Source organism: Ceratotherium simum, chromosome 3 (assembly GCF_057802395.1).
Source record: "Ceratotherium simum simum isolate JZ-2026a chromosome 3, ASM5780239v1, whole genome shotgun sequence".
Taxonomy (NCBI): domain Eukaryota; kingdom Metazoa; phylum Chordata; class Mammalia; order Perissodactyla; family Rhinocerotidae; genus Ceratotherium; species Ceratotherium simum.
Window position 1 is genome coordinate 77,830,049 of NC_141902.1, and position 72,089 is coordinate 77,902,137.

A 72,089-nucleotide genomic window follows, 5' to 3' on the forward strand; every position below is an offset into this window, starting at 1 on the left:
CCTCGGTCTCCAGGCCGTAGGGAGCGGGCAGGCCGTGGTGATGGGAAAACACACATTGCTTGGGGGCGTTGCGGATACAGTACAGACTATTTTTAGCAAATTGTTCTGACTTAGTGAAAAACCTGAAAGATAGTGTTGATAATCATCCTTATTTTAGTGCCACAGATGGCACTGCTATAATTAGACATTGTTTCTGGGTGATTCTGCTGTTCCTATAAGAGGACACCTTGCTTACTTCAGAAAGACATCACTGAAGGTTGTCTTTTTTTTTTACTTTGGGGCTCAATCTTTTACTCTTTACCCTTAAGTACTAACAACATTTGTGAGAAAAAGTAAATTATTCACATGTCCCTCAAGCTAATATTACCCTGAACATAAATGAGAGGTTTGAGCCCTCTTTTGTTCTCTGAGCCTAGTGACAACCAGGAATTATCCCCTGCGGCCTGCCTGCCTCCTCAGAGGTACTTCCCGGGCATCCAGCCGAGCCAGGCTCCCCATTATCTCGTCTCACCCTGTGCTTTCTTTCATATCAGTGGTTTTCATTTGTAATTGCGTATTTATCTGTGAGACACTTGGCCGAACACCTGTCCCCTCTCCTGGACCATCAGTTCCACAGGGAAGGGACTGGAGTCCTTCTGTTCACCGCCCTGTCCCCAGTGCCTAGGATGGGGACATCAATGAAACACAAGGGTGAGTGGGAAAGCCACAGCCAGAGATGGGCGTCTAGAGAGCCCACAACCTCCAGCTTTCTGGGCCGCTCACCCACCCGTGGGCTCACTGCACAGGCCGAGCCTCTGGCCAGGATTGGGCCTATCTCTTTGCACTTCAGTTTTCTGATCTGACAAACAATTAGGAAAACATGCCCTACTTAGGCAAAGGGGTATCATAAGCCTTTAGTGAGGAATGTGAACGAGATCAGAAGACTGAAAACAGAGGAGCAGATGTGAACCATGATTCTACTATTAAAACTAGGTTTGGGGCAGAATTCCAGAAAGAGCTTATGTTCCTTGGGAGCAGGTGTCTCATTAGGATCTTGTCACAGCCACAGCCCAATCAGTGCATCTCCCGTACCACCTGTAGACGCGGTCTCCAAGACGGCCCCCAGTGATCCCACCTCCTGGTGTTCACACCCCTTGTAGAATCCTTCCACACTGTCCCAGGCACCAAGAGAACACGACAGAGTGATAGTGTGACACTTCCGAGATTAGGTCATAAACGGCACTGCGACTTCCTTCTTGGTTGAGCTCTCTGCCTGTCTCTGTCTGTCTCTCTCTCTGATCTCTTGCTCTGGGAGAAGCCAAGTAATGAACCGCCATTTGGAGATGCCTGTGTGGCGAGTACCTGAAGCCTCCTGCCTACAGCCATGTGAGCGAGCTGGAAAGCAGATCCTCCTGCCTGTCAAGCCTCCAGAGGCCGCTGCCCCGGGCTATACTTCATTGCAGCCTCATGAGAGTCTTGAACTGCAAGAGCCAGCTAAGCTGCTCCCAGATTCCAGACCCTCAGACACATGTTTGTTGTTTTACACTGTGCGTTTTTGTGGTCATTTGTTATACAGCATAGATAACTCGTGCACCAGCCAGCTGCATCTCTGCCCCCTGGCTCTGTTGAGTCAAGGTTGGGAGCTCAGCCTCCCTCACAGCTGCTGCCAGTGGTCTACCCTCCTCTCTTCTTCCCACCTCTCTGGTCCTCATCAGCCCCCTTCTCCCCTTGACGACCAACTCTCTGGTCCTGGCTCAGCAAGAGTCACCAGCATAGACCACAACAGAGGAACAGGCAAGGCCGCAGGGACCAGGGTGCCGGCTAACCTGAGAAGCCAGGGAACCTCATAGTTCCGACCCCTGGCCTAGGAAGGAAACTCGAGCTTGCTTGCCCCTCTCCTACATTGGCTGAGCCTCATTTCCTAAGAAGGAGAATGTGCTCACCCAAACTCTTCTCCCCCCATCCTTCCAATCCCACCGCAAGGGAGCCGTGCCGAAACTTACCTTCTCCAAACTGCCTGAGGACCATCCCTCTTGGTCCAGTCATGACCCCTTCCCTCTATCCCAGTTCTGTGGCTGGTATTCTTTTGAAGGCCATATTCCACCAACAAATCCAACTGTCGTAATTTGATGAGAGTTCCTGCAGAAAAGAGAAGGGCTCCCGCTGGCTTCTCAGACCCAGGATTTCTGCCTCCAGGGCACCAGCCATACAGGGACTTCTTCCATTTGTTAAATACCCAAATTCCCCAGAGTCTCCTGAGTGTTCCCGGTGCTGATCATTCCCCACCCCCATTCCGCACCACGCTAGCTACAACAGCAGGCCAGAGGTGGGAGCTTCCTCTTCCTTTTCCAATCAAGTTTTTATTTTTGGAAAAGTGATCCCTGCGTGAAGTGTACATTCCAAGTAGTTGAAGTTCACAGTGAAGGGCAGCCGTCCTCTGCCTGTATCTCATCACGTGGTCCCACTCCCCAGGGACCACTGCTTTCCTTTTTTTTTTTTTTTTTCATTTGTTTCTGAAAAAATAAGGATATATGACTTTTCTATTTATTATATTTTGACATTATTTGTTGACTTTCTATTACAATTGTGGAGGATTTGACACTCCTAGTCCACTGTGCTCCCACCTTCCTTCCTCATCCATCATCCTAATGTATCTTTAGATTGTAGTTTTTGGTTAAATTAATAGACGGCATTTATATTACCAGGACCATTGCTCATTGCAGAGCCAAACAGTGTATGCTGAATATATACCGTTCTCATAATCCTCTCCTCCACATCAGAGGTAAATCCCCCCTTTTATCATTTTCAACGTCCTTATGGCTGACTTTTCCCCAAATGCTTCCATATTTCTGTCAAGCACCTATAAACAGATATTTCAAGTGCCCTAAGACATCTGATAATCTAGCAGTTCCTCCTTCCCTGGAGGCCTCCCTCCCAGGTCCTCTGACTTCCTGCTCAGATCTGACCAGTTGTTCTCTTGGTCTGTGGTACAAACTGTTACCTTGGAGCTTCTCTTGGACTCTCTGTAGGGCTAGTCCCCTGTTTCCTGCACCCCTGCTCCTCCTCTTTCTTGGTTTACATGTTTGTTTTGATGGAGCACATCCTCCAGCATCTTTCTAAGAAAGGATATACAGAAGGTAAAAATTTTTTAAATGTTGCATGCCTAGCAATTCTTTTATACCACTTCATACTTGAAAGATAATGTGGCGTGATGTAGAAATATAGGTTGAAAAAACTTTTTCATCAAAATTTCAAAGGCATCATTCTATTGTCCTCTATCTTCTAGTCCTGCTGTTGTGAAGCCTAATGTCATTCTAATCCTTAAACCTTTGTGTGTGTTGTACCACCTCCCACAATCCACCAGTTTGTGGGATTTTCTCTTTATCCCTGATGCGTTCAGATTTCATGAGGATATGTGTTGACGTGGAATTTTAAAAGCTCATCGTGCTTTTTCTTGATGAGCTCTCTCCATTTGAAGGCTCCCTCCCTTCAGCTGGCAATTTTCTTGTATTATTTCTTTGAAAAGGTCCTCTCTGTTCTCTCCTTTTGTAATGCCAATTAGTAGGACAATGAATCCTCTGGACCAAATTTCTAGTTGTCTTTTCTCTCTTACTGTCAATCTCTTTGTCTTTTTTCTAGACATTTCCTCGACTCTGCCTTCTTGTGCTTTGATGACCCCCTCCTTAGAGAACGCTGCCCTTGTTTCTTGGATGCAACATCCCCTCACATCTCCCTGAGAATATTAATGACAGGAGTTTCATTTTGAACTTTTCTCCTGCTCCCTTCCCTCTGATTCCTCTGAGTGCTTTTTTTCTGTTTATTTGTTGGGGTCCATGCTGGCAGCTTTGCTCCCACGTTTGGGGATCCTTGGCAATCTGTTTATTGTCCAGCGTGCAGCACTAAAGAGCTCTTTGAAGATTTGTTGGGTGAAGGGAGCTTTAGACCAGTGGGTGAAGCAGATTGCTTTGTCGGGGGTGACCCTCACACGGAAGCATTTTTAGGTCTCTCTAGGGACATGTGCCTGCCTGGGGCACGTGGGTCATGCTGCCAACTTCCTGGGAGGAGAGCGGGAGAGGGGGCTCTTGCAGGTTCTCTAAGTTAGTGTGAAGTCTTCTTTTTATACCCCAGCCCCTTTCCAGTCCAGACCCCACCACTGCCTTCTGCTGTCTCTGGGTCCCTGAGCCTAGAGCCACTCCTCTCCAATTCCTCCAAAGAACAAACCTCCAGGCTTGTCTGGGGATTTCAGTGGAGGGAACCTGGGTCATCCTGGCTTTCTAGACAGAGTTTGGATCAACCTCTCTGTTTCTGCCTCCCCACCCCTGCCTCATCCCACCTCCTGTAGTGCCAGCTGCCTCCCATTGCCTGGCTTCTGGGTTCCACCAAGTGAAAGGGCCTGGTTCTTGGCAGCATACCCCTCACCCACCCCACAGGTCCTCAGGTCCCGGCCCCCCTTCTCTGCCTCACCATGCTCATGTCTCAATCTACTCATCAGGAAAATGGGGACAGCTGTGGTTCCCACTCCCCAGCGGTGCTGCATGGAAGAAATGAGCTCCCAGTGGTGCCACCGCTACTGTGATGGGAATTGTGCGGGCAGCCCTCGGGCAAGCTCTGTCCCCCAGCCCATGTTCTGTTTTTCCCACCCAGGCCCAGGAAGAGGAGCCAGGCCCAAGGGTGGTGTGAAGCACTCGTGCTGAGTGCACAGAGCCAGGGAAAGCTGTTCCCCTCCATGTGCTCCCAGAGCCTGCCCATCCACATAGGACCAGTCACCAGCAGAGCATGTCACCGAGGGTCATATGCACTTGGCTGTTTCACAGCCCCCCGCAGCTTCTCTCAGCCTCTCTTTCCACATCCGTGGACAGAAATGTGCACAAATGTAAAATAACAACGATAATCATATGAGATGGCAGCTGAGACCTGTACAGCTAATGACAGTGTGAAAGAAGGATGAGCAGGCTCTGTGCCATCTCCCCACCTACTATTCAAATTACTTTACTCACCTTTAAAATAATGTCTGACTTCAGTAGGAACAATTACCAGAGTGGTAAAGGTGTGAGTGCTCTCCATGCAAGGGAAGGGGAGCCTCGAAGAGCAGCCCCTGCTCTGTGCTGGTGGGGGTTTAACCCTTGAAAGGAGACGGGCTCCTTTCTGCTGCAGGGGCTCCCGGCAGGGTGTGGGTGCAGGTGACTGAGACAGGAAAGCCAAGGGGGCCCGGCCTGCTGCTATGGTCCAGGTTGGCCCACCTCCTGCCCCTGGCCAGGGCTGTCGGGGCATGAAGACTTGCCTGGAGCCTCAAATGCCCAGAGGCCTGGCAGGACCACAGACTGCACGGCTGGACACATGGACAGGGCCTGTTTCCTTCCCATGGCCGTGCCCTCTGTAGATTACGCAGTCACAGTGGGCACTCGTATTTCATCTGTGTTTCAGGGAAGCCATTAAGCTTTGGGGGATTTTGTTTGATGACCTGGGCGTTGCCAGATGTTTACGAACTTAATGTACATCATGAAGTAGAAGAAAAGCATTTGTTACATCCCCTCCCTCTCCTAAGAGTGGAGTATGGGGGAACTGCAGGACCCTTTGCTTCCCAGTCAGGGGAATGGGTGGGGAAGGCAGGAGAGAGGAGGGTGGGGATAAGGAGGGTGGAAATCTAAGGGAGGGAGGGTCGGAGGCCATTGAGACTCTGCCAGGAGTGAGGAACACACAGAGGGCTGGTGACAAGAAAGCTGCAGGGAGAGGCACCACACCCTGGGGACACAGAACCCTCCTGGGCACCCTTGTGAACTCCTGGAGGGGCAGGAAGTAAAGAAAGGCCGAGTCCTGTTCAGAGTTGGCCCACACACAGAGGGTGGAGCCTCCACCTCCATGTTCCACCTGTACAGTGGGTGGCACCCATCCTGGGACAGAGTCACTATAACCCACTCAAGTGGACCTCAGCTCCAGCCATTGGATTTGGGGACCATCTGAGGGCATCAGCGATGCTCTAGATGAGTGCTGTGGTTAGGGATGGTAAGAAAAGTCAATTGCAAAAGTGTCTGCAAGTCTGGCAGGCCCTGCCTCGGCTGTCCCTTCCTGGTGGGCCAGTAGCTGTGTATGTGTTGCCTTTCTGGTGGGAGGTGGGGGGGGTGTGATGTAGACCCTCCCAGGGATCAGCAGGGTGGACCCCACTTCCAGACAGCAGCAGGCAAAAGTGGAGCTGGGAGTGGTCTGCAGCCTCCAAAGGCATGGCTTGGACAAGCCATGATGGAGGCTGGACTTGGACTTGGAGGCTGGAAGTCCAAGATCAGAGTGCCAGCATGGCAAGGTTCTGGTGAAAACCCTCTCCAGTTGCAGACAGCCGACCGACTTCTCGTCGTGTCCTCACGTGACGGAAAGAGAATCAGAGAGCTCTCTGGGGTCCCTTTTATAAGGGCACTAATCCCATCCCTGAGGGTTCCACCCTTATGACCTAATCACCTCCCAAAGGCCCCATTCCAATACCATGACATTAGGATGTCAACATGTGAATTTGGGGGGGACACAAACACTCAGTCTATAACACCAGAGGAGACTCACGGTGCCACGTTCCATGTTTCATGTATCCTTCCAGGAATTAATTTCTATGCTTCTACACAGACACTCACACAAGTGAGATGATTCTATACACATACTCTCCAGCTTCCTCTTTTTCATGAAACAATACACTTTGAAGATCACTTCATATCATAGACCTAAATATATCTTTTTTAAAAAAATGACTGAATGGTAATTCCATACTAGGGATGTCCTGTAATTTATTTAATTAATACTACTATTGATAATATTTAAGTTGTATCCATCCTTTTACAATCACAAACAATGCTTCCATGAGCTTCAGTGATAAATGGCCTCACACACGTGTGTGAGAACCCCTACAAGACAAAGTCCTGAAGTGGGATTGCTGGCCGGAGCACACGAGTGTGTAATTCTGCCCGATGTGCCCAAATTCCCCCTCCTCCCACCCTGAGCTTGTGCCCCCTCACACAGTGATCATCAAAGGCTGGACTTCTGCCGATCTGTTGGTGTGAACTAGGGTTTCACTGATGTTTCAGTTGCATTTCTCTTCTTGTGAGATTAAGTATATTTTCAGATGTTTAGAAGCATTTTCATTTCCTGTGAAGGATTTCTATCCATTGCCCATTTTCCGGTTCTGTTGTTGGATTTTTTTCTTATTGATTTATAGCAGCCCTCTGCCTGTGACATAAGCTGCATATATTATTATGCATATGATACTATTCTCAAATCATAGACATAAATATACCTTGTTCTTTTTAATGACTGCATGATATTTCCTTCTTAGGGATGTGCCATAATTTTATTCTCAGTTTATCATTTGCCTTTTTACTTTAATCAGGATGTTTTCTGCCATGCAGAAATATTTGGCTTTTATCTGGTAGAATAAATCAGTTATTTTATCTATGGTCTCAGGATTTTGTAACATAATCAAAAAGTTCACCCCCTCCAAGATTACAAATTATTTTTCTCATCTTCTTCTGGTATTTTTATGGTTTGCATCTTTTTACATTTAAATCTTTGATCCACCTGGATCCCTCTGGGATTTATTTTGGTGAAGATATGACCTGGGCATTCAATTTTATTTTTTCCAGATGGCTGGCCCATTGTCCCAGCACATGTATTGAATAACCCACCTTTTCCCTACAAGTTGAGATGTCACCTTCACTACCTTTAGATTCCCACCTGTATCTGGTGGCCCTGCACTGTGAATGTCCTCCCGACCACCTTCCGCCTGAGGACATGCTAGGCAGATGGCCAGAAGCTGCCCCTGCTCCTAGCCCTGCAGCCCACCCTACCCCCATTTGCAAGGTCGGCCTCCAATTCCAGAGATCCCAGTTTAAGGCACCATGGTGGGCCAACAGGTCTCCATAAAGCAGTGTCCCCAAGATAGGAAAGTCATCACCTAGCAGCATATGTGCCCCACAGTTCTGCACCCCATGCAGGCTGCTGTGCCCTGCACTGTCCCCTAAACACAGCCCCACCCCCTCCCATTACAAGCGTGACAGTCCCAGAGCAGGAGTCCAGGGTCCAGTTCGGCTTCAAGCTGCCCATGCAGGCCAAGGAAAGGCTCAAGGCACAGTGCTAAGTGGAAGGCCAGGCAGGTGGGTCACCCACACTCCCTCCTGGCAGGCTGGAAGGCTGATACCAGAGGCGGCCCCAGCCTCCTGCCTCCTGGCGGTTCCCACTCAGCTTTCTCCATCCTTCCCCACTGGACACCACCATTCACATTGAGAGGCTGCTTTGTGCCAGGACCTGCTGTGGGGGCTGGGACGATGTTGATGAGAAAACAGACACCCTGTGCGAGCCTGTGGAAGTCGGTGTCCCAGGAGGGCGCACATCATGCCACCCTGCAGGGGCCTGGCTTAGTCAGGCGAAGCAGTGCTTGCACTGAGCATTCACCAGGAGTGGAGCTGCCACAACCCAGGCGGGGAAGGCCGACCACTAGAGAGAACAGTACGTGCCAGGGGCTCGAGGCAGGAGGCAGCAGGTGATGCAGGAACCAAGGACAAAAGTCCAGGCTGCTCCCCAGCTCAGATGCACTGCGGAGACCCTGCAGGGCAGACAGCCCCACACAAAGACGAGTGGAGGAGACGCCCCCGGCACACTCGGGCGGAGGCCTGCAGGGGGCGCACCACCACAGCGCGGGGGCAAGAACGGAATCGCCGCACAGCTGAAGGGGCATCGCCGGCGGAGGATGTGAGACAAGGGCGCGCTCTCCGGACCTGGCCAGGCTCTGCCAGCTGTTAGGCTTGGGCTCCGATTCTGACTTAACAACACTGATGCTCAGTTTTCTCATCTATAAAATGGAGGTAACGCTACAGCAGCCCCTGACATTGGTGAGGAGTGTCCCCCTAGACCCACTGAATGCTTAGATCAGCCAGCACTACTCAGTGATTGCAGACAGAGGGTGGTGAGCAGGACCCACCCACCGGTCAAGTCATGGCGCACACACCCATTCATCAAGAGTCGCATTTTCCAGGCATCTTACCAGTTTAATCCTCAAAGCAACAGGTTTGCAAAAGGTGCTATCATCACAGATTTCAGCAAACCTGTACCTCTAGGATTTGGAGGTAGAAAGTCATATTGCACCTGTCAACCCCAAAAGGTGAGTCCCGCACCCCTCTCCCAGAGGTAGTGACCTACGTATATCAGGTCCTTGACAAATGCTGGCTCCCTTACAACTGTCTCTGCTTTCCCTGCAGAAGCACCCACCTGCCCGCGGCACTGGGGTCCTGGTGCAGAGTGAACGGTTTGTTGAAGGGCCAAGACGGCCTGGTCAAGGAGGGCCGGGTGCTGCCCCTCAGGGGTCCTGCCAATCCTTCTGTGGTCCCAGCAAAGGGTTCGCGCTTGGAAGGTCAGGAAGTGGCCACTTCTTACAAGGCTGCCTTAAATTATTTCAGCTGCACTGAGGTATTTCGAAGTCAGACCAAATAAACATTTGCATCTAAAAAAGGCAAAACAGGCTCATTTGAAATAGAGAAGAAAGCCTTTCCCTTTCCGGAGGGCATGGCCCGACTGTCCAGTGAGGCTCTGCAGGGTTCGCCCTGGTCCTGTGTGTTTGCCAAGGCACATAGCTCAGCTTCTGTTTCAGGAGGGAAGGATTTTCTTTGAAAACAAAATGTGAGCCCACCTAAGTTTCCTTCCCCGATCTGCTCCTTGGTCACCCCGACCCCCTGCAGCTGTCGGTACCGCATCTGGAAAGGGTTCGCTTTTCACGAGAAGGTGACTGTGACCCACTCCATGTCATCCACCAGTCAGGCCCCAGGCAGAGAGGAAGGGCGGTGCTCCCCGAGCTCCCCAGGCAGCCCACAGTGACCTCCACACACAGTCCGATGTGCGCCCCCTTCTCGGGACACTTCCTGGCTCCCACCCTCTTCACTTTGGACCCAGTGCCCAGGAGACGACAAGAGCCCCGCTCTTCCTGAAGAATCTGGACCGGAACACAGCGTGGGCATCACCTTCTTTTCTTCTAGCAATTATGCCCCTGTGGATTATATCTCATCACCTAAATTAAGCCCGAAGGAAGGGGCATCTGCTACGACATTCTGTATATTTTCCCCCAGGCCCTGTTGTAGCATTTCCACCAATTACAACAGGAACGGTCCACACGCTGGTTTCACCTGAGGTACGCCTAAGCAGTCTAAGGCAGTCCACCATCTGACCCTCACAGCAACCCTGTCTGGGAGGAGGATCCACACAAACACTGGCCCCTCCTCACCCTTCTGCTCTGGCACCAGAGCCCTTGCTCATTCATTCATTCATTCATTCAACCCTTGTTGACACTGGGTTCAAGATGGCTCATTAAACACATCCAGGTACTTCTCCTCCCTCCTCAGGTCTCTGGAATACCAGAATAAATACAAAAACAAATACTTAGAAGCCCTGGAAAACTAGGAAAAGTGCCAGCAGCAGACCAGAACATTGAGGAATTTCTGGAGATAGAACAGATGAGGTCAGATTAGTGGTGAAACCCATCAGAGCTGAGGAGCCCACACTGCCATGCAGGTGGGAGACCATCCTAAAAACCCCTAGTCTAGAAGTGAGGGGTGGGTGGCAGTGGAGAAAGAATGGGTCTCGGGACGTTGATGGGGAGAATTACTTGAAGGGCTACCCAAGCAGCTGAGACAGTGCCCTGTTTGTTCCAAGGATGAAGTCAGAGTGTAGCTCTAAAACAAGGCAGCCTCAAGGGGCCCCCCCCAGAGAGAAGCAGGGCCCTGCCCAGGTAACTGCAACCGAAATGAGAGACAGAGTGCCTGAGACCAGAGGCCGGTGAAGGTGCTCTGCCCTTGCACATCCTGCCTGTCTCCATGACCCCAAGTGCCCAGGGGCGCCAGGGTTGCAGTGACTAGAGTGGACAATCCTTACAGAAGAGAGGTTTACTGTGTTCAGGAAATAGTCCACACAGCAAGAGTGATCAAGACCAGCGGTTCCCAAACATGCTTCGCTCAGGACCCCTTTACCCTCTTAAAAACGCTTGGGGCCCCAGAGAGCTTTCATTTATATAGGGTAAACCAATCTATCAATATTTACTGTAACAGAAGTTAAAATGGAGAAAAAAATGTAATACAAATAACATAACACTTACGAAAATAGCTGTATTTTTCTAAAAATAGTTATTTAGTAAGAAGAATGACATTGTTTTATATATATATTTTTTTTTATAATTTTATTTATTTTTCCCCCAAAGCCCCAGTAGTTAGTTGTATGTCATAGCTGCACATCCTTCCAGTTGCTGTACGTGGGGTGCAGCCTCAGCGTGGCCGGAGAAGCGGTGCGTCGCTGCGCACCCGATCCGAACCCCAGCCGCTAGCAGCGGAGTGCGCGCACTTAACCACTAAGCCATGGGGCTGGCCTTTTTTTTTTTTTTTTTTTTATAATTTTATTTATTTATATTTTTTAAAATCTCACCTATGTCTCGCTTAATAGCTGCATTTTCATATCTGCTTCTCATTTCAATCTGTTATGATATCACCCATCATGTAGACTCTGGAAAACTCTGATGAACACTCATGAGAGAAAAATGTCTTTGTATTCCTATTAAATAGTTTTACCTTTGTGGACTCCCTGAAAGAGATTCAGGAGCCCCCAGGGTCCAGAGACCAGACTTTGAGAACCACCGTACTGACACTCATGTACTAACGGGATCCGACAACCAAGAATCCCCAAACATTTGAAGAAAACCAACCACTTGTGGAGGAAGAACTAGACAGAACTCTGGAGAAAACAGAGAAACACAGGAATCAGAAGAGGACATTAAAATAAGAATGATTAATATCCTCTGAGAGGCTCAGTGGGCTATAAGAACTGGTCAGATGGCAAATGGACACAGAGAAAACACACAAAAATCAATACTTTTCCCATATACCATTAATAACCAGGTAGGAGATGGCATTGCAACGGCAACAAAAATCATAAATAACCTAGGCATAGACCTAACCAAAATTTGGATGACCTACATGTAGAAAAATTTATATTGGATTAAAGGGCATAAATTGAGAGATGTATTATTTCCTGTGGGAAGTCTCAGTATTATAAAGAGGGCAGTTACATGAGTTGCTCAGTAAACACCCCTCTGCATTATACTGGGTTGAGCTGGATTTCTGTCACAAGCATCAGGAGCTGTGACTAATATATTTCTCCACGATGAAAGCTGCCCCAAACAAAATGAAGAGATAAGTGATTGACAACAAGAAAATATTTGCAACACAAATAAGTCTAAGGGCTAATGTACTTAATAGACAAAACTCCTAGAGATTCATATGAAGAAAACAAAGAACCTTAAGGGACAGGTATGTGTGTGTACGTACATGTGTGTAGAGAGAGAGAGATTTTAAGAAATGTGATTGTGGAAGCTGGCAAGTCCAAAATCTTCAGGGTAGGCCAGTAGGCTGGAGATCCCAGGGAAGAGTTGATGTTGCAGCCGAGTCTGAAGGCACTCCACTGCAGAATTCCTTCTTGCTCAGATGTCTGTCTTTTTTCTCTTAAGGCCTTCAACTGATTGGGTGAGCCCACCCACATTATGGTGGGTAACCTGCTTTACTCTAAGTCTACTAACTAAAATATTAATCTCATCTCAAAATTAACTTCACAGAAACATCTAGCGTAACGTTTAACCAAATATCTGGGCACTGTGGTCCAGCCAAGTTGATGTACAAAATTAACCATCACAGTTTCTTTCTCAGATTATAGTTGTGACACAAGTAGCAGCTCTGCTCCTCAAGGTCACTCATGGCCCCAGGCTCCTTCTCCCATGTTGCTCACAGTCCCATAGGGCACTGCTGGGCTGCTGCCACAGCCAGATTCTGGGCAGCTCAAAGAGGACACACCCACTGTTTGCAGGCCCAGGAAAAGAAGTGGCTACTATCCTAGTCTCCTCGTATTCTATTAGTGAGAACTACATCATGAGGACACTGAACTGCAAGGCAGGCTGGGAAATGTAGTCCAGCTCAGCAGCCTCCGCACCGCTACAGACCTGTTATTCTGGGAGAAGGGGAGAACAGATTTTATTTGAAGTGAGCAGTTTCTACCCCCACCTCCTTATAAATAAGGAAATCTCAATTAAATCCATGAAACACTTTTCCTTTCCTTGTTTTCTTTTTCCCATAAGATTGGCAAAAATTTTTAAGTTGGCAAATAACCAGCTGTATGTATGTGTCAGGAGGATTCTTAACCTACAGCAACAAACACTTTATTTTGTGTGTGTGTGTGTGTGTGTGTGAGGAAGATCAGCCCTGAGCTAACATCCATGCCAATCCTCCTCTTTTTTTGCTGAGGAAGACTGGCCCTGGGCTAACATCCGTGCCTGTCTTCCTCCACTTTATATGGGACGCCGCCACAGCATGGCCTGACAAGTGTTGCATCGGTGTGTGTCCGGGATCTGAACCCAGGCTGCCAGCAGCAGAACGCACGCACTTAACCCCTACACCACTGGGCCGGCCCCAGCAAATACTTTAAATTAAAAAGGATTTTACTTTGGAGGGTGCTCCTAGAATCCTGAAGGTGCTAGAGGAACAGGTTGGGAAAATGAGCAGGGGTCAAGAGGGCTCCACAGACCAATGGTAGTAGAAGCGGGCTTGCTCAGACACTATGGCCACCCCAGGACACTGATACCACATCTGGACAAGGTCACAGCCAGACAATGCCACTAGCACCGTCTCTGCACACCCTCTTCTAGACCCGGCTCTGCATGCCCAGGACCTTGGGACTCTCTGCCCAAACGTCTCCACGCCCGCTTCTAGGGCTTGTGTGGGCCTCTTCTCCCAATCTGGGGGCATCCCTCTTCCCCACCCCTTGGCCTAAGGTGGACCAAGGGCTTGTTTGTGTGTGGGGGGGGAGGTTAAGTGTGGAGCTTGGAACTGCAGGCTGGGGGCAAGGCCCCCCACTCTTTTGGAGCATTTTGTTAATATCTATCAAAATCTCAAATACACAGAGCCAGCATTTCCTCTTCTAGGAATCTTCCATTTGTTGCAGAAAAGCACACATTCTTAGTGGAAAAGCAATTCATGGAACTATGTGCATAGAGAAGTGGGAAAGTCTAGTTGTTAACTTGCAGCTCTGGAGCCAGGCTCAAATCCTGACTCTACCACTTAGTAACTGTGTGATCCTGGGCAGGCTACTGTGGGAGATCAAGATTTGGCCACCCTGAAATCTATCTCTTTACCTTGATTGTTTTCTCTGACGGACATTTGACCTCCCCCACTAACTGCCTAAAAAATTTCACATAGAAGATCTGTAATATAATGTAAAATAGATGTTACAATAGAAAAGGCACCAACAGGCCCATCTTATCAGAAGTTCTGTCTCTGGCCACATTCTCTGGATGGCCCTGAGAGGAGCTGCCAGACAAACATTTACATTTATAAGGGAAATCTGCATTTGTAAAGGTATCTCCCTCTCTGTATTGGGAAGGGGGGGATGACCTCATTTCTAGAAACCTATCAATGTGGAAAGTGAGGCCTTAAATCTGCATAATAACTTTACTCTTGTTTACTGTGCTTTAATGGTAATCTCCTGTAACTGTCTCCCCCCATCCCCAGCATCCTCTTTTGTCTTCAGCTGAACATGGTATTTAAGATGAGAATTTCTGCTATTGTGTTGAGAAACGCAGTGTTCCTGGTTTCTCCCATGTATACATGTTATTAAGCTTGGTATTCTTTTCTCCTGCTAACCTGTCTTGTTAATTATTTGGCCAGCCATAAGAACCTTAAGGGAAAGGGCAGAGGGGGATTCTCCCTCTTCCGCCACACTACCTAACCTCTGTGCCTCAGGCTCCTCACCTGAAAAATGGGGATGACAGCAATAAATCTCACAGAGGTTCGTGAGGATGAAATGAGTTAATATCTGCCAAGTGCTCAGACCAGCGGTTGGCATTTGGTGATGTTGGGGGGAGAGGGAGAATCCCCCTCTGCCCTTTCCCTTAAGGTTCTTATGGCTGGCCAAATAATTAACAAGACAGGTTAGCAGGAGAAAAGAATACCTAGTTTAATAACATGTATACATGGGAGAAATCAGGGACACTGCGTTTCTCAACACAATAGCAGAAATTCTCATCTTAAATACCATGTTCAGTGGAAGACAAAGGAGGAAACTGGGGGTGGGGGGAAACAGTTACAGGAGATTACCACTAAAGCACAGTAAACAAGAGTAAGGTTATTATGCAGATTTAAGGCCTCACTTTCCACATTGATAGGTTTCTAGAAATGAGGTCATCCCCCCCTTCCCAATACAGAGAGGGAGATACCTTTACAAATGGAGATTTCCCTTATAAATGTAAATGTTTGTCTGGCAGCTCCTCTCAGGGCCATCCAGAGAATGTGGCCAGAGAGACATAAGATGGGCTTGTTGGTGCCTTTCCTATTGTAACATCTATTTTACATTATCTTACAGCCATCAGATAGATTGGTTCCAGGAAGGAGTTACTATGTCAAATTCTTTAGGCAGGTAGTGGGGGAGGTCAAATGTCCGTCAGAGAAAACAATCAAGGTAAAGAGATATATTTCAGGGTGGCCAAATCTTGATCTCCCACAGTGAACACTCATTGCCCGTTATCTCTTCTTACCCTGACCTCATTCCTCTACAAAGAGTATGAATATGCATCCATGCACGTGGGTATGTGCCCAGAACTGTACATGCTCAACTTTTAACAGTGGTCATCTGGAAGCGCCGGTGTGTAGAAAGGAAGGGGGTCAATATGGATGTTCTCTTGCGATGAGTCTATTTATGAATTCTTTTAATTTTCTCTAAGAAGTATTGACTTATGTAGGTAGGTAAGTAAGTAATAGGTAGTAGGTAATAGACTGGTGAACAAGAATGAGCAGGCAGAGCCCGGGCCCTGGGACAGGAGGACTCTTCCAGGTCGGAGCCATGGTGAGAGGCCTGAAGGCACCCAGAAGCAGAGGAGGGAGGATGGCATGGGCAGGGGTGCCTCCCAGGGCAGGCCATGATGCTAGCATTCACCACTCTCCTTCTTTCCCTTTCTTTTTGCTGCACCAGGTTGGGATCCAGAAGTCTCCCAAGTAGACACAGTCATTCATTGAACAGTGGTCTTATCTAAAAATGCACAGCCTTTGGGAAGCTCAGGGTGCATTAACCTAGCTTAGCGTGAACAGCAGCCTAGGCGCTGTAGGGGAATTGGGGCTTGCTGAAAGAAGACAGGGGATGAGGTTCAGGCACGAGGACGGGGGACTGGTAGAGCCGGAGCCCCAGACCCCACCCCTTAGGCCTGAGGGGCAGATGAGGGCAGATGCAAACTTCACCCATTTCAACATTTCCTCCTGGGCTGGCCTGGGCCCAGGAAAGGGGCAAGGGTGCGGTCTCCATCCTCTTCCCCTTCACCCCTCCTCCTCCCCCTTCTCCTCTCCCTCCCTCTCCTTTCTTTCTCGTCTTGCCCCCTCCTTCCCTTGCTCCCGCTGGCTTCTTCTCCCCTCCCCTTGCCTTCTCTCCCTCCCCTCCCCCTTGCTCCTCCTCCCCCTTCCATTAGCCCTCCTCCCCCCGTCCCCGCGCCAGAAGCGGGTCCGCACCCCGGGTGGCCGCGCTGGGTGGGGCGGGGAGGAGCTCCGTGCTCTGGTTCAGCGGCCCCGCCCTGCGGCTCGCACCTGCTCGGCGGCGGCTGGGTTTATTCCCGGCCTGGGGCTTGGCGGGCGAGAGGGAAAGTGGGTCAGCGGCGGGCTGTTGTTGTGCTTGGACAGGGGCCCAGGATACCTCAGGCCTTTCCCGGGCGCAGGGGCAGGAGGCATCCCGCGCGTGGCACGCGAGGACAAGGGGGCCAGGCCGGCCTAAGCCGCCTGAATGGGAGGCCCTCGGGCACCGCACGGTGCAGGCTATGCCCCCTTTCTGCCCTAAGCCCGCCAGGTGGGGACCCCGGAGCCGGCCCGGTGCCGGGTCCGCCCGCGGTCGGCTAGCGGAGCGGGGACGCACGGCGGCGCGGGCTCAGGCAGCTGCACCCTGGCCCCCAGGGCCGTCTCCACGGCGCCCACTATGTCCGCCCTTCTTCAGACCCCCGGCTGGGTCTGGGCGGCTCCCTCCTCCGGGATGTTGTCCTCGCCACCCCTCCCTGCCCCCTAGTGTCAGACACATGCGTCCGCAAACTAGAGCCCCAGCCGTTGAGTTGGCCTCTATGAATGCCCTAACACCCGGGCTTACCCTGACCCTGACCCTGACCCTGACCCCCAGCCCACTGCTCCTCTGCCCAGGTGCAGAGGGCCCTGGCTCTGCTCCAGGGAAGCCTCTGAGGGACAGATGCCTGTATGCCCCCTGCCTCTCTGCTGCTGTGACAGTCCTCCTCTCAGTGGCCCAGCCAAGGGCTACCCTCCTGCCCACCTTGTGCCCACCTTGCACCCTAGCAGTCCTGGGATGGCGGCATCTGTGGGCTGTGCCCCAGGTCGGGCTGCAGATACAGGTCACTGTCCTGGCGCAAGGACAGGCTAGAGAGCACAGAGGTGATGGGGCCTTCCAGGCATCAGCCCCTGGATCTCCCCCCAGCAGTCTCCCACACATGGGCAGACAGGCAGCGCTGGGGGCCCCAGGCTGCATCCCTGTACCACCTGGCCTTGTCCTGTACCCCGTTAACTACACGGGGGCCCTCGGGGCTCTACTGGCTCCTAACACACTCTGAACTCTCCTGCTTTGGAGCTCCTGCTGGAGCCGCACCTTCTCCCTGGAAAGCCCTACCCCTTGGTCATCTGACCAGTGTTTCACTTTTATCCCAGAAGCTTTTGGAGTCTCTCATGGAATGATTCTCCATCCCCGGTTGCTGGTGCACAGTCTGCGTCCTTCGGTGACCATGCCCAGCACTGGCCTGTCTGCTGCTTCTGGGAGGCTGGCCTCTGTGAACGCTGGTGCTGAGGGGAGCCTCTCACCTGGGCAAGAGAGGGACTCAGGGGCTGCCACAGTCTCCCACAGACTGTAGGTTTGAGAAGATTTCGCCATGGGAAGCCTGCATGGCCATTCATGTATGTCCTCATGTGTATTCAGCAGCAGCACGTGCCACAGTTGAGTCTGGGGCAACCCCCTGTGTTCGTCTGAATCCAGATTGGTGAGCTCGACCAACCGGCCAGTGTTTGGTACCCCTTCGCTCCAGGCTTGTAGAAGGGCTGACATTGGCTCATGAGCCCTCCACAAGTCCACTCAAAAGGACAGCTGGGCACTTAGGAGCCTCCCACAATGGGAGGGGAGAAGGGCAGGAGGAATGCATGGGAAGATGGGAGAGGAAATTGGTGATAAGTGACATTTTTCAGTGCCAGGGAAGAAGGAGCCTTGGTGAGGTGAGCAGGTGCTGCTTTCCTGGACATCCAGGCTTCAGGTCAGCCCGAGTTGCAGAGGAGGGAGCCGTCCTTTTCCCTTCCCAGCTCTCCCTGTTGAGAAGGGGGACAGGAGGGTCCCCCTAGACCACTCCCAGCAGGCCTTCAGCCCAACAGCGCCCCAGTCAACCAGGCATGGGTGCTCCAGGGTGAAAAGAATCTTAAACCCATTGGGCCCAGGACTCCCAACCTCCTCACCATCCCACCTGAGACCCCTTGTTTTGAAAACTTTTACATATTAAATAAATGGCAACTAAACAGTAAAAATCTCTGTGGCTTCTGAGTATGACCCTCAGGGAGTTGGGCAGGGGTGCTGGAGGCCCCTCAGGGGAGGGAGAACTGGGGGCTCCCTCCCACCCCCCAGGATACTTCCGCATATTACACGCCTGTGGGGCAACACCCTGCTTGCTGCTAAGGCAAGGGCTGCCAGTTCCTGCCACTTCCTACCCTCGGTGACAAAGTGGGCCCCCAGCACAGAGCTCTGCCAGCTGGCTCGAAGGCTCGAGGACTTCAGACAGATCATCAAACACAAACGCAGAGCCTTGAGGATCTCTCAGTAAACACCACTCAAGAGAAACCGGGCTGGCCTTGCCCGTTTGGTTACGAGAAAGATTTCAATTTAGCTTTGTTTTTATTTGACTTTCTGGTCACAAGCCCAGTTATCACCTTTTAGAATCTTCCTTCCTCCCTGTAAACTCCAGCTGAGTTCTGAGGTTCAGAAGTTCTCAGGGAAACCCACATTGGATAATGAGACCAGGGAGGGCCTTTTTCATGAAGTAACCCTCCTTTCATGTCTGTTTACGGCCGGGCGCAGCCGCTGGCTTCACAGTCTGATTAAAAGATGCCCAACATATCCCGGGGCAATAGACAAATAATTGCAGTGCTTAATTGTCCCGTGTGATGATTAATGGAAGCTTTGCTCATTTTGTATGTGTGGGAAAGAGGCAACGTATTTGGACTTGAAAACTTTCTGTATTGCTGTCCTGACACATGTGACATAGCGCTGCTTAACCCTGCCGTGGTTACAACACACCATTCAAAACAGAACAAGCCTTTGGTGCCAATAGCGCAGTGGGGCGTGGAGGGAGGTATCCCCAGCCTGTCTGTTATGTAATGTAACACACATAGACGGCAGGACAAATACTTCTTCCCCAAACACTAGGTAAACAACACGCCCCACAAGTGAGGATAATTTGTCGCCACAGAGCTCACCATTACTAGTGTCTTAGACCTGCCACAAGGCTTTTCTCAGGCAGGAGAAGAAAATATTCCTACCTATACTCCTTCTCCTATGGAGCTTTCCTGCCTCTGACCATGTCGGGGATGGAAAGGACCTGGCCCAGAAGTCAGGAGTCTGTTCAGTAATGAATTTGGCTATGCCTTGGCAGTGCTACGTTGCAGAACTCGCTGTCCTTCTCTGGGTCTCAACTGCTTTCTATGTTAATCGACAGAAGAGTAATTTCCCTTCTTTCTTTCCTTCCTTCCTTCCCTTCCCTTCCTTCTTTTCCTTTAATTTTTTATGGTGGAAATTTTCCATTTTGAACATAACCAAATGTAGAGAGAAGAGTAAAATGAGCCCTCAGGTACCCCTCACCAGCTTCAACAGTTATCATCAGATAACCCAGCTTGTTTCATCTATACCTCCACTCACCCCACTCCCAGCTTATTTGAAGCAAATCCCTAAACATCAGTGATTTCATCTGTAAATACTTCAGAATTATATTACTTATCTATTGCTGTTGTCTGGTGGCTTGAAACACACTAATCGATTAGATCAGGGGTTGAGAGTTTGGGCTGCCACCCACTGAACAGATCTTCTGTTGGTTTGGTCTGGCTCTCTCATGCAGATGCAGTTAGCTGGTGACTTGGTTGGGGCTGGACCATCTTTGATGGCCTCACTCCCATGTCTGGCAGTTGGCCGAGGCGCCCCAGTTATCTGCATGGCCTCTCCAGCAGGCTAGCTTGGGCTTGCTCCTGTGGTGGCAGCATTCCAAGAATTCCGGGCAGCAAGAGAGGGCAAGCCCCAGTGTGCAAGTACCTTTCAAGGCTCTGCTTGCTTGCATATGCTTACTGATATCCCATTAGCCAAAACAAGTCCTGTAGCCAAGCCCAGAATCAATGTGGGAGGGGGAGAAAAACGTACAAGGGTGGAGAAACAGGGGAAGTAATTCACTGGGGTCGTTACTGCAGCAATCTACCACTTGGATGTATTCCTAAAAGATAAGCACCTCCCCCCCACCACCACTTTTTTAACATAACCACAATTCCATTATCTCAGCCTACAAAAGTAACCACAAATAATGTTGACAATATCCACTCAGTATGTAGACTTCCCCAATTGTCACATAAATATTTCTGTTTCTATTGTTATCTGTTTATAGTTGGTTGGTTTGTATCAGGATCCAAATAAGCCCAGACATTGCATTTGGATATGTCTCTTAAGTCTCTTTAAATCTACAGTTTCTCTGTTTCTCTCTCTCTCTTTTTAACGTTACCATATTTTATTGAAGAACTTTGGTGGTTTTTCCTGAAGAATTTCCCACATTCTGGATTGTGTGGTTTGCATCCCCTGGTGCTATTTAACATGTTCCTCTGTCCTCTGCACTTCCTGACAGAACTGGGTAGTTAGATTAGGAGAGCCCATCAGATTCCAATGCAAGTTTGTTAGCAATGTTCCACAGGTGATGTTATGCATTTCCACCAGCAGACACACATGGTTGTATCTCTCTTAATGATGTTAAAATTGACCAGGAGGTTCAGGTGTTTCCAACCCATCAGCTTTTCATTCAATGGTTTTAGTCAGCAATGATCACGGCCTTCATCCATTATTTCATTAGGAATTGCAATGTGGGACTTTCTAATTGTATCATTCTGTCTTTCATGTATTAGCTCATTAACAATTTGGTTATCCTGAGGTACGGTTCACACACAAAAGGCAAGAAAAGGCTTGATTCTCCCACTTGGTTTACCAGTTTTCAGAAAATATTTTGACTTGCCAGCATTCTCCAAAGGTGATCAGTTAGGTTTATTTTTTGTTTTGCTTGGGTGTTATTATGAATGCGTGTTTGCTTGTTTCATATTTGAAATGTTTCAGAACATCGCAGGTTTAATTCTTTTTGATGCTCAAATTGTCCCATCTTGGGCCACTGAGGCTCTTCAAGCAGGCCCCTGAGTCCTTTCTACACACTCCTGGGGATCTTTCAGAGCTCTCTTGCTTTCCAAGGCTCACATCGTCCATTTCCTCCCCCAGGCCAGGAATTAGGCATTTCTCCCAGGAGCTCGGATCCCTTCCAGTGGGAAGTGCAAGTTAGAGACTGCAGCATGGGTACTGAGTATGCGGGAGCTCATCACTACTAAATCGGTCACTGTTTCTACATCTTGAAGAATAACAGTATCAGAACTAACAGTAATAACCTCAGGACAACAATATCAATATTAGTATTAACAACGTGATTACTTGAAGAGAGTTTAAGATTTCTTTTTTCAGTTCTTTTGTCCTTAGGCTATATCCCCCTAAGGATGAAGAGCCCAATTACTGTGTTGAAATGCCCTTGCAACAGTTTTTCTCATTATGGTTAAGTTACTAACTTGATACACAGGTTTATTTCTTTCATTTTGCTTTTGACGTTTAAAGATTGCTTTCTTTTTCTTTTTGGCTTAATTTGTTTTATAGTTATTTCAAACATATACATGATTCCAAAGTCAAATCTACAGGACAAAATACAGTCAGAGAAGTCTATCTTCTGTTTCTGTCCCTCACTCCTGTTCTGTGTCTTTCCCTTCTCTCTTGAGGAGTCTAGAGCCGAATTTTTCGTTCTTACAAATGCCCACTGGTCCATTATGTGCATCACCGGAGTTAGAATGGGGATGTTTACCCCGTGGATTGTTACTCATGCATGAGACTTTTTTCCTCCAGTTTAATGATATAATTGACACACAGCACTGTATAAGTTTAAGGTGTATAGCATGATGACTTACACATATTGTGAAATAATTACCACAATAAGTTTGGTTAACATTCATCATCTCATATAGATACAAAAAAAAGAAAAAGAAAAAGAATTTTTTTCCTTGTGATGAGAACTCTTAGGACCTACTCTCTTAACAACTTGCATTTGTATCATGCAACTGTGTTAACTATAGTCATCATGTGTACGTTACACCCCTCATTCCTGAATTTTGAAATCATTTCAATAGGGCCTTAAAAACCAAAAGGTGGGGCCAGCCTGATGGCATAGTGGTTAAGTTCACATGCCCTGCTTCGATGGCCCAGGGTTTGTGGGTTCGGATCCTGGGTGCAGACCTACACACCACTCATCAAGCCATACTGTGGCAGCATCCCACATACAAAATAGAGGAAGATTGGTACAGATGTTAACTCAGGGGCAATCTTCTTCAAGCAAAAAGAGGAACGTTGGCAACAGATGTTAGCTCAGGGCCAATCTTCCTCACCAAAAAAAAAAAAAGTGACACCAAAAGCATAGGAAACAAAAGAAAAAAATTGATACATTGGACTATATCAAACTTAAAAACTGTGTATCAAAGGACACAATCAACAGAGTGAAAAGGCAACCCACGGAATGGGAGAAAACATTTGCAAATCACATTTCTGATAACAGGGTAATATCCATAATATATAAAGAACTCCTAAAACTCAACAACAAAAAAACAAACACCTCAATTAAAAAGTGGGCAAAGGACTTGAATAGACATTTCTCCAAAGAAGATATACAAATGGAGAATAAGTACATGAGAAGATGCACAACATCACTAATCCTTGGGGAAATGCAAACAAAAACCACAATGAGGTACCACCTCACACCCATTAGGATGGCCACTATCAATAAAACAGAAAATAACACGTGTTTGTGAGGAGGTGGAGAAATTGGAACCTTTGTGCAGTGTTAGTAGGAATGTAAAATGGTGCAGCCACGTGGAAAACAGAATAAAAGGATCAGCATTGTTTGTGTGTAACCATTGTTTAGTTTTATATATGTGTGTATATGCTCTTTCCCAGAGTAAAATACATTTCTTTATCATCAAAGTTTTACAAACCCTGGATTGGTTAATCCCAAAGATTCCTTTGGGCTCTGAGATTCTGTAATTCTGTATGCTGTTTTGAGAAATATGCCCTTGGCTTTGGGAACAAGCCCACCTCTTCCAATGTTGAGGTTCTCAGGCATCAGCAGCTCACCTTCCTTGGCATTCACCTGTCTCTAAGGCAGGTGACATTGGAAGTGACAAGATCTAAAGAGTGCTGCTCTCTGCTACAGTGACCCTTTCTAGGGAGTGCTTTTATCTAAGCACCTGGATCCATCTGCTTCCAGAAACTCCCTCGCCCTCTGCTGCCCCACAGATGCTGCTGGAGCTACCATCTGAGCATCCCCAGAGAGCCCTGGGTGGCCAGCAGGGTCCACCCTCAGAAATCTCACCCAGAGCTCAGCAGTGGCCACAGTGTCCTACTAACTAGTTTGAGGTATTTTCAGCATTCTCCAGGGTTACGCTGGCTAGACCAAACCATTTATGGAGACTGAATCACTCCCGTGGGTATAGTTTGCATGTGGGGCCTGCAAAACTCTTATAGTGCTGAGGGCTACCTGTCCCCACACAATTGCCTTTCTAGCACCAGATGCATCAGGAGACCAGGACCCCCAAAGAGGAATCTGAAGGAGGTCAGCCATTGTGCTTTCCTGTGATTGGTTCAGGATGGGCACATGACCCAGAAACCTGGAAGAGGAGTTTCAGGGAAAGGTTTCCCTCTGTAATGAGAAAAGCACAAGACTCCTTTCCTGCTGGGGCCCTATAGAGTGTGAAGTGTTGAGGGTGCAGCCCACTGTGATCCATGAAGAATTGGGAATGTGCTGAGGGGGCCCAGCAGACAATGGGGATGGCATGGCTGAGCCTTGGCAACCACTGGCAGTCACTCCCTCAAGCTTCTCATGAAGGGGTGTCCCCTCACAGACATGCCCAGAGATTCTGAGGCTTACAGCCAGTAGCGTCTGGCTGAGAGGGACCTGATCTTTATTTGTTCAAGGGACACAGGTATGGACGTGTTGGAGGCCTCCTGTAGGCCCCACACTGTTCCCACTTCGGGACCTCCAAAGGTGGGTAAGATTTAGTGCCTGCTGGGCACAGGTGGGGAGGAAGGATGCCCCATCCATTGCAGTGCCCATCACAGTGGGAATGAGAGAGGGTGGTGGCAGGCTGTTTACTTTGTAATTAGCAAGGGGAAGGGGCTCTTCAGAAACAGGGCAGTTGTAACAGTTCCAATGACCCCCTTGCTTTCATCTGAGCAGACACACCCCATTAGGATTTTATTGTCATTCATGTTGTCACCTGATCAGCTCTGTTAAGGTTTCACCAACTTTTATTTGCTCAGGTGCTGTCATGTGTGCAGTAATAAGACTCTAAAGTCCTTGCAACCTAGTTTAGTTGAAATACACAATTTTCCTGTAAGTAATATAGGAATTATTCTCTAAAATGTAGTTGCACTATCTTAGATCTTAATGGCCATTTAGCTAGGGTGAAACCAGGTTTTATAGGGTCTGAAGATTATACAGCTGTGAGACTCCTTTAAGAATTACATGTTGCAAATATAAAATTACATATAAAAGTGAATATTTAGAATGAGAAAATAAGTCACAACAAATTACAAATTTTAAAAAGGTGAAAAATACCAAAAACATCATAAATCCAGAAGTAAAACAGCATTTTTTATTAATTAACTGCCTGACATAATTATACAATACCTGTTTTCCTACATTTTTTTGGCTAGACTCTTTGTCATGGCAGTTCTTTTGTCATATTTTCTATAAAATGTATAAAACACAATTCAATATTTTATCTGGCACAGGAGTCAGCAAACTTTTTCTGTAAAGGACCTGACAGTAAATATATTGGGCTTTGTGGGTCATGAGATCTCTGTCACAACTACTCAACTCTTACATTGTAGCATGAAAGTAGCCCTAGACAATACATAAACAAATGAGCATGGGTGTGTTCCAATAAAACTTAGTTATAATAACAGATGCCAACCTGGGGAGTCGTGTTAACAAGATGGCAGAATAGGAGGCCCTAGACTTTGTTCCCCCACAGACACAATGAATTAATAACAATATATGGTCCAAAAAGACTTTATGAGAACTCCAGAAACCAGTTAGGAAGTCACAGATCCCCAGGCAGCTGAAAGTTAAGAACAGCTGCACTGAAACAGGTGAGAAAAGCCATTTCATTTAAGCCACATCAACACCTGTGGCCAGCACAGGTCAGGAGAAAGTGCTCAACCCACAGCTTCTCCCTTGGGAGAGGAAGAGTGGAACATACATCCAAGATTCCTGCTTTTCAGGGGGCTGCCCAAGATGCTGGTTTCTGTCTCACCTAACATGGAGTGCTGACAGGGAACTGGCATACCTTGGATGCCTGGGGGCCACTCAGAACAAGAACTCAGGCTCGTAGTGGCACCAGAGTACCTCCCCTACCACAGACAGACACTGACACAGCTTCCTGTGATCAGGAAAAAGTGCCTACTTCATGGCTTCTCTCTTGGGAGGGAAAGAGAAGAGTGAACCAAGTGTCCAACATTTCAGCTTTTGGGGGGGCTGCCCAAGGAACTGGATTTTGTCTCTCCTGACTCAGAGCACTGATGGAACTAGCATACCTTAGATGCCTGGGGGACACAGAAACAAAAGGAAGATCAGCAGCTTGTTGCAGCCCCAGAGAACCTGCAGGACTACGGCCAGACACCAGAGGGAGCAAAAGACTATAAGCTCCTGAAAAAGAAACTAGCAAACCTGTCTAATAAAGAAATTACACACACAAACCCAGAGAGGATGCATCTCCACAAAAGACTTGAGAGACCCTCAGAATCTCTAGCCAGGCTGATTGGTGAAAGTCTTCCCCTGTACAAAGCCCCTCCATAAAGACTGGGAGAGTTGACTCTTCTTTCAAATGCACAAAACACAACAAAAAGTAGCAAGGTGCATGAAGAAACCAGGAAACACGACCCAGTCAAAGGAAAAAATAAATTTCCAGAGACTAACCCTAAAGAAGCAGAGATCTATGAATTATCTGACAAAAATTCAAAATAATCATCTTAAAGAAATTGAATGCAATACAAGAGAACACAGACAACTAGACAAAATCAGGAAAACAATACATGAACACAAGGAGAATTTCAACAAAGAGAAACTGTTAAAAGGAACCAAACAGAAATTCTGGAGCTGAAGAATATAATAACTGAACTGTAAAGCTCACTAGAGAGGATCAATAGCAGACGTGATCAAGCAGAAGAAAGAATCAGCAAACTCTAAGACAGGTCATTTGAAATTACCGAGTTAGAGGAAAAAAGAGAAAAAAGAATGAAGAAAAGTGAACAAAGCCTAAGGGACATATGGGACAGCATCAAGTGGACCAATATTCACATTATGGAAGTCTCAGAAGAAGAGGGAGAGAAACAGACAGAAAGTTTATTTGAAGAATTAATGGCTGAACACTTCCCAGATCTGAGGAAGGAAATGAACATCCAAATTCAAGAATCTCAAAAGACTCCAACTAAGGTAAATCCAAAGAGGTCAACACCAAGACACGTTATAATAAAACTGTCAAAAGTCAAAGACAAAGAGAGAATCTTAAAAGTAGCGAGAGAAAAGGGAGTCACCACATACAAGAGAGCTCCAAGAAAATTATCAGCAGCTTTCTCAGCAGAAACACTACAAGCCAGATGGGAGTGAGATGACATATTCAAAGTGCTGAAAGAAAAAAACTACTGATACAGAGCAATGGGCTCGCTCTGCTCACCGCAATCTGAGCCAATTAATCACAATGAGTTGGGGATTGAGAAACAAAGTTTTAATTCAATTAGCCAGCATAACCAGGAAGATGGTAGACTAATGTCTCAAAAAACCATCTTCAAAGATTACAGAATCTTGAGGCAGTTATATAGGGAAAATGAGCAGTAAGGAGGGGGTCCAGGGATGTTGGTCTCCAGGCGTGACGGGCTCCAGGCATCACATTGTTCCATTCTTCTGTCAGCTGTGATGGATACCTTGTAGGTGTGTTCCCCACCTGTGGTCAGCCTGTTCCTGGAGAGAAACTCATAGAACAAAATTTTTAATTTATCAAGCTATTTGGGAGTACATACGTTAGCAGAGGCCATAAATCGGAGAGCATGTGAATTTTTTAGAGTACGTGCAGAACAACGAGTAGTCACACAGAGGAGGGGTGGGGCCACTTAGTGTAACAAGATGGCCTCACTTATGCTCACTTACACTACCAATCAAGAATACTAGGGCCGGCCCCGTGGCTTAGCGGTTAAGTGCACGCACTCCGCTGCTGGCGGCCCGGGTTCGGATCCCGGGTGCGCACTGACGCACCGCTTCTCCAGCCATGCTGAGGCCGCATCCCACATACAGCAACTAGAAGGATGTGCAGCTATGACATACAACTATCTACTGGGGCTTTGGGGGAAAAAAATAAAAAATAAATAAAATCTTTAAGAAAAAAAAAGAAAAGAAAAGCAAGGTGAATTTAAAAAAAAAAAGAATACTATATCATGCAAAACTGTCTTTCAAAAATGAAGGAGAGATAAAAACTTTCCTGGGTAAATAAAAGCTGAGGCAGGTCAACATCACTAGACCTGGCTTGCAAGAAATTGCTAAAGAGAGTTCTTCAAGTTGAAACAAAAGAATACCAGACAGCAACACAAAAGCATACAAAATTATAAAGCCCTCTGGTAAAGGAAAATATATAGACAAACACAGAACTGTGTAATTACACACCATTACTATAATTATGATGTGTAAATCATTTTAATTCAAGGGTAGATTTAAAAAAATAAAAGCACAAAAAATGACTATAACTATAAAAACTTGTTAATGGATACAAAATATAAAAAGATGTAATTTGTGACATCAATAACACAAGGTGGGGGGAGAGACGGACTACAGTTTTTTTAGTGACTGAAGTTAAGCTGTTATCAGTTTAAAATAGATTGTTATAACTATAAGATGTTTTATGTAATCCCCATCATAACCACAAAGAAAACACCTATAGAAGATGCATGAAAGAAAATGAGAAAGGACTCAAAGCATGTCACTACAAAAAATCAACAAAAGATGAAGGAAGGCAGCAAGAGAGGAATAGAGGGACAAAATAGCTATAAGACACTCGGAAAACAATTAACAAAATGGCAATAGTAAGTCCTTCCCTATCAGTAATTACTTTAAATGTAAATAGATTAAACTCCTCAACCAAAAGACAAAGAGTGGCTGAATGGATTAAAAATAAGATCCAATTATATTATCTATAAGAGACTAAATTTAGATGTAAGAACATAGGTAGGCTGAAAGTGAAATGATTGAAAAAGATACTCTATGCAAATAGTAACAAAAAGAGAGCAGAGGTGGCCATACTTACAACATCAGACTAAATAGACTTTAAGTCAAAACTGCCAGAAGAGACAAAGAAGGACATTATATAATGATAAAAGGGTCAATTCATCAAGAAGATATAATAATTATAAGTATATATGCCACTAAGAGAAGAGCACCCAAATACATGAAGCAAACATTGACAGAATTAAAGAGAGAAATAATAACACAATATTAGTAGGAGATTTCAATACTCCACCTTCAATAATGGATAGATCAACCAAACAGAAGCTCAGTAAAGAAATAGAGTACTTGAACAATACTGTTGATGAATTGGTCCTAACAGAAATATACAGAACACCCCACCCAACAATAGCAGAATATACATTCTTCTCAAGTGCACATGAAACATTCTCCAGCATAGATCACGTGTTAGGCCACAAACCAAGTCTTAACAAATTTAGGAAGACTGAAATCATACCAAGGATCTTTTCCAACCACAATGGAATGAAACAAGAAGTCAATACCAGCAGGATAACTGGAAATTTTACAAATATGTGGAAAGTAAAAAACATACTCTTGAATAACCAATATGTCATAGAAGAAATCACAAGGGAAACTAGAAAATATCTTGAGACAAATGAAAACAAAAACATAACGTACCAAACTTTTCGGATGCAGCAAGAGCAATTTAAGAGGGAAGTTTAAGTGGTAAATGCCTATACGAAAAGAGAAGAAAGATTTCACATCAACAAACCAGGTTTATACCACAAGGAACTAGAAAAAGAAGAAGTAAACCCAAAGTTGGCAGAACGAAGGAAATAATAAAGATTAGAGCAGAAATAAATGAAATAGAGAATAGAAAAATAAAACTAAGAGTTGATTTTTGAAAAGATCAACAAAATTGATAAACCCTTAGCTTGAATAAGAAAAAGAAGACTCAAATAACAAAAATCATAAATGAAAGAGGAGATATTATAACCGATGCCACAGAAATAAAACAGAATATAAGAGACTACTATGAACAATTATATACCAACAAATTGGATAACCTAAAAGAAACGGATAAATTCCCAGAAACATACAATTTACCAAGACGGAACGATGAAGAAATGAACAGACCTATAACTAGTAAGGAGATCAAATCAGTAATCAAAAACCTCCTATCAAAGAAATGTCCTGCATCAGATGGTTTCACTGGTAAAACATTTAAAGAGGAATTTACACCAATCCCTCTCAAACTCTTCCACGAAACTGAAGACAGAGTACTTCCAAACTCATTTTACGATGCCAACATTATCCTGAAGCCAAACAAAGCCACTATAAGAGAACTACAAATCAACATTTCTCATGAATATTGATGCAAAAATCCTCAACAAAATACTAGCAAACTGAATTCAATAGCAAATTAAAAGGAATATACACCATGACCAAGTGGGATTTGTCCCTGGGGTGCAAAGATGGTTCAACATATGAAAATCAATCAGTGTAATACACCACATTAACAGAACAAAGGACGAAAATCACATGATAATCTTGATGGATGCAGAAAAAGCATTTGACAAACTTCAATAGCCTTCATAATAAAAATATTCAACAAACTAGGAATAGAAGGAAATTACCTTATCATAATAAAGGCCATACATGAAAAGCCCACAGCTAACATACTCAATGGTGAAAAACTGAAAGCTTTCCTTCTAAGATTAGGAACAAGGCAAGGTTGCCCACTCTCACTACTTCTATTCAACATAGTACTGGAAGTTCTAGCCATAGCAATTAAGTAATAAAAAGAAATAAAAGGCAACAAATTGGAAAGGAAGAAGTAAAATTATCTCTGTTGCACATGACATGATCTTATACACAGAAAATCCGAAAGACTCCACCAAAAAAACTCTTCGCGGGGCCATTTCGGTGGCATCACAGTTAAGTTCACACTTTCTGCTTCGGTGGCCAGGGGTTCGCTTGTTCAGATCCTGGGTGCAGACCTATGCATCACTCATCAAGCCATGCTGAAGCAGCGCCCCATGTAGAGCAACTAGAAGGATGTACACCTATGACATACAACCATCTACTGGGGCTTTGGGTAGAAAAAAAGGAAAAAAAAGAGGAAGATTGGCAACAGATGTTAGCTCAGGGCCAATCTCCCTCAAAAAAAAAATGTGAGAGAGAAATGTAAAAATGTTAGAGTTAAAAAAACTGTTGGGACTAATAAATGAATTTAGCAAAGTTGTAGGATACAATATGAACACACAAAAATCAGTTGAATTTCTATACACTAATAATAAACAATCGAAAAGGAAATTGAGAAAACAATCCCATTTACAATAACATTAAAAATAATAAAATACTTAGGAATAAACTTAGCCAAGGAGGCAAAAAACTTGGATACTTAAATCTGCAAAACATTGCTGAAAGAAATTAAAGAAGACACAAATAAATGGAAAGATATCCTGTATTCATTGATTGGAAGACTTAATACTGTTAAAATGTCCATGCTTCCCAAAGTGATCTACAGATTCAATGCAATCTTTATCAAAATTCCAATGATTTTTTTTGCAGAAATAGAAAAAACCACCCTAAAATTCATATGGAATCTCAAAGGACCCCAAATAGTCAAAACAATTCGGAGAAAAGGGAATAAAGCTAGAGGTCTCACACTTTCTGATTTCAAAACATATCACAAAGCGAAAAGTAATCAAAACAGTATGGTACTGACATACAGATCAATGGAACAGAATAGAGAGTCCAGAAATAAATCCTCACGTATCTGGTCAAATGATCTTTTACAAGGGCACCAGGACTACACGATGGAGAAAGGATAGTCTCTTCAACAAATGGGGTTCAGAAAACTAGCTATCCACATGCAGATGAATAAAGTTGGATCCTTACCTTACACCATGTACAAAAATCAATTCAAAATGAATTAAAGACATAATCATAAGACCCGAAACTATAAAACTTAGAAAATAAAACATAAGGGATAAGCTTCATGAGATTGGATTTGGCAATGATTTCTTGCATATGACACCAAAGCACAAACGACAAAAGCAAAAGTAGACAAATGAGACTACATCAAACTTAAAAACTTCCACATAGCTAAGGAAACAATCAACAGAGTGAAAAGGCAACCCACAGAATGGGAGAAAATATTTGCAAACCATGTATCTGATAAGGGGTTAACATGCAGAATATATAAGGAACTCCTATAACTTAACAACAGCAATGACAAAACCAAATAACCCAGTTTAAAAAATGGGAAAAGGACTCTAATAGATATTTCTCCAAAGAAGACATACAAATGGCCAGCAAGCATATGAAATGATATCAACATCACTAATTATCAGAAAGATGCAAATCAAAACCACAATGAGACATCAACTCACATCCATTAGGATGGCCACTATCAAAAAAACAGAAAATAACAAGTGGTGGCAAGGATGTGGAGAAATTGGAACCTTTGTGCACTGTTGGTGGTAATGTGAAATGGTGTAGCTGCTATGGAAAACAGTATGGCGTTTCCCCAAAAAGTTAAAAATAGAATTGCCATATGGTCCAGCAATCCCAATTTGGTATATAGCCAAAAGAACTGAAAACAAGATCTTGAAGAGATATTTGCACACCCATGTTCATTGCAGCATTATTCACAAAAGCCAAGAGGTGGAAGCAACCTAAATACCCATCAATGGATGAATGGATAAAGAAAATGTGCTATATACATACAACAGAATATTATTCAGCCTCAAAAAGGAAGGAAATCCTATCATATACTACAACCTGGATGAATCTTGAGGACATTATGCTAAGTAAAATAAGACTGTCACAAAAAGACAAATACTTCATGAATCCACTTAGATGAGGGATCTAAGGTAGTCATATTCATAGAAACAGAAAGTAGCATGTGGTTGCCAGGGCTGGGGGAAGAGGGAAGTGGAGAGTTGTTGTTCAATGGGTACAGAGTTTCAGTTTTGCAAGAGGTAAAAGTTCTAGAGATGTGCTATATAACAAGATGCACATAGTTAACCCTACTGTACTGTACATTTAAAAATAGTTACGATGGTAAATTTTATGTTATGTGTTTTTTACCACAATAAGGAAAAAAAAAAACAGGTGATAGCCTGCAGGCCATAGTTTGCTAGATAGTCTAGCACCAAAAAGATTTTTTATTTGAATGTTTAGAAAATTTACAGCTTTACAATTCAGTTTAGTAATATTGTGTACATTTTTAAGACTCAAGTTTGGGACCTCCTGTAACAGGTTTCTCCCCTATATGAACTTTAGGGTCTCCAGGCATTTCAAGTTTTCTTGTGCAGAGATTCATCTTAAACACTCTCTGAAGTTTGAACTCTTGTTAATCAACTTGTCGCTGTTACCAGCATTTCACCGCTTTGGTGGCAATTCTTCATGCTGTTTCAAGTGGAGTCATCAGACATTGTCGGGACAAGATACATTTGAGACACTAAAACACAGTCTGATACGATGTGACATATAAAGAATGTAACTTCACACAGTTTGTAACAGCATTACAAGTACGCCCTATGTACACAGAAATTCTGATAAATCCTACTTATAATTCCCAGCAACAGGCCTGGCTTGCAGAGATGGGTGATTGGGAGACTCAGTGGACACTTCCAAGTGTGACTGTGATTACCGCCTGCTCCATTTGGCCTGGGGCCTCAGGCGGGAAGGCTCACCACACCTGCCTAGAGCTGCACAGCCTCGGATCTGCTGCACCCAATGCTCCAGCCTTGAGCCTCCTTCTTGCCCCGAGCTGGCCTTTCCCTGGGGCCAGACTGGGCAGCCCTTCCTCTCTGCTCACCTGGAAGGAGCCACCGATGCCACAATGCCAGCTCCTTGTCCTACTTCTTGTCCACTCAGGGGGCTGGAGGAAGGTGCCTATGGCAGGGAGGCCCCACAAACGGCCATTCGGGGGTTCAAGTCCTCTCTCATGGATTTCATGAGGTAGAGTCCCAGCAGACCTCTGGGTGGCACCAAGCGTTGGCAGAGCCCAGGTGAGTGGCAGTGGGAGGGAGACCAGGTGGTCCCACACCCAGCATGGAGAGCACAGCCCACCCGCTGCTCTGGCTTCATAGCACACACCTGGATGAGCTCACAATCCCTTTCAAGTCCAGTTTTCCCCAGAAACGTTTCCAATCCATACCTTGGGATGATTATCCTCCTTGGTGGACTCTCATAGAGGAGATGGGGCCATGAGCAAGCAGCCAGGGCACTGACCACCCACGGGCCACTTGACCTCACAGAGGTTTGGTTTCCTGGAGACAGTGGGTGCCCCCTCTGTGTTGTTAGGGTGAGGCCAACGCAAGATAATGGACAGGGAAGCCCATGCCCCCCTTGGTCACTGGATCAGGTTTGTGTAGCACTTTTGGGTGGGCTCTGTGCCCCCTGCTCCCTGGATCCAAGTGTCCTATATCTGGCTTCCAATGGAAACCCACCAAGGCAGAGACACTCCCTGCCCCCCGGGGCCCTAGGCCAGCTGAGGGTCCACCCCTTCCATGGAGTCGAGGGCTGGAGGTGGGTAGGGGAAAATGCTCTTTCTCCCACCAATGCCCAGCACATCCTTTGGGGTTCCACACAGCAGGAAGGTGGGGCCGCATCTTCCTAATGCCTGTGCCAGCATCCCGAACCTGGGGTCCCCAGTGAGACCTCTGTCTGCAGCGGCCCTGACAATCAGAGGGATTTCTGTCTTTCCCGAAGGTCGGTCCGTGCAGCAGGTGTCTTGTGGAGAGCTGCTTCCTGGCAAGAAGGCTGGGGGGAGCCAGGCACACTGCTTTCCCTCACTGCCTGCATGAGTCTGCCCCATCGCCTAGCACAGAGGGAGCGAGGACTTCACCACGCCACGGGCTGCTGTTGCTGGAAAGGACGCTTGGCGGCACAGCGGCCACAGGGGCAGCAGGGGGAGAACTGCACTTCACACTTTCATTGAATAACAAACCAGACCATTTATGAATAATGCGCCTGGTGTGTTCTGTGATACATCGAGGCCCTCATGGGGCTCGCTGAAAAGTCTTTGGTAGACTCCAAGTACCCGGAGGGCAGGGTTTTAAGTCTCTCTTACTCACCTTTGTTTCTTCAATGCCCAGTGGGCCCTCAAGAAGCATTTGTTGACTGACTCTACGTTATTCTGGACACATAGTAGGATTTGTTGTGTACGATTAGATTAAACTTACATATTTAATTCCGACTTGGCCATTTCCACTGTTACTGGGTTCTGGAATCCAGCCTTTACGTAGTTTTATGTGGGGTTCTGAGGAACAACATCAGCCTTGTAACCCACAGTATTTAGGTAGTGAGCTTCTCCTGAGGGAACAGTCCTCATAACCAGTGAGCCCAGGTGACATCTCCCTCCCAGGCTAGGTGATAGGTCCTCCAGGCCACCTCCTTTTTCCAGTCCTAAGGAGAAGCCAGGCAAGCACCCTGCTAGGGGCCCCAGGTGTAAGGATTTCCACTGGGTGTTGGGTAAATGGAAGGTGCAAGAGCCAAGCAGAGTCTCCATGGGTGGGTCCTCAATAAGCAGGCTGACGAACGTCTCCTTCCAGGCTCTTGTGAAAGCTGTGTGGTCGGGGGCAGGGGGTCATCCTGAGGCAGAGGGGAGGAAAGATTTCAGCCAGGCTTTGGGTGCCCAGCTTTGCCGCTCTTTGGATAGTTAGTCAGTTGCACTGGGCTTTGTTTTTTCATCTGAAGGATGGGGTAATAACAGCATCTACTTGGCAGCATTATGGCAAGGTGTGAATGGATTAATAGATGTAAAGTGCTTCAGCAGTGCCTGGTGTGTGGTGAGCACCACGTTAGTGCTAGCGTTACTCTCTGGGCCAGAAGAGGCTAACCCTCAGCTAGAAGCCCCACATTTCTCACGGAGAGCAGTGGCCCCTGTCACTGTTCACGGCTGTGACCCTGGACCAACTTGGATGGACAGATGGGTGGAAGGAAGGCACTTGTTGCCAGACTGACAGGGCCAATACCCAAACTTTGAGGTGTCATCTCTGACCCCAGGATGAGCCCACAGGCCATGGAGTGTTGGGGGAAGTGGGAGAGAGCAGAAGAGGCAGTAGGCACATCTCCCAGCCAGCCTTCCAGAGGGCCCCACTGTGTACCATCACGGAGCTGCTGGGGGGTCACACTGCAGCAGCAGCAGCCACGATGTTTAAGTATATTCACGCTCCAGCAAACCACGCAGAAAGTGCACCAAGTTCCCTGCTGGGTGGATTTGGTTCTTCTCCATGATTCTTGGTCTGATAATCCATGTCCCCTGAGATTGGCTGGCCAAGTTAGTGGTACTCTGGTCAAGGGCTCGCTGCCTGGGGGTTCCTTGGGTTCAGTGGGGCACAGTCCAGCCAGCACTCAACCTAGAACCTGTGCATATGAGGGAGGGTCTGGGGTCTGGTTCTGGGGTGGGAAGAGAGGGAGCCCAGGCTGGAGCAAGGACACAAGCCAGGGAAAGGGGGGTGGGGTGGGAATGTCATCACTGGGCCTCATTGTTAGTCAGGACCACTGTAGTCCACCACACCTACTTCTCAGACCCTCACAGAGACATGGCAGCACTGGTCCCAGAGGGGAGGAGATGGGGCCTTGAGTGGCCAGGACAGCAGTGCCTGGGCTGAGCCCATCTGAGAAGTGGCCTTGGACGTGCAGCCGGGCAGTGTGGGGTGGCAACAGAGCAGCCAGATCTGAGGCCTGGGTTCCTGGCCGAGCTCGGATATGTCCCCATTATACGACAGGGCAAGTCATTTAATCCCTTCAGATCGGGGTTGACAAGTTTATGAAGTCAGAGGTCCAACCCACTGCTCCTGGGAACGGAAGCCCAGGCCCGGGTGAAAACACCCTGTGGAGCCCGATCTGCAAGGCCTCAGCCAGGGCTCCGATGACATCTCCCAGCCAAGTCTGAGGCCTCTTTGCTGGTGAAGTCAATTCCCAGGCTACTTCTTCCTCTGGCAGGCTCTGGATGAAGTCTTTCTGGTTGCACTACTTGCTTGTTCCCTCAGGCAAGAAACTTCCAGGGCTGACTTGCAAAGAGACTCCTGTCAGAAAGTGGCTGACAGGCCCCACCTGCTGGTGACAGGGAGTGGTAGATAGGAGGCCCTTGGCGGGACAGCTGTTGGAGCACCAGCCAGTTCGGCTGACAAGCTGGACCAGCCGAGATGGTCGTAAATAAGGCTCCTCGCCCACCAGGTTCCTCCTCAGCCAGAGCTCCTGTGGGCTCCTCTCTTTCCCTCCTTTAAATCCTTTTGTTCCACTGATTACAAAAGTCACACACACACACATGCACACACAGACACAAACTTAAACGAGAAACCAAGGCCAATTTTTGCTCAGTTTTAACTGCTGGTAAGTTACGAGCTTCCCTAATGGAAAGAAAACTACTCTGAGAAGCCGTGACTTTTCTTATGTTTTGCTTCTGAATGTTTCTAGGTGAGCGTGGGAAAGTCATGGCAGGGACCGGGAGCACCCCCATCCAGGGCGGGGTTGGCGTGAGCGGGTGTTCCCCCTGCCGCTTCCTGAGGACGCCAGGCAGGCCCATGCGGGATCTCCACTTGGCTGGAGGAGTTTTAACAGCTGAGGCCTAGAGCTTGACCAAAGAGTCGGGTTCCAGAGGAAAGGATGGAAGGGGGGTGTAGGGCAACAGGAAGGCAGAGAAGAGCTTGGAGGGTGAAAGCAGATGTCTAACGGGGTCTTCATTGAGTGTTTCTGTGAGATGCGATGCCAGCTTCACCCGCCCTCAGTGAAATCGTCAGGAAAACATGCCCCCGCTCCCATCTCTCAGTGTGAGTGTAGCCGGCTGTTTGGGGAGATGTCATAAAGTACCCAGAATGACTCAGAGAGCAGAGCAAGCCCTGAGGTCACCCATGGGTGGCTCCTCACATGGAGATTGTGTTATAAAATGCACATGAGAAGTGTGTGGACACTTGAACACCATGTTCGTGCATATGAGAAGCAGGCACATCTTTCTAGGCTAAAGGGAAGCAAGTTTAGTGAGAGGACAGGCATGCCACAGTGCGCCCTCAAGGGTTCCCCCTGGACAACGGCACAGTTGTTGATGTAGGAGTGTGTGAAGGATCCCGAGGACATGTTAATCAGGAGGGGCTAGGCTCTGCTGCAGTAACAAGTAACTCTGAAATCTCGGGTTGGAGTTCAGTACGGTTGGTGGCGGGGAGGGGTGGGGGGAGGCAGAGAGTAAGAAGCTTCCCTGAGCCCACAGTAGCTGCTGCTCCCCCATTAGACCTCCTCCCTCATCGCATCTCTATTTTCAGAGTCACACACATTGGCTTTGGCCCCAGGAGGTTGGTAATGACCTTGACAAAGAGCTCTCTCAGGGGAGAGGTGAATTCAGAAGCTCACTCCAAGCAGGTTGAGGAAAGAACTGGCAGGAGGAAGTACAGCAAATAGGTGTGAAGGGGAGGGAGGAGAGAAACGGGCGGAATCGGCAGGATGGCCCTGCGCCGGGCAAGGCCTTGGGCCTGTGCTCATTCGTTTGTTTGTTTTAAAGGTTGAAGACTTTGAACATGTTTGAACTTAGGTGCGGTGATTTAATAGGGACATGGTAACTAAATTGTTTGAGGGGGGTAATTGCAGGAGTGAAGTTCTTGAGGAAGGGGAGGAGATTGGGGAGGAGCTGGCCTTGCCAGAGCAGAGGAGAAGAGAGGCTGGCTGACAGCAAGACAGGCAAGGGAAGATATGAAAGGCAATAGGAGACATTGGCAGATATGAGGATGCTGCTGGGTTTAAAATTAATTTGGCCTGGCCTTGTTTTCCCAAAAAGGCCTGACAGGGCCCATTGAGTGTGTGTTGTACACCTGCGTTAAACATTTACTATGTCCCAAAGACAAGAATGATGCCCTTAAAGATAGGAATGTAGCTTCCTCCCGTATCAGCGTTTCTTTAAGGGTGAGCAGCTCTTCCTGGAAACTAAGGATTAATTACGGACCTGCTGTGCTAGCAAAGCAATCCTGTGACTTTGTAAAGGCATATCCCTGTCATATGCGATGTATGATCTTTGTTCTAAGAGGGTATATAACCACTCTGTACACCCCACTTCTTGGGTGTGCTTCCTTTCTTGGGGAAGGAAACTCCTAGGCTTTAGTCCTTAGACCTGGCTCATAATACACTTAAAGAAGACAGATGCCCCTGATTCCTCTATCTGCTTTGCAAGCTGGCATGCCAGGCCATCAGAAGAGAGATGGTGGGGGAAGAGGGTGCTGGATATTTAAAGATAGAATAGAACTTAGAAGTATTTGACTAAGGGAGAGGAAGGCAAACGTGTGCCGGGGGGAATGAAGTAAGGGGCCAGGAGGGCCGGGGAGGAGAGAGGAGGGAAGGGGAGGGAAAAGGAGGAGGAAGAGAAGAGAAGAGAGAAGGGGAAAGGAAGGGGAGGGGGAGGAGGGGAAGAAAGGGAAGGAGGGAAGAGGGAAGGGAAAGAGAGTGACATGGTCAAGCCTTTATTGTGTGCCAGGAGCCAGGCAAAGCTTCTATCACAGCATCCCTGTGATGTCACAGCTGCCCGTGACTCCTGTTGACATGAGAAAACAGGCTTGAAGAGACCAAGAAACTTGCCCAAAGACACACAGCCCACCAGGAATGAGCCCAGGTCTGGAGCCCAGGTCTTGTTCAGAATCTTGGCTTAACCTCTATACTTGCCTGCTTCCCGCTGCTGTACACGAAACAATCTATTTTTGAATTGCATATTTAATCAATACAAACTGCTCCACAAAGAGAATGCAAACTATTTTTTAACAAGCAGTCACTCTGGTATCCACTTTAGAAAGCTCCTTATCTTCCCCTGTAGGTTCCTTCTCCTCTTGAATTCTCAAAAATTTCTCCCAGACTTGGTAACGAAATTTCATTGGTGAGGGGAAGGCAGGTGTCTGCCATTGCTGTATACTACCACTTGGTGGCGCCATTGAGACCCAGGCCGCCGTTATCGGACAACTGGTCGACTGCCCTCTGCTGCGCTCACCTCCCCTGCAGGGGTGCCTCGGCCCTTGGGAGGAGGGCCCACTACCTCAGACCGAGTCGGCCAGGAGCGTCCTCCGCTGTGCTCCCCAGGATCACCACCCTCTCCCCAGCCACCCCCTTAGAGCTACAGCTCCCACATGTCTAAATATGCAAAAGTCATAAATCAAGCTAATATACGTAAAACTATAGTTTTTATGTGACCAAAACTTGGCAAAATATCACAGATGGTTGAATTTAGTTATTGTGAATGTCTGGGTGTTCTGTTGATGGGCTGGCATTGTTTGCGTGAATAATAAAGTCATAATTCATAAACTGTTATTTATGCCATAAAATTTATTTTTCATGCCTTCATTTCAGCAAAATCACTAATTATGTTGATATAATAATATTTTCACAGATTTGAGGTTCAAATGACAGGATAGCCAAATTAGACAATCTTTCTTGAATCAAATAGTTCCTTTTTTTTAAATTCACTTCAATTTGGAGAAACTTTGCTCGGCTGAGATAGTAACAACTGGAGTTATCGCTCAAATTCTTAAAGCATTACTTAGATTTGGAAATCAGCCATGAGCTGGACATATCGTGATCAAATATTGTAGTGGGTCACATATAAATTTTCATTAATGTGGAACATTACAAAACATTTTAGTACTTTAACTTTATAATGAAAATTTTCATCACTTACGTAGGGGTTTTCACTCATTCTCACTGTTCTTTTAAAACAATATCTAGATCCAATACCTGGGATCAATTATATGTTGATATAAATTCAGGTATAAATTCAGACTCCAAACCCATGTGTGGCAAGCAGGATTCTAAGATGGCCCTCAAGATTCACACCCCCTAGTGTAAATTCCATGCATAATTCCTTCCCCATGAGTGTGTGAGCAGAACTTGTGAATATAACAGGCTGTCACTCCCAGGATTAGGTCACTAATCAGTTGGCTTTGAGTTAATCAACAGGGAGACTATCCAGAGTATCCTGGGTGAGCCTGACCTAATCAGAGGAGCCTTTAAAAGAAGATGAAGCAGCAGAGAGACAGGCTCCTGCTGGCCTGGAAGAAAGCAAACTGCCATATGGTGAACTGCCTGTGGGGTCCATGTGCCAGGACCAAGAGCGACCTTGAGAAGTTGAGACAAGTCTCCAGCTGGCCCACAGCTAGCAAGGAAATGGGGACTCCAGTCTTACAACCCCCGGGAATTTAATTTTGCCAAAAACCTGAAAAAGCTTGGAAGAGGACCCTGAGCTCCAAGCGAGTGGATGACACCTTGATTACAGCCTCGTGAGACTCTGAGCAGAGGGCCCAGCTGAGCTGTGCTCTGACTCCCAACCCACAGAAACTGAGATAATCAATTTGGGTTGTCTTGAGTCACTAAATTTGTGGTGCTTGTGACACAGCAATAGAATATTAATACGCCACCTTGGCACAGGTTGGAGTTTTTGTTTCTTTGTTTTTCCTCAAGTCCTCAGGCAAAGACTAGCTTCCTGGTCATCTCTCTGCCAGTGGAGGGAGTTTCTGCCCCTTTCCCTGAGGCTGCAGCCCCTAACCAGGGACCTCAGTGAGGGCTTCCTGCCTCTGAGAGCCACAGCTGCGCCCCCTCACCCGGGCCCAGCTCTCAGCTGCAGTACCTTCCGCCCCTCACTCCAGCCACGGAGCATCAGCACCCCACCTCTCTGGCCCCTGGTGGTTTCCCTCTGGCCCCTGCCTGCTTAGCACCTCACTTAGATGGATTTAGTCCTGGTTATCCAGCACTTCGAGTGTAGTGGACACTGGGAGTTTTCAAGTGTCGCTTTGGCCCTCACTGGCCTGTGCTGAGCTCACTGCCCCAAACACACTCTTGTTCCTGGGAGAAGGTTCCAGAAGGGTTGGGCCGGTGGATGTAGGGAGGGAGCCCATGTGTCAGTCCCCGGAGAATCTTTCCCAGGCCATTTTTCTGAGGGAAAAAGGAATGGAAAAGGGATCTCCTCTGGTCTGAAGAAGCTGTGGGCTGCCCCCACCCACAACATGACCTCAGGGTGGGGTCTCACTCCTGCCCAACACCCTTCCTCTGAGTTCATCTTGCTGAGCCCTCCTCAGTTCCCGGGTCACAGTCTGGAGGTCTCTGCTAATGACAGTGGTCTCCGCCCCTGGTCTGCCCCCCATCCAAGCCTCCTCCTGACCGCGGGCTGATGACTATGGCTCCCCTGGGCCGTGCCAGTCACAACTGGGGCTGTGCCCAATGTGTCATCCAGCTGAGCAGAGAAAGAAGGGAGGCAGAGGTGGGAAGCTGCCTCCAACCACTGCCCCAGTCTCTTCGCCTCAGTGTAAACGCCCTCTGAGAATTCTTCATAATCCCATCTCATGTTTTTCTTCCCTAAGCTCCTAAGCCAAATGCACCAGGTTCAAATCACACCTCACTAGTGTCTCAGAGCACATTTCAGGGGGGATCCAGGTGTCGTGGCCTGGAGCTTCTACACTTACAGAGACTTTCCTTGTGGCAGATTATATTTTACAAAAGTGTCTGTGACTTTTTATCCATGTGGAACTTGCCAGTTCCCATTGAGAAGTGGACTCTAAGGGCCGGCCTAGTGGCCTAGTGGTTAAGTTGCAAGCTCCACTTCGGTGGCCTGGGGTTTGCAGGTTTGGATCCCGGGCCCAGACCTATGCACTGCTTACCAAGCCATGCTGTGGCAGCGTCCCACATGTAAAGTAGAGGAAGATGGGCACAGATGTTAGCCTTGGGGCAATTTTCCTCAGTAAAAAGAGGAGGATTGGCAATGGATGTTAGCTCAGGGCTAATCTTCCTCACCGAGAAAAAAAAAAGTGGACTCTGTTCCTTCACCTTGAACCTGGGTGGCACTCTGTGACCACAGAAGATTTGCTGGATGACTTCTGAAGCTTACTCAGAAATGGTGGCACTGTTTCCACGTGGCTCTGTTTTTTTCTTGGGATAATTGCTCTTGAACTCAGCCACCACACTGCAAGGAAGCCCAGGCCACGTGAAGAAGCCGTGAGTACTGTCCTGATCAGAACGCCACAACTCAGCCAGGCCCCCAGCACCCAGCCAGCATCAACTAACCGCCAGCTACAGCAGTGAAACAGCCTTCAGTTATCCCAGGCCAGCCTTCGAATCTTCCACCCGACGCCCCAGACATGGTGGAGTAGACAACCTGGCTCAGCTGTTCCCCCAGAGACTGTGAGAGATAATAAGTGATTATTACTGCTGTATCCATGCAGCAAGTGTCAAAATTTCATTCCTTTTTACGGCTGAATAATATTCCATTGTACGGATAGACTACATTTTGTTTATCTGTTCATCTGTTCTTGGACACTTGGATTGTTTACACTTCTTGGGTATTGTGAAAAATGCTGTCATGAACATGGTGTACAGATACCTGTTTAAGTCCCTGCTGTCAGTTCTTTTGGATGTGTACCTAGGAGTGGAATTGCTGGGTCAAATGATAATTTTATGTTTAAGTTTTGGAGGAACCGCTAAATGTTTTCCACAGCAGCTGCACCATTTTACATTCCCACCAGCAACACGCGAGGATTCCAGTTTCTCCACATCTTGCCAACATTTGTTATTTTCTATTTTTTTTTATTATAGCTATCCTAATAGGTATGAAGTGGTATCTCATTGTGGCTTTGATTTGCGTTTTCCTAATGACTAATGATGTTGAGCATCTTTTCATGTGTTTATTGGTCATTTGTGTATCTTCTTTGCGCATGTGGCTATTCAAGACCTTTGCCCAGTTTTAAAATGGATTGTTCGCTTGCTTGTTGTTGTAGGAGTTGTAGTTCTTTATAGATTTTGGATAGTAATCCATAAATCAGATGTATGATTTGAAATTAATTTTGCTCATTTTGTAGGTTTTCTTTTCTCTGTCTTTATAGTGTCTTTTGATTCACCAAAGTTCTTAATTTTTATGAAGTCTACTTTATCTACTTTTTCTTTTGTTGCCTGAGCTTTTGGTGTCTTATCCATGAAATTGTTGCCAAATCCAATGTTATGAAGACTTTTCCCCAATGTTTTCTTCTAAGAGTATTATAGTTTTAGCTCTTACGCTTTGATCTATTTTGAGTTAATTTTCATATATGGTATAAGGTATAGGTTCGACTTCACTCTTTTGAGTGTGGATATTCAGTTTTCCCAGCACTATTTGTTTAAAAGACAGTTTTCCCCATTGACATTCAATGGGGAAAATCATTGTTAAAAGTCATTTGACCGGGCCGGCCCCGTGGCTTAGCAGTTAAGTGCGTGCACTCCGCTACTGGCGGCCCGGGTTCGGATCCCGGGCGCGCACTGACGCAGCGCTTGTCCGGCTATGCTGAGGCCGCGTCCCACATACAGCAGCTGGAAGGATGTGCAGCCATGACATACAACTATCTACTGGGGCTTTGGGGAGAAAATAAATAAATAAATCTTTAAAAAAAAAAAAGTCATTTGACCATATTTGTGAGAGTTTATTTCTGGCTCTCTATTCTATTCCATTGGTCAATATATCTATCCTTATACCAGTCTCATACTGTTTTAGTTATGGTAGCTTTGTAGGAAGTTTCAAGTCTGGAAGTGTAAGACCTCCAATGTTATTTCTCTTCTTCAAGATTGTTTTTGTTATTCAGGGCTCCTCCAACTCCTTATGAACTTGAGGATTGGCTTTTACATTTCTGTGGAAAGGTGTTGGCATTTTTATAGGGATTGTATTGAATCAGTAGATCACTTTGGATAGCATTGCTATCTTAACAATGTTAAGTCTTCCTATTCGTGAAACAGAATGTCTTACTGTTTGTTCAGGTCTTTTTTAATTTCTTTCAGCAATGTTTTGTGGATTTCAGTGTATAAAACTTTCACCTCCTTGGTCTGATTTATTTCTAAGTATTTAACTTTTTTAGATGCTATCATAAATGAAACAGCTTTCTTAATTTCCTTTTCAGATAGTTAATTGCTGGTATATAGAAACACAGCTGAATTTTGTGTGTTGACCCTGTACTCTGCACCTTTGCTGAATTCATTTATTAGCTCTACTAGCTTTCTTGTGTATTCTTTGGGATTTTCTACATATAAAATCATGTCATCTGCCAAAAGAGATAGTTCTATCTCTTCCTTTCTAGTTCGGATGCCTTTTATTTCTTTTTCTTGTATAATAGCTCTGACAAGAATTTGCAGTACAGTCTTGAATAGCAGCAGTGAAAGCAGACATCCTTGTCTTGTTCCTGATCTTGGAGGGAAAGCTATCAATCTTTCACCATTGAATATGATGTTACGTGTGGATTTTTCAAAAATATTTTTTTCCCATGTTGTGATGTTGTGATATAATAAGAAATATACATTTGGTCTTTGTCCCTGGTTCCTGGCACAAAGCTTCTAAAACATTATAACTTCCTAGGTGATAAGGGCAATGGAAGCGTCTTTTGTTGTAATATTTTATTCTTGTCCCTAGTTCCAGAAATAGCTCTAGAGCAATAAAGGTGAAAGGAGTATTCTTTGTTATTCATAACAAGCCCCTTTCAACCTCACCTGAGTTTGTTAGTGAGGTGACTTTTGGAAAGTCCCTAAGGATGGAGGGCTGGTTGATAGGGGAACCAACCAAGTGATTAGAGGGTTGGAACTTCCAGCCCCACCTCCTGACCTCTGGGGAGGGGAGAGGGGCTGGAGGTCGAATTAATCACAAATGACCAATGAGTTAATCAATCATGCCTACATAATGAAGCCTCCATAAAAACTCTAACCAAAGGGGTTTGGAGAGCTTCCACGTTGGTGAACACATCTGCATGCTGGGAGGGTGATGTAACTGGAGAGGGCACGGAAGCTCCACACCCCTTCCCCATACCTCACCCTAAGCATCTCTTCCATTTGGCTGTTCCCGAGTTGTATCTTTTTATAATAAACTGATAATCTAGTAAGTAAACTATTTTCCTGAGTTCTGTGGTCCATTCTAGCAAATCATCAAACCTGAGGAGAGGGTTGCGGTAACCTCTGATTTATAACCAGTTAGTCAGAAGCACAAGTGACACTTGTGCTTGGTGTCTGAAGTAGGGGGCAGTCTTGTGGGACTGAGCCCTTAACCTGTGGTGTCTGTTCTATAACCCAAGGTAGATAGTGTCAACAGTGAATTGAATTGCAGGACACCCAGCTGGTGTTAGAATTGGTCTGTATGGGAAAAACCCCACACATTTGGTGTCAGAAGTATTGAGAGTAATAGAAGAAACAACAGTTTTCCTTTCACATGTTGAGAAATTTTTCCTCTATTCCTAGTGTTCTAAGAGATTTTTATCATGAAGAGTGTTGGATTTTGTCAAATGCCTTGTCTGCATCAATTGAGATGATTTTTTCCATTTCTTCAATTAATGTGCTGTATTACATTGATTGATTCCCCTTGTTGAACCACATTTGCATTCCTGGGATAAATTCCACCTGGTCATGGTGGTCTAATAATCCTTTTAACATGCTGTTGGATTTGGTTTGCTAGTATGTTGAGGATTTTTACAGCTATATCCATACCTCATGGAATGTTGGTCTATAGTTTTCTCTTCTTGTGATCAGGTTAATGCTGGCCTCATAGGATGAGTTAGGAAATATTTCCTTGTCTTCAATATTTTGGAAGAGTTTGAGAAGGATTGGTGTTAATTCTTCTTTAAATATTTTACCAGTGGAGCCATCTGATCCAGGAGTTTTCTTTGATGGGAAGTTTTTGATTACAGATTCAATCTCTTTATTTGTTATAGGTCTATTGAGATTTTCTATTTAGTCTTGAGTCAGTTTGGGTAATTTGTATAGTTCATGAAATTTGTCCATTCTTCTAGGTTATCTGATTTGTTGGCATACAATTATTCATAGCATTCTCTTATAATCCTTTTTATCTCTGTAAAGTTGATAGTAATGTCCCTACTTTCATTTACGATTTTAGATATTTGTGACTTCTCTCCTTTTTCTTTGTCAGTCTAACTAATGGTTTGTCAGTTTTATTGATCTTTTCAAAGAACCAACTTTCGGTTTCATTGATTTTCTCTATTATTCTTCTATTCTCCATTTTATTTATCTCTGCTCTAATATTTATTATTTATTTCTTTCTGCTAGCTTTGGGTTTAGTTTGCTTTTCTTTTTCTAGTTCCTTAATGTGTAAAGTTAGGTGTTTGATTTATAGCTATAAATTTTCCTCTGAGAACTGCTTTTGCTGCATAAGTTTTGGTATGTTGTATTTTCATTTTCATAATTGAAGCAGTTATAATTATTTATGATGCTTTCTTCCTTTTAGCTTTTATGTTATAGTTAAGTGTTTACTAACCTATTCTGACATAGAGTTGAAATTTTCTGATTCTGTCTATTTATCACCTTGCTTAAAGCTTTGTAAACCTTTGCCTTTTTGTTTCAGGTAGGACGCCTCCTTTCAACATTGCTTGTAAGGCAGGTCTAGTGGTGATGAACTCCCTCACCTTTTGTTTGTCTGGGAAAGACTTTATTTCTCTTTCATATCTGAGGATAACTATGCTAGATAGAGTATTCTTAGCTGATAGTTTTTGTCTTTCAATATTTTGAATGTATCTTTCCACTCTCTCCTAGCCTGTAGAGTTTCTGCTGAGAAACTGCTAGGAGGCTGATAGCTTAATCTGCTGATAGCCTGATGGCTATTTTCTTCTCTCTGGCTGACCTTAATATTCTTTTTTTGTCATTGACTTTTGAGAGTTTTAATATAATGTGCTTTGGAGAAGGTCGTTTTGCGTTGAGATAATTAGGAGTTCTATTAGTTTCATGTACTTGTATATCCAGTTCCTTCCCCAGGTTTGGGAGGGTCTCAGCTATTATTTCTTTAAATAAGCTTCCTTTCTTCCTCTCTTCTCCTTCTGGGATACCCATTACCCTTACACTGCTTTTCCTAATTGAGTTGTATATTTCTTGTAGAATTTCTCCATTTTTAAAAAATCTTAATTCTCTCCTCTTCCATTTGAATGATTTCTAGATTTCTATCTTCAAGTTCCCTAATTCTCTATTCCATATGGTCTGCTCTGTTTTCAATGCTTTCTACTTTATTTTTTATCTCATTAATTGTGTTCTTCACCTCCAGAATTTCTGTTTGGTTTTTTTTTTAGTTTTAATCTCTCTGGTAAAGTATTCCTTCTATTCATTAATTTTATTCCTGAGCTCATTGAACTACCTTTCTAAGTTTTCTTGTGACTCATTGAGTTTCTTCATGACAGCTATTTTGAATTCTCTGTCAGTTACATCACAATCTTCTGTGACTTCAAGTTTGGTTTTCAGAGAGTTGTCATTTTCTTTCTGTGCTACTATGTTACTGTAGTTCTTCATAGCGCTTGTAAGTTGTTCCTCTGCTGGTGCATTTGTGGTAGTAAACACCTTTCTTTTGGGGGCAAGGCTTTGGTTACTTTGTTTCTGAGCTACTTCTGGTTGTATTTGAGAGCCTGCACTTTTCACCCTTCCCTGCCTCTGCCAGAGGCATCATTAATGTCCTCTTTGTGCTGCTTGTGCCTCCAAGGTTGCTGGTGCCTTGCTGCTTATGATGTCACTGCAGTTGTGGGTGTCACCACTGGGGTCACCAGGCTACGAGCACCTCTACTGCTTCTGGGGTCTCCTGGGTCTCACGTTGCCCCACTGGCTTTCTGCAGGCTCTCCACAGGCTTGGCTGCTGCTACCACATACACCACCTGTGCTGATACTCCTGGATTATCTGGGAGTGCTGGCAGTGTAACTGCTGGGGGCACTGAGTTCATGGGTATTGCTGCTGCTGCCAGGGGCCCAGGGTCTTATATTCAGCCCCTGCCACTGGTAGGGATGGTATCTGGGGTGCTGCCACCGGGGGGTGGATCATGGGTACTGCTGTGGCTCCTGAAGCCTCAGGTTGCAAGTGCCACCCACCACTGCTGGGGGAGGGGGAGGGACTGAGCTGTGAGTGCTGCTGCTGCTTTACAACCTCTGGTCTTTGGTGCCAGTGTGCTCTTTGAAACCTCAGGTCTTGGGCAACACTGCTGGGGTATCTGCATTTTGTATGCAGCCTCTATTGCTGAAAGGGCTGGCATCAGAGTTAGCACTGTTGGGGGAGGAGGTGGGGGCTACTCTCCTAGTTCCACTGCCTCCTGGAAGTCCACTCCACCTACCTTCAGATGTATAAATGTATGGATCACTATGCATGCTGGTGTGCTGTACAGGGAGTCCTTTGTAGGTCAATGGATGTCTTACTGGTTGTAACTCAGAGGAGAGAGACAAAGGAAACAACTCACTCCACCATGATGCTGGTGTCCCCCCTCCATACATCTCTAAGTATTTTCTAATTGCTTTTGTGATTTCTTCTTTGACCCATTGGTTACTTAAGACTATGTTGTTTAAATTCCACATATTTGTGAATTTTTCAGTTTTCTTTCTGTTACTGATTTCTAAATTCATCCCATTCTTGGTTAGAGAAGATATTTTGTATGATATTTATCTCTTAAAATCTATTGAGATTTGTTTTGTGGTCTAACATATGGTCTCTCCTAGAGAATATCACTTGTACATTTAAGAAGAATGTGTATTCTGCTGTTGTTGAGTGAAGTGTTCTATATACGTTTGTTAGGTCTAGTTGGTTTGTTGTGTGGTTCAAGTCCTCTATTCTTTGTATGATTGTTTTATCCATTATTGAAAGTGGGGCATTAAAGTCTCCAAATATTATAGCAGAGCTGTCTATTTCTCCCTTCAATTCTGCAAATGGTTGCTTCATATATTTGGTACCTCGGATGTTTGGTCCATATATGTCTATAGTTGTTATATCTTCTTAGAGAATTGACTCTTTTATCATTATATAATGTCCTTCTTTGTCTCTTATAACAGTTTTTTACTTAACGTCTATTTTTTTGGATAGTAGCATAGCTACCCCAGCTCTCTTTTGGTTACAATTTGCATGGAATATGTTTTTCCACTCCTTTACCTTCAACTTGTTTGTGTTCTTGGCTGTAAAGTAAGTCTCTTGTAGATAGCATATATCTTGTAGATAGCATGTTTTTGTTTTTAAATACATTCTGCCTATTCAGTGGAGAGTTTAATCCATTTACATTTAAAATGATTACATATAAGGGAAGACTTACTTCTGCCATTTTGCTGTTTGATGACTTATAACTGTTTTTGGCCCTCATTTCCTCTAATATTGACTACTTTTGTGTTTAGATAATTTTTTGTAGTAAAATGTTTTGATTCCCTTCTCATTTCCTTATGTGTATATTCCATATATATTTTCTTTATAGTTACCCCAGGGATTTCATTTAACATGCTACAGTTACAACAACCAAATTTGAATTTATACCAACTTGACTTCAGTAGCATATAAAAACTCTATTCCTACACTCTTTTGTCCTCTCTTTCTTTAAGTGATGTTGCAAATTACATACATATGGTCCCTGACTTACAATGGTTCAACTTATGACTTTTTGACTGTACAATGGTGCAAAAATGACACTTATTCAGTAGAAACCATACTTCAGATTTTGAATTTTGATCTTTTCCCAGGCTGGTGATATGTGGTACAATACTCTCTTGTGATGCTGGGTAGCGACAGTGAGCCACAGCTCCCAGTTAGCCATGCAATCACAAGTGTAAACAACTGATACACTTACAACCATTCTATAGCCATACAACCATTCTGTCTTTCACTTTCACTACAGTATTCAATAAATTACATGAGATATCAGCACTTTATTATAAAATAGGCTTTGTATTAGATGATTTTGCCCAACTGTAGGCTAATGTAAGTGTTCTGAGCATATTTAAGGTAGGCTAGGCTAAGCTATGTTGTTCAGTAGGTTAGCTGTATTAAATGCATATTCGACTTACAGTATTTTCAACTTACAATGGGTTTATCAGGATGCAACCTCATCATAAGTCAAGGAACATCTGTATTTATACATTGTATGCAAAATAACATTGATTAATAACTGTTTTTTATGCATTTGTCTTTTAAATCATGTAAAAATAAAAAGTGGAGTTACAAACCAAAATTACAATAGTACTAGCTTTTATAACTGTTCATTTTTTTTATTTTTTTTTTGAAAGATTCACTCTGAGCTAACATCTGTTGCCAATCTCCCTATTTTTTTTTGCTCCCCAAAGCCCCAGTGCATGGTTGTATATCCTAGTTGTAAGTCCTTCTAGTTCTTCTTATGTGAGCTGTCACCACAGCATGGCAACTGACAGATGGGTGGTGTGGTTCTGAGACCGGGAAATGAACCAGGGCCACCAAAGTGGTGAGAGTGCTGAACTTTAACCACTAGACCATCAGGGATGGTTCAAACTGCTCATATTTTTACCTTTATCGAAATCTTATTTCTTCACATGGCTTCAAGTTACTCTTTAATGCCCTTTCACCTCAATCTGTAGGACTCCCTTTAGCATTCTTGCAGCGAAGGTCTAGTGGTAATAAACTCCATCAGTTTTTGTTTACCTTGGAATGTCTTAATTTCTCCCTCATTTTTAAAGGACAGTTTTGCTGGATATAGAATTATCAATTGACAGGTTTTTTTTTCTTTCAGCACTTTGAATGTATCAACCATTGTCTTCTGGCCTCCAAAGTTTCTGATGAGAAATTGGCTGATAATCTTATTGAGCATCACTTGTATATGATGAATCACTCCTCCTTGCTCATTTCAAGATTCTCTCTGGCTTTTGACAGTTTGATTGTAATGTGTCTTGGTGTGAGTTTCTTTGAGTTTATCCTACTTGGAATTTGATGAGTTTCTTGAATTTATACATTCATGTCTTTCATCAAATTTGGGAAATTTTCAGCCATTGTTTCTTCAAATATTCTTTCTGTATCTTTCTTTCTCTCTTCTCCTTCTGGGTCTGCAATAATGTATATGTTGGTCCTCTTGATGGTATCCAATAGGTGCCTTAGACTTTGGTCATTTTTCTTCATTCTTTTTTCTTTCTGTTCTTCAGACTTGATAATTTCAGTTGTCCTATACTCTAGTTTGCTGATTCTTTCTTCTGCCTGCTCAAAACTCATTTTGTACCCCTCTAGTGAATTTTTCATTTCAATTATTGTGTTTTTCAGCTCCAAAATTTCTTTTTGGTTCCTCTTTATAATTTCTATCTCTTTATTGGTATTCTCATTTTATTCATACATTTTTCCCCCTATCTTTGTGCCTATCTTCTTTTAGCTCTTTGAGTGTCTTTAAGACAGTTATTTTAAAGTCTTTGTCTAGTAAGTCCACCATGTGGGCTTCCTTAGGGACAGTTTCTGTCGATTTATTTTTGTTCTTTTGGATGGGCCATACTTTCTTGTTTTTTTATACGCCTTGTGATTTTTTTTGTCCAAAGCTAGACATTTGAGTCTTCTACTGTGGTAACTCTAGAAATCAGATTCTTCTCCTTCTCTAGGATTTTCTGTTTGTGTGTGCGTGTTTTATGTCATAGGGTATCTCTTTGCTGGGGATCAGGCTTAGAGGAAAGCTTAAAATTTTCTCAAGTCTTTTATGAGACTGTGCCTCTCCTTGAGCATGCATGGTGACCTTCTAACCTCCACCCCCCATATGAGGTTGCTTTTGAATGTCTCGAGCCTTAAATGTCTGGCTCCCCAAGGGGGACAAAAAGAAAAAAGAAAAAAAAATCAGGTTCTGTTTCTTTAAATCCCTGGAAAACACTTCAGCTTGTTGGTGTTGAAACAATGGCAGCCCACTTCTATGCCCACACCCCAGCAATCAAATGCAACCATCAGCAATTAGAACACAGAACCCCAATATTTGGGGGAACAAGGTATTCATTGCCTACACTGGCTGCCGCAAGCCACACCAAGAATACAGGCTAGGGGGTGCGGGATGTGTAGCTGATATCCACACTAAAGGCTGAAATTGACCAAATTAACCACAATTTACCAGCCAAGCTTTTCCCTGAAAGCTGCACATGTTCAAATAGACTCCAGAGTTCCAGAATAGTTACTTCAGAAGGTTTCTGCCAGTACAATTGTTGTCTAGGTGGAGAGATGGATTCTTGGTGCTTGTTACTCCACCGTCTTCCCTTAATCCATTTGATTCTTTTTATAACTTGTTTCTTTGCTGTAATTTTCTACTTTTTCCTTTGTTTCAAGAGAATTTGTAATTAATTGTTGAATAATTTTTATGATGGCTCCTTTAAAATCTTCGTCAAATAAATCCAACATCTGATTCATCTCAGCATGGGCAATAGTTGATTGTTTTTCTCATTTAAGTTGCAGCTTTCCTGGTTGTTAGTTGCCAGGTATTTTCTGTCGTGGCCTCGACATTTTGGCTATTATGTTAGGAAACTCTGGGTCCTATTTCAAATTTTTGTTTTAGTAGGCAGCCACCCTATTTAGGTTTAGCAATGCAAGTGTGACTTACTTTTGCAGGCTGTAGGTCCAATGACAATCTAATTTTCAGAGCCTTTGTCATGCTTTTTTAGTCTTCTTGATTTATCTCATGGGGTTCCTACTGGTCACTACTGGTGCAGCTTGAGGAGGCAGAAAGAACTTCCTCAGACTAGACCATCTGGTGCCTCTAGGTGAGGGAAGGGAGTCTCCAGTCCTCAGGGCAAAGAGTGTTTCCTGAGCTAGGCTTTTGTGTTGGCAAGAGAGCACTTCCCTTGTGGCTGGACACCCCCTGAACAGTGCCACCTACTGCCCAGTGTATGTGTCTCTGTCTCAGTCTCAGTCTCAGGGGACACAGAGGCTTCCCTGGCTGGGCACTTGTTATGGTGGGATCCTCTTTGCTGATGTCCCCTAGCTGCATGGTCTCCAGGTGTGGGAGGAGAGTCTTGGATCTGGTGGGAAAGGAGAGCACTTCCCCTGACCGCTTATTGTCAGCAGAGCTTTTGATCAACCCCCTTCGCCAGTTCTGCTGGGCTTGCATGGTATTGCTGCTGGGACTCTGTTCAGACCAGGGAAGGAAGGAGCCTACCTGGGTCACTTTCTGTTGCTAGATTGGTGGTCAGGAAACACTGGGCCTAGGAAACCTGTCCTCTTTTTCTTTCTGGGGAGGGGAGTCATAAGATGCCCCACCCCTCTGTTGTTTGTCCAATCCTGGGGCCCCAGACCAATTTGCCTTCATTTTACAGCCATTCAGAGTTCTTCTTTGGGGTTCTTTTTTTTGCATTGTTTCCAGGTTTTATGATTGTGCTTGGTAGGGAGAAGGAGACAGAGACAAGTATAAGCCATCTTGTCTAGACAGGAAGTCTGGATCTGATTATCATTTTCAGCCACTAAAGTTTAGGGGCAATTGGTTGTATAGCCAGAGTAACTGGAATACTCTTTCAGAAAAAAAATTTCAAAATATCTCACTTACGTAAATTTAGTAAGCAAAACCATGTGAGTATGTGGCTAGAGCCCTTCCCAGGGCCTTGGGAGTGTCCTGGGCAAATGAGGGGCCCTGAAGTGAAAGTCTATGAGCTTCCTGGTGGACCACTGATGTTTGCTCCTCATCATTGAATATTAGCAGTGAGTCATTCTTCCCAGGGCTTTTGTGAGGACTTATAACATACAGGAAGGATATGGCACATGGATGATGCTTTGCAAGTTATTGCCCTCTCTTTTACTCTGTGCAGTTTTTAAGTTTCTCAGTTACATTTGTAATTAGGTATTTTATCCATGGAATACATTTTGTGACTCAAGTAATTCTCTATTTTCATTAAGTCTCAATTAAGCTGAGATCAATACCACTGAGTGAGAAGGATCAGGGGCTCATTTAAAGTCAGTGTTGTGTGCTTCTAATACATTTTATATCCCTATTGGGGTGGCCTCTTTTGTGAAGGAGTTTTCCTCATATTTGGTTAAGCAAATCCCAAATGGGGATTATTGGCAAGAATGGCATTTGACAGCATGCATATAAGAAAAAACTGCAAAAGAGTGACAAAACAAGTGGGTTACTCTTCTAAGGTAAGTAGAAACCCAGAGGTATGTGGTCCAGGATAGAAACAGTGGCTGTATGACACCCTTGGGTCCCAGGTTCCCATTGGGGCTTTGCTCTACCATGTTTAGTGAATGGCTCTCATCCTCACCCTTGAAAATTGTGTGAGTGGGTATCAGATTGAGTTTATGCTTTAGGCAGGCAAAAGGAGAGAGGAGGAAGATGAGGAAGGACATAACAAAGAGGAAGAAGAGTACCTTACCAGGAAAGCAAGAGTCCCTCCCCTGACCCATCCCCAGCAGAAGTCCCTTTACTTTACATATCATTGAGCAGAAAAGATTCTCCCACATCACTCTGCAAGGGAAGTGGGCACATGCTGCCCCAAGCCAAAGCTCCATTCTATGAATAAAAAGAAGGGGAGAAATGCAAGGGAAGTAACTAGCAGTGTCTGCGCAGCTGGCCTTGATGTGTCCCTTAGGGCTTAATGACTCAGCCAGTCCTGAATCCTCCTGGCCAAAGAGTCATGTCTCTCCCTGCTACCCAAGTATGATCCAAAGACCAGCAGCATCGACACCCCCAGGAGTTTGTTAGAAACTGAGTATAGAGATCCCCAGGAGACTCACATGCACATTACAGATTGACGTGCACTGGTCTACCTCACCTTGTTCTCTTCTAAAGAATGCCATGAGGAGTGGGGTATGCAGATCGCAGATTGGAAGCCCCTGGTCTGGCTGCCCTGGCCTCCTGGAGTCCAAACTGGTTCTAATGATTCCCATCTGAATCTGCCTTGTTGGAGCTGTAGAGTGTAGACGTTAGGGTGCAGGCAGTAGGTGTAGACTGTAGGGTGTAGATGTAAGTGTGCAGCTGGTAGGTGTAGATGGTATGATACAGGAAGCAGGTGTAGATAGTAGAGTGTAGATGGTGGGATACAGGCAGGTAGTATAGATAGTAGGGTATAGATGTAAAGGTGTAGGCAGTAGGTGTAGACAGTGGGGTATGGATGGTATGGTGCAGAGTAGGTATAGACAGTGGGATGTAGACAGCAGGGTGCAGGCAGTAGGTGTAGACAGGAGAGCGTAGATGGCAGATTTTAGACGTTAGGGTGCAGCCAGCAGATGTAGATGGTATAGTACAGGCAGTAGGTGGTAGGGTGCAGGCAGGAAGTGTAGACAGTGGGGTGTAGATGGCAGAGTGCAGGCCATAGGTGTAGAAAGTGGGGTATAGATGGTGGGGTGCAGGCAGTAGGTGTAGACAGTGGGGTGTAGATGGTGGTGTGCAGGCAGTAGGTGAGACAGTCGGGTGTAGATGGTGGGGTTCAGGCGGAAGATACAGACAGCGGGGTATAAATGGTGGGGTGCAGGCAGTAGGTGTAGACAGCGGGCTGTAGATGATGGGGTGCAGGCAGTATACGTAGATAATGAGGTGTAGATAGTAGGGTGTCGCTGTAGGTGTCACTGCGGAGGCCAATGGGGGTGGAAGAAATGCTGAGAACATAGGATGCCAATGCTGGGCTGTATATTTTACTGTCATTCCATCTTAAATTCATGATTATAAATATGGTTATTAATAGAGTCTCTCTGCACAGTCTAGCATTCACCTTGGTCCCTTTTATGTAGCCAGCTGAATAAGCTGGGGATGTGGTATAATTGGATAGCTGGTTAATTGTCTAGGGTGATATTGGCTAAGATGGCAAGCAAACACCGCTTCCTGGAACAGTACAATTACCCTCTCTTTGTTCTCAATGATGACTTATAAAATCTGTGAGTCTGATGAATATGAAGACTGCAGACCCAGTTCTCCCTCTCCTTGTTCCTGAGTCACCCTCAATAGCACGCTAATGCTCAAAGTGAGGGGCCCAGCTTGGGAATTGGAACTCGCTGGCCCTTCTGCTGGCCAGGGTCCAGGGTCCCACTCCGGGCAAGAGCCCAGAGCAGGAGTGAGCAAGGCGGCCCAGGGCATCGGTGCCGTGGCAGGGCCGGATTAAACCCTGGTGCCGAGACCTACAGCTGCGTCACTGGTCTTCTCCAAGCTTCTCCACATGGGGGACGTTATCCTGCCGGCTACTCTGGGCCTGGAGGAGCCACTCAGGTGAGGGAGGCGGGGCTCCATGACGGACGGTGCCCCCAGTTCAAGGCTCACTAGCTGCTGCTGTGGAGGGGAGATTATGGGTCCCCTCGGGCCATCCACTCAGAAGACCGCCACCTCCATCACTCTGTGGGACGCCCAGGCATCAGCCCTGCTCCTGGGACACTTGCAGTTGGGTTTCTTTTCACTCTTTCTTTCTGAGTTTTCATGCTTTCAAAAACGTGATGCCATTTCTAAAATTCTGAGTTTGGGAGGTTTGAAGTATTCCCAGACGCCCATGGGTTTTCCGGTGCATTCAAAGAAGAGAGACTGTCGAGGTGGTTTCTTCTGTAAAATGCTCATTTCGAGAAACTTCTGGGATTTTATTTTCTCATCTGATGAAGAACAATGGGCAATGTGTCAACAATCAGATTTCACTCAAGTTATGCCGTTTCTTTAAAATGAGTGTTCCTGTTCCCTTCTTAATGGAAAGAACACAATTACTAGGATCTGTCAAAGTCAAAAGGAACACGTGTTTTCATGGATTTTGCATACAAAAAAATGTATTGTCATTTTTTATTTAACTAGGCAAGCCTCAGGAAGGAGCAGGAACAGGAAGAGATAACTGAGCCATTCTTAGTCACTGCAAGTGTCACCGAGCAGCATGATGACCCTGCACTTCCTTCCTGACTCAGTGGGACCCACAGTTCCCTCTTGTCAGGCAACTGAGAGGCCCCTCGAGGACACGGACCACCTTTCAGACTCTTCTGTCCATTTCCCAGTACCACCTGTGTGGCATACAGCAGGCGCTCTGTGAACGCTCACTGATGGCAGGGATGAGCAGAGGGGTTGGTTACTATTTGTCAAAACAAAATTGGGGACATCCCCTGCAGCAAATTCCTCCCACACTGGGGGCCGTGCATACAGAGGTGGATTTTCTCTGGGGCAAATGAAGCTCAAACTTGGGCCCCTCTGTTACACAACCCCTGCCAAGGCCCTGCACCTAATTATGCAGTGTAAGTCTGTAGTAGTTTTCTTCAAGAGGGTTCCCCTAATTGTACAAGCTTTGGGCCTCACTAAACCCAGACCTGCCCTTATAGATGCACCTAGAAACACAGGGAATGGAGGCTGTGATGAGGGGTGGTCCCTGCTAGGATCTAATCAATTACAGACCCGGGTTTCATTGAAAGTGGCCCCAGTACCCCACCCACCCTGGCTCTGGGCCTCAGTATGGGCAGAAAGGAGGGGATGTTCTGAGGGATAGAGGAATGTGTCCTGCAGCATTCCCAGCTACAGGTGAGAAAAGAGAGTGAGACAGAGTGGCTTAGAACAGCTCCACTACAGCAAAACGGATCCCAAAGCTCCTGCCCAGGGCCTTCCCGCAACAGCATGCGCCCGCCTGAGTGCAGCCAAGGGGTCCTGGCAGGGGGCCTGGGAGGGAGATCTGGATGGCAGCTGGCCGTATTTTCTTATTCCCTCCGAGAAAAAGGAAGGGTTTGTCCACAGTTCTTTCCATGCTCCGTGGCAACAGACGATCAAGAAAAACAGCAGATTTGTCGGCTACTCTGAGAAGGAAAATATGATATGGCATGATATGATATATGATATGCAATATGATATGATATGATGTTATGTGATATAATATATGATGTGATGTGATATGATGTGGTGTGATATGATATAGTATGGTATGGTATGACATAGGCTATGATACGGTCTGGTATAATATGGTATGATATGCTATATGATATGGTATGGTGGATACGATATATGATATGATGTGTAATGGTATATAATATGATATGATATTCTTGAACATGGAGTGCTGAGGGTGATGACAATGTCGGCCCCATGTGGCCCCTTCCTTTGGGATTCACCTTGGGTGCTAATCAACCCAGAAACAGAGCTGGAATCCAGAGCAACAAGAGAGGCTTGCCTACACTCCCCACCTTGCACCAGAGTCTTCAGTCAGATGGTGTTGTGGGTGGAATTGTGTCTCCTCAAAAATTCCTAAGTAGAAGTCCTAACCCCCAGTACCTCAGAATGTGACCTTATTTGGTGATAGGGTCTTGACAGAGGTAATCAAGTTAAAATGAGGCCATTGGAGTGGGTCCCAATCCTATATGACTGGTGTCCTTGTAAAAAGGGGAAATTTGAACACACACACACAAACACACATAGGAAGAAAGCTGTGTGAACATGAGGGTGGGGACTGGGGTGATGCTTCTACAAGCTAAGGGACACCAAAGGTAGCCAGGAAATCACTAGAAGCTAGGGGAGAGGCCTGGTCCCTCACAGCCTCCAGAAGGGACCAACCCTGCTGACGCCTTGGTCTCAGACTTCCAGCCTCCAGACTGTGAGACAATACATTTCTATTGTTTAAGTCACTCAGTTTGTGATACTTTGTTATGGCAGCCCCAGGAACCTAACACAGATGGGAAGAAAGAACACCAGGAGTCAAGCCCTGTTGTCTCGGGTGAGGGGAACATGGGCTCTGGTGCCCCTGCTAGCACTGCCTTCCACCCTCCTGAATCCACAAGCGCTCACGAGTCACTTAAACATCTTCCATTCCACCCACACCTGCATGTGCCCAGGAGCAGCCTCTACGACGCCCTGACTGTAATTTCCTTTCTCCCAACATTTGTTGAATGCTTCATCTGGTGCAAGCCCCTGTGTTGAAAGTTACAGGTTCAAGGTCCAGCTCCTCTTGGGGTCAGGGAGAGAGGACAATATCCAGTTCTGTGGATGCTGGACATGGCCTGGGGGACTGTGGACGAGAACCCAGCAGGCCACAACTTGGAGCCTGAGCACATGTGGCTGAGCCAGGGCAGCCACTGGCTCCAACAGAACCTCGGCCTCCACCCCCACCGTGGGCAACCACGACCACACAAGCAGGACCAGAATTTGTGCCTGGTGTGTTTGGGCAAGGGGCATGGTGAAAAATCCCTGATTACCCTTGGCCTGCTAGAAACAGACTCAGGCAGTGCGTGCCTACATTTTGAGCATGTGCTCTCATTTGGTTGCTCTCCTTTGCAGGAGAAAGGATTTAACATCAACTCCAGGCTAAACATTCTCCGCTTCCGGAGCTGAATGGAAAGGCCTTGTTTCCATTCATGCTCCATGTACCCTCATCCTAGATGCCAGCATTTCCATTTTCCTCCTCACATTTTAAAAGCTCAACTGTAACATCTAATTGCACATGTACCATTTTGCACACAAAGGAGGTGGTCCTGCCAAAGCTGCCAGCAAGTGGGGTTCCTCTCACCGGGAAAAATGCCTGACCAGCACTTCAGGTGGTCCCAGGATGGTGGCAGGGGCAGTCTGGGTGCAGAGCTGGTGGCTGGCAGAGAGGCCTGTGGGGGAACTTCTTGTCCCTGGATTCCCCTCTGTCCTGTAGAGATGGGAGAATGGGGTCAGGAGGAGGCCAAGGCCCAGCGTGCCAAGGCCCATGCCGCGAAGCCCATTAGACGCAGTCGCTGGGCCAAGCTGGGGTGTGTGCAGCTGTAGATTCTGCTCCCTGCCAGCCCAGCTGGCCCTTCCAGGAAAACGCCATTCTGAGCACCATCTTCCTGCCCACTAACTCACTCGCCTGCCTACTCTCGGGCCAACACTGGTTCTGAGGTCCCCTCGGCCCCGGGCTGGGCCATAGACTCCCAGAGCTGACACCACCTGGGGCCACTGCACGTCCCTCCAGGAACTCAGGAGGCAGAGTGGCAAGCAGGCAGTGTGACAAGCCTGGGGTGGGGGGGGTCACAGGACACTGTGGAGCCAGGGGAACACACAGTGGGTCCAAGGGGTGGGGCGGGACCTCCTCCAGGGGTGTCATGGACTGAATTGTGTCCCCCCAAATTCATATGTTGAAGCCCTAACCCCCAGTATCTCAGAACGTGACTGTATTTGGAGACAGGTTCTTTACAGAGGTGATGGAGTTAAAATGAGACCCTTAGAGTGGGCCCTAATCTGACTAGTGTCCTTATAAGAAGAGGAGATTCAGACACACAAAGAGACACTAGTGGTGCGCACACGCAGAGGGACAGCCGTGTGAGGACACAGTAATGAGAAGGCAATCGTCTGCAGCCAAGGAGAGAGGCTTCAGGAGAAACCAGCCCTCCAAGACCTTGATCTTGGACTTCTGCCCTCCAGAACTTCAAGAAAATACATTTCTGTTGCTTAAGCCACTCAATCTGTGGTACAGTCATGCATCCAATAATCACATCTTGGTCAACAATGCACTGCACATAGACAGCGGTCCCATAAGATTAGTACCATATAGCCTAAGTGTGCAGTAGGCTATACCATCTAGGTTTGTGTAAGTACACTCTATGATGTCTGCACAACAGTGAAATCACCTAACGACACATTCTCAGAACGTGTTCCTGTTGTTAAGTGATGCACAATTGTATTTGTTATGGCAGCCCAAGCTAACTAACACAAGGAGTGATCCTGGAAGGGTCTCATGTGGTTCCAGGGGACATCTGGCTACAGGGAGGGTCTGGCAGAAGGAAGAGGTGAGAGAGAGAGAGACTCACCCCTCCCACCTCTCTAGACAACCCATGTCCACACAGATAGACACAGGCCCCTCTCTTGGTGCCAAATGAACCAATGATTCCTGTCCCTAAGAACCACCTTTCCTTCTCACTCCGGACTTGGTAACCAGCCTTTGTGCCCCAGGACCCAGAAACATGACCCAAGATCTCCCCACCATCAGTCCCTGCTCATGCCACCCCAGATACTCCCTGGGGGTCTCTGGGAAAAATGACTTTAATATTTGCAGATGTTTGTTTGCAGTCCTAAGGCATGGTACAATGCCAAATGGGAGGCCTCCATCTAAACCTGACCCCCCCATCTTGTCCCTGAGTTTTGCTTTTGGGAGCCATGCCCCTCTGGCGGAGTCCTGAACACCCTGCGGAATGACTCCTGGCAGCTACATGAGAACCCATCTGTGCACCAAGGGCTTGGACATCCTCAGACAGCACCCCCAAGGTTATGTTGATGGGAGCCCCCACAAATGCCTCTTTTGGGGCTGGAGTGGGGTGGCTGGATCAGGGAGCTGGTCCCACAAAAATGAAAAAATATGCATATGGCATGCTGTCCACCAAGGCATTAGGGCATGGCCCCAGTCCCTGGGCTGTCCCTGGGGCTGGGGGTGGGGGACAGTGACCCAGGGCCAGAGATACCGGATGTGACGCAGAGCAACCAGTGGCTGGAGGAAACTAGAGGGCAGAAGAACCTTCTGGGAGCTTTACTAATACAACAGAGTACTTGTCTCTTTACAAAACAATATGTCGGTCAGTGTGAGTTGGTGAAATCTTTTGAAGGGCAGTGTGGAAATACCTATCAAAACGTGAAGTGACATGCCCTTTGACCCAGGAATCACACTTTATCCAGCAAAAAATATCATCACACATGTGATCAAAGAGAATTGTCCAACTACACTGCTTAACAGGAGAAAGATGTCAGAGATATATGGGTAAATGAAAAAAGCTGGCTTCCCCTGAGAGCTGACAATCTGATTTGGGCAGACTGACAAATGAAAAGCTTGTATATGCATAAAACGTTTTTTGGAGGATTCACGGGGAGACTGGTGAACCCTGGATACCAGGAGGGCATCCCCTCTGGGAAGGGGTCCTTTCCATTTTAAATCTCTCCTTGCTGTTTGATGGTCTACTACGTTCATGAGTCATTTTCACATTTAAAAAAATCCACATCTATTGTAAAAATATAGAAACGTATAAAGATACAAAAGAAAAAGTACTACCAACAACTCCACGATGCGGAGAAGTATGACTATTATTTTGGAATATATCAATTAAGTAATTAACTAATTAGCTAATTGATGTATATACACCTTGAACTTTGAACATCTCTCTGGGCCACTAACTCTTTGCCCACAGCCTCTGCTCAGCCACGGGAGAGTGTTCTAGCTCATGGATGACCTTGATCCATTGGCCTGCCCTCCTCTAACAGAGGTTGTCCAGGGGCCTTGTCCATTTTAAACACAAACCTGAGGTCAGGCCTCGGCCTGGCTCCACACCACCCACCCCACAGCAGTCTCCTCCCCCTGAAACAGAAGGATCTCTCACAGCTACCTCGCAGGCCCAGGAGTGGACACGGGGCCACAGCATGGAATTCTGTTCACAGCTTTGCCTCTGCCGCTCCCAAGGGTCTCCCAGGTCCCTTTGCTTCCTTCCCCGGTCTTAACCATAAAAGTCAGCCCTGCCCACGACATGTCGCCATCAGCTTCGGGGACACTGTTACATTCACAGTGCTTTCCCCACTCTTTTCCCACTCATATACCCAGCAATACACTCTGTCCTTTGCAAATATCAGACACTCAACAAATACATGTTGAAAACAGTAGAATGAAGCAACCTGTGTCTATGGACGACTGTGCCCAAATTTGTCACAATAAAAACAGTCAATCTGCTAGCCTCACAGCCTTGATCATAGCAGTGATACCTTAGGCCTTAAATTATGGAGGATTCTGCATTTTACAAGGGTTTTCCACACGTATGAGTACTCCCTACCCAAACTGAGGGCCACATGGGGATTTTCCAGTTACGGGAAATAGACGTGCCCAAAATCCTCAGCTCTCGCGTGGCAGGGCCCCCACTGAGCCCAGGTCTCCCATAATGGAGCAGGCAGGCTCTCAGAGCAGGGCCACCTTTCTCTTGTCCCGTGACAAGAGCAGGTGGGTGGCCAGATGGGCCACAGGGTTCACAAAAGCCTCCCCCCCCCGGCCCCCTGGGGCTGCTCTCCCAATACAGGTGATGATGCCCCACTTCTAAGAGCTCAGCTCTGACCTGGCCCCACACGCTTGCCTTTAATCCTGATTTAGGATTGTCCAAAATGTAGGACGCTTAAGCCTGGGGAATGGGGTGAGAGTAATAACATTTAGGCTTAGTGTGAAGTTAATTCTTTCCACTCTTTGGGGTCTGGAGATACTCAGTGAACACAGATTTCTAATGATGCATTTAATGACATGAGTGCTCGTGGTCTGTTTTTGCAGTGTCTTCCCAGGCCATTCACTTTTCGAAGCAGCCTGCTCCCAGCCCGAGGAAGAACTCTCCTGCCAAACTCTCCCAGCCTTGACCTTTCTCAGGGTACTGCTACGAGACTTTTTTCTTCATTGGTCCCAAATCAGTGAAGCCTTTCTGCATCCTGACAAACTAATGTGTACGCTTTTAAGGGGCAGACTACAAGTCTACAGAAAGAAGGGGAAGGAAGGGGAGAGACACAGAGGCAGAAAGAGAAAATGAGAGAGAGATAGAAAGACACAGAGGAAGAGATTGAGGCACACACATCAGCTGGCAAAAGAACTGATGTCCTTAGTGAAAATCAGACATGATGAATCCAGAGCTGAGCACCAAGGCCCGCCATGGCAGACAGGGCTGATCCATTACAGAGATCCTGGCTTGTTTCAGGTGTCTTTCCACCGCAGACATCAGGCAACCATGACCATACATTTGGCAGGAATCTCTTTCAGAGCAGTGATTTTATTCTGCCTGGTAAATATTTACATTTACTTCCCCCTGGCAGAAGGTAAGCTCCTTGGGGGCAGGTGTCTTTTGGAATGAAACTGAGATGGTATTTTCTAAAAATGGATGGCATCAATTGTTAGGGTTCACTCTTTCTGAATCAACCCCCCACCCCCACTCCAAGTTCAGAGGCTCAACCATAGATTCCTGGAGCTGGAAGACAAAACAGTTCCCCCAAGAGATCCCGACTTCCTCCATCAGTGATTCCGGGAAGCGGAGGCCGGGGTGAAATCTTCCCAGTGAGTTGGAGTGAGAGCCCCAGTGTCAGCAGGGAGACTGGTGTGGGGTGGGGAAGGGTCAAATGAGGGCAGGAAGGAGGGAAAACTTCTAGCTCCATCTCAAGCTAGAGGATACAGGAATATAAACACCCAGTGGTTCAGCAGATGCGGCTGTTGGAACAGGCCCTTCTGAACCAAGCACAGGTGTGACTCTCCTCAGACGGTGTTAGGGCAAATGAACTTGATTGCTGTATGCTGGGAGTCTAAAGGCAATAGAGTTGTATCTGGTATGGGTGTTAAATCTTTAATAACCAGAACTTTCGATTAACAAGTATAGACAAGTGGGGTGGATATGAGAATTGTTCCTATAATCATGCCTCTAACTGCCCCTGAAGACTTCAAAATCTTCCGTCTCCTTTAGCCACCAGACCAAGTCCCTTACACCGATTGCCTCCACTCAAATTCCTCCTGCCTCCGCCCTTGGTAGTTTCCCCAAGCCATCACAGGGTAGAGATAAAGTGCTCTTTGTTTTTAACTCTAATCAACACGTCATGTGTCATCCACTTTTCTTATTTGCCTGCACTCACCTAGAACAAACACGATTAAAGTCTTTTCTGTCTTTATCTCCTTGATTCGAGGCTGGGGATGTGGGGTCTTCTTCACAATGCCACAGGCAAAATGAACGGTGGAGAAGTCCACCCTCTCTTTGGTGTCTCCCAAACTCCACATCTTCAATACTCAAGGGGTGTCTGAAACATTCCACAGTGTTAGCAAGATGTTCAAACTCACAGCCTGCTCACAGCCCTTCGTTCCTCATTACCCAGCAGGGTTTATGGGAGGGATACCAGCGGGTCACAGTGTTGACACTTTGGAGACCAGTTGTGGAGACTAGGCCACAGCCAAGTTTGTGCCAGATGGCCCCAAAGCAGGAAGCGCAGGAGCCACGGTTCCACCCAGGACATGGCAGGCAGCTGCCCCACTTCAAGAGTGCCGGCTGTCCCTTGGTAAAGAGTGCAACTGTCCCCTCATAAAGAGTAATGTCTGTCCCTCATAAAGCGTGTTGATTGTCCTCTCATAAAGAGTGTCAACCGTCCCTCTGTAAAGAGTGCTGACTGTCCCTTTGTAAAGAATGTGGACTGTCCCTTTACAAAGAGTGTGACTGTCCCCTTATAAAGAGTGTGACTGTCCCTTTACAAAGAGTGCTGACTGTGCCTTCATCTTGCTCAACTTATCCAGACACCACATCCCAGACACCATGTCCCAAGCCTGGGTATCCAGCTGGCTGAGCTGGAGTCGGGTGGCTGCCTCCTGAGTTCCTGGCCTGGGAAAGGGAGGGCACAACCCCTCAGCCTCCTCAGCAAGGACCAGAGCCTCTGGGAAGACAACTTCCCAAATACACAGATGGGAGCTGTTGAGGAGCAAAAACCCAGCAATTGTCCACCTACCACCACTGTGTCACTTCCTCATCCCCAGAACTTCACCTGCCTACAGAGTGACCTTCCTCAGCTGTGTCCAAGACCCCCGTGGCTGTCCCCTCCACTCCCCACCTCGGCCTCCTCTAGTTGAACCAAAGGAGACTTTATGTTTGTCTTTGCCCTATTCATAGTCCCACCCCTTCCCCCTTTGGGTATTATTTTGAAGCAAGTTCCAGACATCATTTCCTTTTAACTGTAAAATAACAGTATTCAATATACAGTACTGCTTATAAAGGAAAGGAATTTGTGTCAGTAAAATGATGTTTCTTTTCATATCTAGATTAGAATATTTCTTCTGCTTGTGCTGCCAGTGGACTGAAAAGGCAACTTGGACCTCTGAGAACTCAGATGCACCCTCAGCGCTGCCGGTGTGGACACTGGCCCTGGTCTGAGCATGGCCTTGCACAGACCAGGAGTCCTAGAGACTGGGAGGCCCCCTGTCTGTCTGTCCCAGTTCAGCTCTCAGAGAAGTCCAAATCACCAGATCCTTATAGAGGCCCAGCCAAGACCACCACCCAAGGCCTCTGGCTCTCTCACGCTGATCCCTGACCCTGCCCTGATCTCCATCCTCCAGGCTCTGCCCAGCTTGGCCCTCCTCCATGTTTTCACAACGTGCTGGGACAAGCTTCTCTGGCTTTGCTGTATGAGACTGTCCTGGACACAATTTTGCACCCATCCTTCACCATTCTTCGCCTGGTGTGACATTCCCAGCCAGGCCCACAGGAGGCTTCTCCACGGGAGGAATCCGACATCAGTGTGGCCACCAATCAGAGTTGGACTAGATCAGGATTTCAGCATCAAGAAGGAACCTCAAATTTTAAAATGAGGGCTAGGATGCAGAGTCAGAAGAAACAAAGCATGGCCATGTGACTAACAGATCCTGACAGACGATTGCCCCCCATGCAGCCCTGGTGACTGTCAGTCATGGCACCTACCCAGGCACAGGGTGAACAGGGACCCAAGCCAGGCCAGACAGAGCACTTCCCTGGGCAGCCGCCCCTTCGTCCACAACAGGAAAACCCGTCTCAGAGGACACAGCCCGGGCTGACGTGCCAAGGATGAGGCAAGGAAGAGAGATGGGGAGAGAAGATGGATCCGGGCGAGTGTGGAGGCTCCCCCATCGTCCTTCTGGCCTAGTTCCTTCAACCAGAAGAAATGTGACCACTGCCTGGCTAAGCAGAACCTGCCTTTTCTTTTAAAGCAAGAGAAGCAAACCTTTAAGCAAAAACGGCCAGTTCCTTCCCTGAGCGGAAGCAGCCAGGCGTCCTGGAGCAGATTGTCTTTGTTCCTCAGAGACTCCCCTCAGGAGCAGCCCTGGAAGGAAGCTGAACAATGGCTGTGGGCTGTGCCTGCAGAGTTGCCTTGAGGTGCAGAACTCAAAGCATCTGGAAAGGTATGCGGGCAAACAAATGTATAAGAGAAAATATATAATATATAATTGTATATGTATATAATTATTTTTCATGATGTAAATAATACCCTAATATACTCTATTTGTATAAAATCAAGCAACACAAAAAAAGCAAAAATCCACCTTAACCACACTCACCACCCTCTGCTCTAATCCCAGGCCCTTCTCCCCAGTCCCACCCTCTCAGTGGCCACGCCCCTTTCTGGCCTCTTGCCATCCATTTATAAAAGAGGACCAACAGATGGATGTGTAAACCCACAGGAGGAGGTGGGTTGTTTGGGGAGGATTTGTCAACTTTTCCATTTGTCTTATATAAATGGTAGTATAACATTTGTCCTGTATGCAACTTGCATATCCAATTAAAAGTGTAGCCAGGAGGTGTTTCCACACCCAGGCATAGACCCACCTCACTCTTTGCAATAGCTGCCTCGTATTTCAGAATATGGATGCACCATCATCTACAGTAGTCCCCCCTTATCAGCGGGGGATACGTTCCAAAACCCCCAGTGGACGCCTGAAACCACAGACAGTCCCAAGCCCTATATATACTATGTTTACTCCTATACACACATACCTATGATAAATTTTAATTCATAAATTAGACACGGTAAGAAATTAACAATTATAATTAATAATAAGGTTGGCATTGGGGCCATTATTAAGTAAAATAAAGGTTACTTGAACATAAGCACTGCGATACTGCAACAGTCAGTCTGATAACCAAGAAGGCTACTAAATGACTAACGGCTGGGTAGTGTATACAGCATGGATACCCTGGACAAAGGGATGATTCGCATCCTGAGCAGGATGGAGAGGGACAGCATGAGACTTCATCATGCTACTCAGGACGGCGCACAATTTAAAACTTATGAGTTGTTTATTTCTGGAATTTTCCATTTAATATTTTTGGACTGTGATTGACCACAGGTAAATGAAACTGAGGAAAGTGAAATCACGGATAAGAAGGGACCACTGTATTTACCCACCCCCACTACTGACAGTCATTTAAGTTGTCTGCACTTTTTTGGCTCTAAAGCAATGCTTCAATGAGGATCTTATTCATAACTTTTTGTCCACATGTGCAAATGTCTTTCAGAGGTAGATGGCCAAGAAGTGCATTTTGAATATTCATAGATGCAGCCACTTGCCCTCTGTACCAGTGGCAAGTGTTCTTTGTCCATTTAAGTTTCTTTTCTCCAGAAATTTTTGAAAAAGAAAATAAATAGCATCTGAAATCTCAACACTCTGAGATAATAAAAATTACCATTTTTGTGAACATCTTTTCTCACGTTTCATAATACACACACCAGTACACACACACACACATTTACAGTAATGGGACCACATCATCATGCATTAAAAAAAAACTTAAGCACCTTTTTAATGCAGTCATTTTTCTTTTGAACTTCTCTCTCTCTTCAACTCCCCACCTCCCTCAAGCACTAATGTTTTTAATCTAATATGGACTTCTGGTTAAACATGGTGGATTGAAAATATGCATTAACCTCCACTCCCTCCCAAACCCCTGCTGAAATGACAGTAAATGGATGACAAAGGCATTATCCCTAAAGGACAAAGAGATCAGCAGAATCCTGGACTGCACTCAAGAAATACCCACAATGTTGGGAAGCTGGAAAGTGGATGGATTGACTATTGTCTGTGACTTAGCCGAGCAGGGAGAGCTGATGCCTAACCACCCTCAGCGGGATGATAATAACGTGCAAACTGATTTGCACTTCATGACCCCAGAAAAGTTCAATATTTGGGGGGGGGGGGAGACACCTAAAATCCCTTGGGAAAATATGAAAACAGAAGCAGTTGCAAGTCAGCCTAATAAGCAATTAAATATCCAGTTCACCTCCTTCACCTCTTGAGCGACTTCCCTCCCCTATCCTGGTAAAAGATGAAGTTTGCTGTCTGGAGAGGTTGAACACCAGGCACAGCCAAGGGAATGAGCACCATTCTGAACACAGGGCACAAGTGGATGTGAAATGCTTCAACCAGCTCCTCACACAGCTCTGGGAAACTTGGTGCCAGGCTTATCCTCCCAAGTAAGAGACTGGAGTGTTCCTCTCCACAGGAATTACTTTACAAAAAAGATATACAGATGCTGGCAAGCCCCCAACATACCAGGTCCATGCCAGACCCCTCTTCACTGAACTTACCAATCAGCCACACTCTCAGAGCTCCTATTCTTTAAAAAGAACATTAGAAGAGCCCCTAATGGGAAAAGCAGAAACCAAAACAAATCAAATGAAAAAGAACTCAGAAGAAACAGAAAAAATGCAGGGAGCAGAAGAAAATTTTTTTTAAAAATGCAATATCTTCAGAGACAAGTGGGATATTACATCTGTGATGCTAAAGGTTATTAAAAAAATAAAATTTAGAGAGCAAATAATAGCTCTTGGAAATTAATAATTCAATAGCTGAATTCAATTTAAGGGGTGGCAGGAAAAGTTAAGGAAGTCTCCAGAACATGGGATCAGAAAACAAAGTAAAAGAAAGGCAATTAGGAGATAAAAAGATTTTTCTAAAAATTAGAGCATCAATCTAGAAGGCCCAACATCTGAAGAATACGTGTTCCAGAAAGAAAAAGCAGAGAAAGTGGGAGACCAATGGGGGAGAAATTTAAGAAATAACAAATACTGTTTCCTAGAACTGAATAACATGATTTTCCAGATTGAAAGAACCCATCAAGTGCCTACCATAATAAATTAAAAAAAAAAAAAAAAACATGCCAAGGTACATCATATTGAAATTTCAGTACGCAGGAGGTAGAGTGACAACTTCCAAAGAGAAAAAAGTAAATCACATTCAAAAGATCATGAATCCAAATTGCATGGCACTTCTCAACAGAACACTGGGAGCTAAATGTAATGGGGCACTGCCTCCAGTATTTTTTGAGGAAAATGATTTCCAGCCTAACATTTTATACCCAGCCAAACTATCTATCAGATATGAGGGTACAATAAAAACATTTTCAGATACATTATGTCTCAAAAAATTGATATCCCATACAACCTTTATGAAAAAGCTATTGAGTGCCAAGTGAGGAAGCAAACCAAGAAAGAGGTAAATGGGATCTAGGAAACAGGGGATCTTACACAGGAGTGAAGTGAAGGGAAATCCCAAGAAGATGGTAAGGATGCACTACAGCTGGGTAGCAAGCCTAGAGAGCAACCAGATGAAGCAGGGTTGTGGCCAAGAAGAAAATGAAAGAAAATAGAAGGCATATATCACCAACTTGACAATATTGAGAGTATTATTACAGATCTGGCACAGAGTTTAGAGATAAGTTAATAAAGACACATAAAACTAATTAAATGAAGAAAAATTAGCAAGTATCAACTTCAGGCAAAACAAAAAGCTGAAAGGAAATTATAATAACACTATATGAATTATAAATAAATGATTTCTTAGTCAAAATAGTGAAAACACTAAATATTGGTTTACTCCATAACTATATCTCCCTATGAGGAAGACTGCAGGAGGGGAAGTATGGTTTGGGGGGTTGGTGAGGGGTTGATGTACAATATCTAAATCTTTATCTTACTTAAAAAGTCAATAAATAACGTTTAAAATCTAATAAGATAAGGTATTTCTATCTATCTCTATATGGTTTATTTCAAAAATCACATCATATTGTCAACCTTTCTGGACCTTTCTGCATCTTGTTTTCCATAACAATATATAATGGAAATCCTTCCAGGTCAATTGGTACTAAAACAACCTTTTATTTTAATGGTTGTGTATTATACCATGCTGTGGATGTACCATGACTTTTTCAACTATTTCTTCTTTGAAGGACATTGATTTTGCTTCCAGATTTTTTGCCACTACAAACAGCGCTGCAGTTAACATCTTGGAATATATATATTCCTACATTAGTGCTTTAATTTCTGTGGGATAAATCCCCAGGAAAGGGGTTGCTGGTCAAAAAGTATGTGTACTTTCTTTTAATAATATAGCTAGATTGATTTCCAAAAAGTATTGCAGCAGTGAACGAGAATACACATTTTGTCAAGGTCTCCTTTTATGTTCTTCAGTAAAATTCTATTGTTTTCTTCACATAGATCTCACACACTTGTTGCTAGGCTTATTGCCAGGTGTTTTATTGTTTCTTTAGCAATTTGATAAGAATTATTTTCTAATTGAATATGCTTGAGGATAAGAAACCTATTAGTTTTTTCTATGTTGACCTAGCATCTGGCAATCTTGCTGAACCCTCTTATTAACTCTAATAGCTTATTTGCTGGTTTTCCTGGCTTTTTCTGGGCAGACAGTTTCTTCTACTATTTTCCAATATTTATATTACTTCTCTCTTTTTCACGTCTTACTATGTGTCTGTATTGGTTAAAAGCTCCAGAAAAATGTTGAATAATGGGGATAGCAGGCATCTTTGCCCTATTCTTGACATTTATGAGAATATTTCTAATATCTTACCAATTAGCAGACATCTACAGAATGGTCCCGGTAGATATCTGTCATCAAGTTATGGAAGTTTCCTCATATTCTTAGTTTGCTAAGAGTTTCTGTTTTTTTGTTTTCTGTTTTAATAAGTAATAATCACTAAGTGTTGTCAAATGTGTTTTTTTGGTCTTCTTGAGATGGACTGTATGGTTTTGGCAACTGTTGATATGATCATATAGCATTTCTTTTCTAATCTGTTAGTATGTTGAATTATACAAATAGAGTTTCTAGTGTTGAGACATCCTTGCCTTCCTGAAAATAAGGTGTGCCTGTGCTGGTCATGTAGTGGTGTTCTTTCAGAATGACTCTACTAGATTTAATTTGTTACCATATTATTTATGAGTTTTCCATCTATTTTCACAAGTGACCTGGCCTAAGGTGCCCTCTCTTGGCCTGGTTTTGGTATTAGGATTATGCTGGCTTCATAAAACTAGTTGGGAAAGTTTCCATACTTTTTCTA

At 45.7% G+C, this 72,089-nt stretch overlaps 2 long non-coding RNA genes across 3 annotated transcripts in view; both read right to left on the minus strand.

The window, feature by feature from the left end:
* Window positions 1–9,352, minus strand: part of LOC147917656 (uncharacterized) — a 13,722-nt gene extending 4,370 nt beyond the window's left edge. Inside the window, exons 1-2 of the long non-coding RNA XR_015551736.1 lie at window positions 9,220–9,352; window positions 1,983–2,118 (exon numbers count right to left, since the gene is read on the minus strand). This is a non-coding gene — a long non-coding RNA (uncharacterized LOC147917656). The remainder of the gene's footprint in view (window positions 1–1,982; window positions 2,119–9,219) is intronic.
* Window positions 9,353–27,130: 17,778 nt separating this feature from the next.
* On the minus strand, window positions 27,131–29,409 carry LOC147917657 (uncharacterized). 2 transcript variants are annotated; one of them, XR_015551737.1, is made up of 2 exons: window positions 29,336–29,409; window positions 27,131–27,385 (listed from the first exon to the last, which is right to left on the minus strand). It is a non-coding gene; the product is annotated as an uncharacterized LOC147917657 (long non-coding RNA). The 2 variants fall into 2 exon arrangements; XR_015551738.1 differs by having other exon boundaries at window positions 27,131–29,210; window positions 29,336–29,402.
* Between the last annotated feature and the right edge of the window lie 42,680 nt (window positions 29,410–72,089).